At 42.0% G+C, this 72,089-nt stretch overlaps 2 protein-coding genes across 2 annotated transcripts; both read right to left on the bottom strand.

The window, feature by feature from the left end:
- Nucleotides 1–47,573: 47,573 nt before the first annotated feature.
- Nucleotides 47,574–57,672, bottom strand: LOC141698024 (uncharacterized). Its single transcript, XM_074502619.1, has 3 exons — nt 57,326–57,672; nt 56,615–57,250; nt 47,574–48,215 (listed from the first exon to the last, which is right to left on the bottom strand). Exons 1-2 carry the CDS (start codon nt 57,623–57,625, stop codon nt 56,621–56,623), a joined length of 930 nt encoding a protein of 309 aa, XP_074358720.1. The 5' UTR covers nt 57,626–57,672; the 3' UTR covers nt 47,574–48,215; nt 56,615–56,620.
- On the bottom strand, nt 47,854–48,629 carry LOC141696622 (receptor-like cytoplasmic kinase 176). Its single transcript, XM_074500739.1, has 2 exons — nt 48,617–48,629; nt 47,854–48,215 (listed from the first exon to the last, which is right to left on the bottom strand). The coding sequence occupies exons 1-2, from the start codon at nt 48,627–48,629 to the stop codon at nt 47,854–47,856; spliced, it is 375 nt and encodes a 124-aa protein (XP_074356840.1).
- Nucleotides 57,673–72,089: the final 14,417 nt, after the last annotated feature.

The following is a 72,089-nucleotide window of genomic DNA, read 5'->3' as shown; positions in this document are numbered from 1 at the left end:
ATCAATGAAATAAAAGTGCAGAAAATAAAGGAGATAAGAAAGGGAACTTACTTTTCTTATTAACGGGCGAAAGGCCGTGTTCTACCAGGACGGTCTCCCGAATAAGGTCCCAACAATGGGAAGTGCCGTTGTCTTGCGTAAGGAGGTTGAAACCTCTAGCCTCCTCCTCAGACAAAGTTATGTCATTTGGGCTCCCGTCCACGGCCAGCCCAAAGGATGATCGAAACAAGGAGCCCCAATCTCCACCTTTCCAAATAACAAACAAAAAATCTTTCTTCCACCCCAAGTTGTTGTCAGGGATGGACTTCCCATTCATGATATGGGGGATAGTGGGGCGCTGGTTGATAGAAACCCAACCCGGACTTTTATCAGGGCTGTTTTTGAACTGAAAAATCTTCCTGAAGACAGCAACAGAAGTGGGGACGTTGTGCTTGGCGCATTGCGACAGATAGCACAGAATCAACCTCCAGGAATTAGGGGGAAGTTGGCAAGGGCTGATGCCCACATCAGCCAGTAGCAAAGGAATGAATGGATGAAAAGGGAGTCTAATACCTGCCCTTAGAGTGTCCCTATAGACGCATAGCGCGTCCTTCTTCCACTGACAGGCCCTGTCGGCCGGACCCGCAAGAACCAGCTTAAAAGGCTCCTTGATTTTGAAGCAGCTGCTCAACTTTTCCAGCTCCTTGGGATCCCGTAAAGCACTAATATGATCGTGCGCGTCCAGATGCGCATCATACGGATACTCGTCCCCTCGAGTGTTGATCATGTCGATTAAGGAAGTATACCTCGATCGAATAGGAAAATCGTTGGACTTTCTAGCCACGTTCATCTTGGCCAAGCGAGTCATTCTTTTGTTAGCCATCTGAAAAAAGTAAGGAGCATGTAAATAGGCTATCTTAAAATGGCACACAAAGGAGAAATAGACACGAAAAGCAAAGGGAGGAATCTTACCTGAAGAAGCGCTCTTGAAAAAGGCTTTGAGCTCCGACTTGCTGTTATTCCTCTGAGAATCTTAGCAGGAAAATAAAGAAGAAAACTAAGAAATGAGAAAGTGAGGAGTAATAGCCTTTCCTCATTCCTTTATATAAGAGGAAAAGGAAGTTAAAGAGACGAAAAGCCCATTGAGAACAAAAGCCCATAGGAAAATGCCCAGAAAAAAGAATATTCCAGAATATTCCTAGGAATTCTAGAGCATTCTTAACAGGGTATATTAAGCCCAGATCAATAAAAGAGGCCCAATAAGATTTGAAAAGAGGCCCAACAAGATTTGAAAAGAGGCCCAACAAGATTTGAAAAGGCCCAATAAAAGAGGCCCAATAAGATTAGGAAGAGCCCAATAATAAAGGCTCAGTAAAATTTAATAAGGCCCAACAAAAAAGGCCAGGCCCAAATCCAATTAGGATTTGGAAAATACAATACCCTAAATTAAAGCTAAATAAAGAAGGCTAGTGGAAGACCAGGAACCAGGTCGAAATCCAGGTCGTGAATCCTGCCCGAAATCTTTCGAGCAGACACCCGAAAATAACGGGTAAAAAAGACCAGAATCCAGGTCGAATTTAGGGGGTAGTACACGTACTCGGTTTTCGAATAATCCTCGTAGGGGGTAGTACACGAGGTGTGGAGAAAAAATTGAGGTAGCCCATTTTTTATATATCTTTTCATAATTTTTCCCTATGGATTTATGAAATTGCATTCGCGTCCATTCGGGGTCGTCCGGAAGTGAATCGGAGCTGAAACGAATGGAACTCGGTTTCCAAATAATCCTCGTAGGGGGTACACGAGGTACGGAGCAAAAATTGAGGCGGCCCCTTTTTTTGATTTCTTTTCATAATTTGTCCCTATGGATTTATAAAATTGCATTCGCGTCCATTCGGGGTCGTCGGGAAGTGAATCGGAGCTGAAACAAATGGAACTCGGTTTCCAAATAATCCTCGTAGGGGGTACACGAGGTACGGAGCAAAAATTGAGGCGGCCCCTTTTTTTGATTTCTATTCATAATTTGTCCCAATGGATTTATGAAATTGCATTCGCGTCCATTCAGGGTCGTCCGGAAGTGAAACGGAGCTGAAGCAAATGGAACTCGGTTTCTGAATAATCCTCATAGGGGGTAGTACACGAGGTATGGGGCAAAAATTGAGGCGACCCATTTTTTGAATATCTTTTCATAATTTGTCCCTATAGATTTACGAAATTGCATTCGCGTCCATTTGGGGTCGTCCGTAAGTGAATCGGAGCTGAAACGAATGGAACTCGGTTTCCGAATAATCCTCGTAGGGGGTAGTACACGAGGTATGGAGCAAAAATTGAGGCGGCCACTTTTTTGGATATATTTTCATAATTTATCCCAATGTATTTATGAAATTTCATTCGCGTCCATTCGAGGTCGTCCGGAAGTGAATCGGAGCTGAAACGAATGGAACTCGGTTTCCGAATAATCCTCGTAGGGGGGTAGTACACGAGGTATGGAGCAAAAATTGAGGCGGCCCGTTTTCTTGATTTCTCTTCATAAATTATCCTTATGGATTTATGAAATTGTATTCGCGTCCATTCGGCGTCGTCCGGAAGTGGATCGGAGCTGAAACGAATGGAACTCGGTTTTCGAATAATCCTCGCAAGGGGTGGTACACGAGGTATGGAGCAAAAATTGAGGCATCCCCTTTTTTTGATTTCTTTTCATATTGTCCCTATGGATTTATCAAATTGCATTCGCGTCCATTCGGGGTCGTCCGAAAGTGAATCGGAGTTGAAACGAATGGAACTCGGTTTCCGAATAATCCTCGTAGGGAGTAGTACACGAGGTATGGAGCAAAAATTGAGGCGGCCCATTTTTTGGATATAATTTCATAATTTTTCCCTATGGATTTATGAAATTGCATTTGGGTCCATTCAGGGTCGTCCGGAAGTGAATCGGAGCTGAAACGAATGGAACTCCGTTTCCGAATAATCCTCGTAGGGGGTAGTACACGAGGTATGGAGCAAAAATTGAGGCAGCCCCTTTTTTGGATTTCTTTTCATAATTTGCCCCTATGGATTTATTAAATTGCATTCACGTCCATTCGGGATCGTCCTGAAGTGAATCGGAGCTGAAATGAATGGAACTCGGTTTCCGAATAATCCTCGTAGGGGGTAGTACACGAGGTATGGAGCAAAAATTGAGGCAGCCGCTTTTTTGGATTTATTTTCATAATTTGTCCCTATGGATTTATGAAAGTGCATTCGCGTCCATTCGGGGTCGTCCGGAAGTGAATCGGAGCTCAAACGAATGGAACTCGGTTTCTGAATAATCCTCGTAGGGGGTAGTACACGAGGTATGGAGCAAAAATTGAGGTGGCCCGTTTTTTGAATATCTTTTCATAATTTGTCCCTATGGATTAATGAAATTGCACTTGCGTCCATTCATGGTCGTCCGGAAGTGAATCGGAGCTGAAACGAATGGAACTCGGTTTCCAAATAATCCTCGTAGGGGGTACACGAGGTACGGAGCAAAAATTGAGGCGGCCCCTTTTTTTGATTTCTTTTCATAATTTGTCCCTATGGATTTATGAAATTGCATTCGCGTCCATTCGGGGTCGTCGGGAAATGAATCGGAGCTGAAACAAATGGAACTCGGTTTCCAAATAATCCTCGTAGGGGGTACACGAGGTACGGAGCAAAAATTGAGGTGGCCCCTTTTTTTGATTTCTATTCATAATTTGTCCCAATGGATTTATGAAATTGCATTCGCGTCCATTCAGGGTCGTCCGGAAGTGAAACGGAGCTGAAGCAAATGGAACTCGGTTTCTGAATAATCCTCATAGGGGGTAGTACACGAGGTATGGGGCAAAAATTGAGGCGACCCATTTTTTGAATATCTTTTCATAATTTGTCCCTATAGATTTACGAAATTGCATTCGCGTCCATTTGGGGTCGTCCGTAAGTAAATCGGAGCTGAAACGAATGGAACTCGGTTTCCGAATAATCCTCGTAGGGGGTAGTACACGAGGTATGGAGCAAAAATTGAGGCGGCCACTTTTTTGGATATATTTTCATAATTTATCCCAATGTATTTATGAAATTTCATTCGCGTCCATTCGAGGTCGTCCGGAAGTAAATCGGAGCTGAAACGAATGGAACTCGGTTTCCGAATAATCCTCGTAGGGGGGTAGTACACGAGGTATGGAGCAAAAATTGAGGCGGCCCGTTTTCTTGATTTCTCTTCATAAATTATCCTTATGGATTTATGAAATTGTATTCGCGTCCATTCGGGGTCGTCCGGAAGTGGATCGGAGCTGAAACGAATGGAACTCGGTTTTCGAATAATCCTCGCAACGGGTGGTACACGAGGTATGGAGCAAAAATTGAGGCATCCCCTTTTTTTGATTTCTTTTCATATTGTCCCTATGGATTTATCAAATTGCATTCGCGTCCATTCGGGGTCGTCCGAAAGTGAATCGGAGTTGAAACGAATGGAACTCCGTTTCCGAATAATCCTCGTAGGGGGTAGTACACGAGGTATGGAGCAAAAATTGTGGCAGCCCCTTTTTTGGATTTCTTTTCATAATTTGTCCCTATAATTTATTAAATTGCATTCGCGTCCATTCGGGGTCGTCCGGAAGTGAATCGGAGCTGAAACGAATGGAACTCGGTTTCCGAATAATCCTCGTAGGGGGTAGTACACGAGGTATGGAGCAAAAATTGAGGCAGCTGCTTTTTTGGATTTCTTTTCATAATTTGTCCTTATGGATTTATGAAATTGCATTCGCGTCCATTCGGGGTCGTCCGGAAGTGAATCGGAGCTCAAACGAATGGAACTCGGTTTCTGAATAATCCTCGTAGGGGGTAGTACACGAGGTATGGAGCAAAAATTGAGGCGGCCCGTTTTTTGAATATCTTTTCATAATTTGTCCCTATGGATTTACGAAATTGCACTCGCGTCCATTCGAGGTCGTCCGGAAGTGAATCGAAGCTGAAACGAATGGAACTCGGTTTCAAATTAATCCTCGTAGGGGTAGTACACGAGGTATGGAGCAAAAATTGAGGCGGCCCCTTTTTAAATTTTTTTTCATAATTTTTCCCAATGGATTTATGAAATTGAATTCGCGTTCATTCAGGGTCGTCCGGAAGTGAATCGGAGCTGAAACGAATGGAACTCGGTTTTCGAATAATCCTCGTAAGGGGTAGTACACGAGGTATGGAGCAAAAATTGAGGTGGCCCTTTTTTGGATTTCTTTTCATAATTTGTCCCTATGGATTTATGAAATTGCATTCGCATCCATTCGGGGTCGTCGGGAAGTGAATCGGAGCTGAAACAAATGGAACTCGGTTTCCAAATAATCCTCGTAGGGGGTACACGAGGTATGGAGCAAAAATTGAGGCGGCCCGTTTTCTTGATTTCTTTTCATAAATTGTCCTTATGGATTTATGAAATTGTATTCGCGTCCATTCGGGGTCGTCCGAAAGTGGATCGGAGCTGAAACGAATGGAACTCTGTTTCCGAATAATCCTCACAAGGGGTGGTACACGAGGTATGGAGCAAAAATTGAGGCATCCCCTTTTTTTTATTTCTTTTCATATTGTCCCTATGGATTTATCAAATTGCATTCGCGTCCATTCGGGGTCGTCCGGAAGTGAATCGGAGTTGAAACGAATGGAACTCGGTTTCCGAATAATCCTCGTAGGGGGTAGTACACGAGGTATGGAGCAAAAATTGAGGCGGCCCATTTTTTGGATATAATTTCATAATTTTTCCCTATGGATTTATGAAATTGCATTTGCGTCTATTCAGGGTCGTCCGGAAGTGAATCGGAGCTGAAACGAATGGAACTCGGTTTCCGAATAATCCTCGTAGGGGGTAGTACACGAGGTATGGAGCAAAAATTTAGGCAACCCCTTTTTTGGATTTCTTTTCATAATTTGTCCCTATGGATTTATCAAATTGCATTCGCGTCCATTTGGGGTCGTCCGGAAGTGAATCGGAGCTGAAACGAATGGAACTCGGTTTCCGAATAATCCTCGTAAGGGGTAGTACACGAGGTATGGAGCAAAAATTGAGGTGGCCCTTTTTTGGATTTCTTTTCATAATTTGTCCCTATGGATTTATGAAATTGCATTCGCGTCCATTCGGGGTCGTCGGGAAGTGAATCGGAACTGAAACAAATGGAACTAGGTTTCCAAATAATCCTCGTAGGGGGTACACGAGGTACGGAGCAAAAATTGAGGCGGCCCCTTTTTTTGATTTCTTTTCATAATTTGTCCCAATGGATTTATGAACTTGCATTCGCGTCCATTCAGGGTCGTCCGGAAGTGAATCGGAGCTGAAGCAAATGGAACTCGGTTTCTGAATAATCCTCATAGGGGGTAGTACACGAGGTATGGGGCAAAAATTGAGGTGACCCATTTTTTGAATATCTTTTCATAATTTGTCCCTATAGATTTACGAAATTGCATTCGCGTCCATTTGGGGTCGTCCGTAAGTGAATCGGAGCTGAAACGAGTGGAACTCGGTTTCCGAATAATCCTCGTAGGGGGTAGTACACGAGGTATGGAGCAAAAATTGAGGCGGCCACTTTTTTGGATATATTTTTATAATTTATCCCAATGGATTTATGAAATTTCATTCGCGTCCATTCGGGGTCGTCCGGAAGTGAATCGGAGCTCAAACGAATGTAACTCGGTTTCCGAATAATCCTCGTAGGGGGGTAGTACACGAGGTATGGAGCAAAAATTGAGGCGGCCCGTTTTCTTGATTTCTCATCATAAATTGTCCTTATGGATTTATGAAATTGTATTCGCGTCCATTCGGGGTCGTCCGGAAGTGGATCGGAGCCGAAACGAATGGAACTCGGTTTCCGAATAATCCTCGCAAAGGGTGGTACACGAGGTATGGAGCAAAAATTGAGGCATCCCCTTTTTTGATTTCTTTTCATATTGTCCCTATAGATTTATCAAATTGCATTCGCGTCCATTCGGGGTCGTCCGAAAGTGAATCGGAGTTGAAACGAATGGAACTCGGTTTCCGAATAATCCTCGTAGGGGGGTAGTACACGAGGTATGGAGCAAAAATTGAGGCGGCCCATTTTTTGGATATAATTTCATAATTTTTCCCTATGGATTTATGAAATTGCATTTGCGTCCATTCAGGGTCGTCCGGAAGTGAATCGGAGCTGAAACGAATGGAACTCCGTTTCCAAATAATCCTCGTAGGGGGTAGTACACGAGGTATGGAGCAAAAATTGTGGCAGCCCCTTTTTTGGATTTCTTTTCATAATTTGTCCCTATAATTTATTAAATTGCATTCGCGTCCATTCGGGGTCGTCCGGAAGTGAATCGGAGCTGAAACGAATGGAACTCGGTTTCCGAATAATCCTCGTAGGGGGTAGTACACGAGGTATGGAGCAAAAATTGAGGCAGCTGCTTTTTTGGATTTCTTTTCATAATTTGTCCTTATGGATTTATGAAATTGCATTCGCGTCCATTCGGGGTCGTCCGGAAGTGAATCGGAGCTCAAACGAATGGAACTCGGTTTCTGAATAATCCTCGTAGGGGGTAGTACACGAGGTATGGAGCAAAAATTGAGGCGGCCCGTTTTTTGAATATCTTTTCATAATTTGTCCCTATGGATTTACGAAATTGCACTCGCGTCCATTCGAGGTCGTCCGGAAGTGAATCGAAGCTGAAACGAATGGAACTCGGTTTCAAATTAATCCTCGTAGGGGTAGTACACGAGGTATGGAGCAAAAATTGAGGCGGCCCCTTTTTAAATTTTTTTTCATAATTTTTCCCAATGGATTTATGAAATTGAATTCGCGTTCATTCAGGGTCGTCCGGAAGTGAATCGGAGCTGAAACGAATGGAACTCGGTTTCCGAGTAATCCTCGTAGGGGGTAGTACACGAGGTGTGGAGAAAAAATTGAGGTAGCCCATTTTTTATATATCTTTTCATAATTTTTCCCTATGGATTTATGAAATTGCATTCGCGTCCATTCGGGGTCGTCCGGAAGTGAATCGGAGCTGAAACGAATGGAACTCGGTTTCGGAATAATCCTCATAGGGGGTAGTACACGAGGTATGGAGCAAAAATTAAGGCAGCCCGTTTTTGGGATATCTTTTCATAATTTGTCCCTATAGATTTATGAAATTGCATTCGCGTCGATTCGCGGTCGTCGGGAAGTGAATCGGAGTTGAAACGAATGGAATTCGGTTTTCGAATAATCCTCGTAGGGGGTAGTACACGAGGTATGGAGCAAAAATTGAGGCGGCCCATTTTTTGAATATCTTTTCATAATTTGTCCCTATAGATTTACGAAATTGCATTTGCGTCCATTTGGGGTCGTCCGTAAGTGAATCGGAGCAGAAACGAATGGAACTCGGTTTCCGAATAATCCTCGTAGGGGGTGGTACACGAGGTATAGAGCAAAAATTGACGCGGCCCCTTTTTTGGATTTCTTTTCATAAATTGTCCCTATGGATTTATGAAATTGTATTCGCTTCCATTCGGGGTCGTCCGGAAGTGAATCGGAGCTGAAACGAATCGAACTCGGTTTCCGAATAATCCGCGCAGGGGTGGTACACGAGGTATGGAGCAAAAATTAAGGCGGGCCATTTCTTATATATCTTTTCATAATTTTTCCCTATGGATTTATGAAATTGCATTCACGTCCATTCGGGGTCGTCCGGAAGTGAATCGGAGCTGAAACGAATGGATCCCGGTTTCTGAATAATCCTCGTAGGGGGTAGTACGCGAGGTATGGAGCAAAAATTGAGGCGGCCCCTTTTTTAGATTTCTTTTCATAAATTGTCCTTATGGATTTATGAAATTGTATTCGCGGCCATTCGGGTCGTCCGGAAGTGAATCGGATCTGAAACGAATGGAACTCGGTTTTCGAATAATCCTCGTAGGGGGTAGTACACGAGGTATGGAGCAAAAATTGAGGCGGCGCATTTTTTGGATATCATTTCATAATTTTTCCCTATGGATTTATGAAATTGCATTTGCGTCCATTCAGGGTCGTCCGGAAGTGAATCGGAGCTGAAACGAATGGAACTCGGTTTCCGAATAATCCTCGTAAGGGGTAGTACACGAGGTATGGAGCAAAAATTGAGGTGGCCCTTTTTTGGATTTCTTTTCATAATTTGACCCTATGGATTTATGAAATTGCATTCGCGTCCATTCGGGGTCGTCGGGAAGTGAATCGGAGCTGAAATAAATGGAACTCGGTTTCCAAATAATCCTCGTAGGGGGTACACGAGGTATGGAGCCAAAATTGAGGCGGCCCCTTTTTTTGATTTCTTTTCATAATTTGTCCCAATGGATTTATGTAATTGCATTCGCGTCCATTCAGGGTCGTCCGGAAGTGAATCGGAGCTGAAGCAAATGGAACTCGGTTTCTGAATAATCCTTATTGGTGGTCGTACACGAGGTATGGGGCAAAAATTGAGGCGACCCATTTTTTGAATATATTTTCATAATTTGTCCCTATAGATTTACGAAATTGCATTCGCGTCCATTTGGGGTCGTCCGTAAGTGAATCGGAGCTGAAACGAATGGAACTCGGTTTCCGAATAATCCTCGTAGGGGGTAGTACACGAGGTATGGAGCAAAAATTGAGGCGGCCACTTTTTTGGATTTATTTTCATAATTTATCCCAATGGATTTATGAAATTTCATTCGCGTCCATTCGGGGTCGTCCGGAAGTGAATCGGAGCTGAAACGAATGGAACTCGGTTTCCGAATAATCCTCGTAGGGGGGTAGTACACGAGGTATGGAGCAAAAATTGAGGCGGCCCGTTTTCTTGATTTATTTTCATAAATTGTCTTTATGGATTTATGAAATTGTATTCGCGTCCATTCGGGGTCGTCCGGAAGTGGATCGGAGCTGAAATGAATGGAACTCGGTTTCTGAATAATCCTCGCAAGGGGTGGTACACGAGGTATGGAGCAAAAATTGAGGCATCCCCTTTTTTTGATTTCTTTTCATATTGTCCCTATGGATTTATCAAATTGCATTCGCGTCCATTCGGGGTCGTCCAGAAGTGAATCGGAGTTTAAACGAATGGAACTCGGTTTCTGAATAATCCTCGTAGGGGGTAGTACACGAGGTATGGAGCAAAAATTGAGGCGGCCCATTTTTTGGATATAATTTCATAATTTTTCCCTATGGATTTATGAAATTGCATTTGCGTCCATTCAGGGTCGTCCGGAAGTGAATCGGAGCTGAAACGAATGGAACTCGGTTTCCGAATAATCCTCGTAGGGGGTAGTACACGAGGTATGGAGCAAAAATTGAGGCAACCCCTTTTTTGGATTTCTTTTCATAATTTGTCCCTATGGATTTATCAAATTGCATTCGCGTCCATTCGGGGGCGTCCGGAAGTGAATTGGAGCTGAAACGAATGGAACTCGGTTTCCGAATAATCCTCGTAGGGGGTAGTACACGAGGTATGGAGCAAAAATTGAGGCAGCCGCTTTTTTGGATTTATTTTCATAATTTGTCCCTATGGATTTATGAAATTGCATTCGCGTCCATTCAGGGTCGTCCGGAAGTGAATCGGAGCTCAAACGAATGGAACTCGGTTTTTGAATAATCCTCGTAGGGGGTAGTACACGAGGTATGGAGCAAAAATTGAGGCGGCCCATTTTTTGAATATCTCTTCATAATTTGTCCCTATGGATTTACGAAATTGCACCCGCGTCCATTCGAGGTCGTTCGGAAGTGAATCGGAGCTGAAACGAATGGAACTCGATTTCAAATTAATCCTCGTAGGGTAGTACACGAGGTATGGAGCAAAAATTGAGGCGGTCCCTTTTTTAGATTTTTTTTCATAATTTTTCCCAATGGATTTATGAAATTGAATTCGCATTCATTCAGGGTCGTCCGGAAGTGAATCGGAGCTGAAACGAATGGAACTCGATTTTCGAATAATCCTCGTAGGGGGTAGTACACGAGGTGTGGAGAAAAAATTGAGGTAGCCCATTTTTTATATATCTTTTCATAATTTTTCCCCATGGATTTATGAAATTGCATTCGCGTCCATTCGGGGTCGTCCGGAAGTGAATCGGAGCTGAAACGAATGGAACTCGGTTTCCAAATAATCCTCGTAGGGGGTACACGAGGTACGGAGCAAAAATTGAGGCGGCCCCTTTTTTTGATTTCTTTTCATAATTTGTCCCTATGGATTTATGAAATTGCATTCGCGTCCATTCGGGGTCGTCGGGAAGTGAATCGGAGCTGAAACAAATGGAACTTGGTTTCCAAATAATCCTCGTAGGGGGTACACGAGGTACGGAGCAAAAATTGAGGCGGCCCCTTTTTTTGATTTCTTTTCATAATTTGTCCCAATTGATTTATGAAATTGCATTCGCGTCCATTCAGGGTCGTCCGGAAGTGAAACGGAGCTGAAGCAAATGGAACTCGGTTTCTGAATAATCCTCATAGAGGGTAGTACACGAGGTATGGGGCAAAAATTGAGGCGACCCATTTTTTGAATATCTTTTCATAATTTGTCCCTATAGATTTACGAAATTGCATTCGCGTCCATTTGGGGTCGTCCGTAAGTGAATCGGAGCTGAAACGAATGGAACTCTGTTTCCGAATAATCCTCGTAGGGGGTAGTACACGAGGTATGGAGCAAAAATTGAGGCGGCCACTTTTTTGGATATATTTTCATAATTTATCCCAATGGATTTATGAAATTTCATTCGCGTCGATTCGAGGTCGTCCGGAAGTGAATCGGAGTTGAAACGAATGGAACTCGGTTTCCGAATAATCCTCGTAGAGGGGGTAGTACACGAGGTATGGAGCAAAAATTGAGGCGGCCCGTTTTCTTGACTTCTTTTCATAAATTGTCCTTATGGATTTATGAAATTGTATTCCCGTCCATTCGGGGTCGTCCGGAAGTGGATCGGAACTGAAATGAATGGAACTCGGTTTCCGAATAATCCTCGCAAGGGGTGGTACACGAGGTATGGAGCAAAAATTGAGGCATCCCCTTTTTTTGATTTCTTTTCATATTGTCCCTATGGATTTATCAAATTGCATTCGCGTCCATTCGGGGTCGTCCGGAAGTGAATCGGAGTTGAAACGAATGGAACTCGGTTTCTGAATAATCCTCGTAGGGGGTAGTACAGGAGGTATGGAGCAAAAATTGAGGCGGTCCATTTTTTGGATATAATTTCATATTTTATTCCCTATGGATTTATGAAATTGCATTTGCGTCCATTCAGGGTCGTCCGGAAGTGAATCGGAGCTGAAACGAATGGAACTCGGTTTCCGAATAATCCTCGTAGGGGGTAGTACACGAGGTATGGAGCAAAAATTGAGGCAACCCCTTTTTTGGATTTCTTTTCATAATTTGTCCCTATGGATTTATCAAATTGCATTCGCGTCCATTCGGGGTCGTCCGGAAGTGAATTGGAGCTGAAATGAATGGAACTCGATTTCCGAATAATCCTCGTAGGGGGTAGTACACGAGGTATGGAGCAAAAATTGAGGCAGCCGCTTTTTTGGATTTCTTTTCATAATTTGTCCCTATGGATTTATGAAATTGCATTCGCGTCCATTCGGGGTCGTCCGGAAGTGAATCGGAGCTCAAACGAATGGAACTCGGTTTCTGAATAATCCTCGTAGGGGGTAGTACACGAGGTATGGAGCAAAAATTGAGGTGGCCCATTTTTTGAATATCTTTTCATAATTTGTCCCTATGGATTTACGAAATTGCACCCGCGTCCATTCGAGGTCGTTCGGAAGTGAATCGGAGCTGAAACGAATGGAACTCGGTTTCAAATTAATCCTCGTAGGGTAGTACACGAGGTATGGAGCAAAAATTGAGGCGGTCCCTTTTTTAAATTTTTTTTCATAATTTTTCCCAATGGATTTATGAAATTGAATTCGCATTCATTCGGGGTCGTCCGGAAGTGAATCGGAGCTGAAACGAATGGAACTCGGTTTCCGAATAATCCTCGTAGGGGGTAGTACACGAGGTGTGGAGAAAAAATTGAGGTAGCCATTTTTAATATATCTTTTCATAATTTTTCCCTATGGATTTATATAATTGCATTTGCGTCCATTCGGGGTCGTCCGGAAGTGAATCGGAGCTGAAACGAATGGAACTCGGTTTCCAAATAATCCACGTAGGGTGTACACGAGGTACGGAGCAAAAATTGAGGCGGCCCCTTTTTTGATTTCTTTTCATAATTTGTCCCTATGGATTTATGAAATTGCATTCGCGTCCATTCAGGGTCGTCCGGAAGTGAAACGGAGCTGAAGCAAATGGAACTCGGTTTCTGAATAATCCTCATAGGGGGTAGTACACGAGGTATGGGGCAAAAATTGAGGCGACCCATTTTTTGAATATCTTTTCATAATTTGTCCCTATAGATTTACGAAATTGCATTCGCGTCCATTTGGGGTCGTCCGTAAGTGAATCGGAGCTGAAACGAATGGAACTCGGTTTCCGAATAATCCTCGTAGGGGGTAGTACACGAGGTATGGAGCAAAAATTGAGGCGGCACTTTTTTGGATATATTTTCATAATTTATCCCAATGGATTTATGAAATTTCATTCGCGTCCATTCGGGGTCGTCCGGAAGTGAATCGGAGCTGAAACAAATGGAACTCGGTTTCCGAATAATCCTCGTAAGGGGGTAGTACACGAGGTATGGAGCAAAAATTGAGGCGGCCCGTTTTCTTGATTTCTCTTCATAAATTGTCCTTATGGATTTATGAAATTGTATTCGCGTCCATTCGGGGTCGTCCGGAAGTGGATCGGAGCTGAAACGAATGGAACTCGGTTTCCGAATAATCCTCGCAAGGGGTGGTACACGAGGTATGGAGCAAAAATTGAGGCATCCCCTTTTTTTTATTTCTTTTCATATTGTCCCTATGGATTTATCAAATTGCATTCGCGTCCATTCGGGGTCGTCCGGAAGTGAATCGGAGCTGAAACAAATGGAACTCGGTTTCTGAATAATCCTCATAGGGGGTAGTACACGAGGTATGGGGAAAAAATTGAGGCGGCCCATTTTTTGAATATCTTTTCATAATTAGTCCCTATAGATTTACGAAATTGCATTCGCGTCCATTTGGGGTCGTCCGTAAGTGAATCGGAGCTGAAACGAATGGAACTCGGTTTCCGAATAATCCTCGTAGGGGGTAGTACACGAGGTATGGAGCAAAAATTGAGGCGGCCCCTTTTTTGGATTTATTTTCATAATTTATCCCAATGGATTTATGAAATTTCATTCGCGTCCATTCGGGGTCGTCCGGAAGTGAATCGGAGCTGAAACGAATCGAACTCGGTTTCCGAATAATCCGCGCAAGGGGTGGTACACGAGGTATGGAGCAAAAATTGAGGCGGGCCATTTCTTATATATCTTTTCATAATTTTTCCCTATGGATTTATGAAATTGCATTCGCGTCCATCCGGGGTCGTCCGGAAGTGAATCGGAGCTGAAACGAATGGAACTCGGTTTCCGAATAATCCTCGTAGGAGGTAGTACACCAGGTATGGAGCAAAAATTGAGGCGGCCCGTTTTTCGGATATCTTTTCATAATTTATCCCAATTGATTTATGAAATTGCATTCGCGTCGATTCGGGGTCGTCCGGAAGTGAATCGGAGCTGAAACGAATGGAACTCGGTTTCTGAATAATCCTCGTAGGTGGTAGTACGCGAGGTATGGAGCAAAAATTGAGGCGGCCCTTTTTTAGATTTCTTTTCATAAATTGTCCGTATGGATTTATGAAATTGTATTCGCGTCCATTTGGGGTCGTCCGGAAGTGAATCGGAGCTGAAACGAATGGAACTCGGTTTCCGAATAATCCTCGTAGGGGGTAGTACACGAGGTATGGAGCAAAAATTGAGGCGGCGCATTTTTTGGATATATTTTCATAATTTATCCCAATGGATTTATGAAATTTCATTCGCGTCCATTCGGGGTCGTCCGGAAGTGAATCGGAGCTGAAACGAATGGAACTCGGTTTCCGAATAATCCTCGTAAGGGGGTAGTACACGAGGTATGGGGAAAAAATTGAGGCGGCCCATTTTCTTGATTTCTCTTCATAAATTGTCCTTATGGATTTATGAAATTCTATTCGCGTCCATTCGGGGTCGTCCGGAAGTGGATCGGAGCTGAAACGAATGGAACTCGGTTTCCGAATAATCCTCGCAAGGGGTGGTACACGAGGTATGGAGCAAAAATTGAGGCATCCCCTTTTTTTATTTCTTTTCATATTGTCCCTATGGATTTATCAAATTGCATTCGCGTCCATTCGGGGTCGTCCGGAAGTGAATCGGAGCTGAAACAAATGGAACTCGGTTTCTGAATAATCCTCATAGGGGGTAGTACACGAGGTATGGGGAAAAAATTGAGGCGGCCCATTTTTTGAATATCTTTTCATAATTAGTCCCTATAGATTTACGAAATTGCATTCGCGTCCATTTGGGGTCGTCCGTAAGTGAATCGGAGCTGAAACGAATGGAACTCGGTTTCCGAATAATCCTCGTAGGGGGTAGTACACGAGGTATGGAGCAAAAATTGAGGCGGCCCCTTTTTTGGATTTATTTTCATAATTTATCCCAATGGATTTATGAAATTTCATTCGCGTCCATTCGGGGTCGTCCGGAAGTGAATCGGAGCTGAAACGAATCGAACTCGGTTTCCGAATAATCCGCGCAAGGGGTGGTACACGAGGTATGGAGCAAAAATTGAGGCGGGCCATTTCTTATATATCTTTTCATAATTTTTCCCTATGGATTTATGAAATTGCATTCGCGTCCATCCGGGGTCGTCCGGAAGTGAATCGGAGCTGAAACGAATGGAACTCGGTTTCCGAATAATCCTCGTAGGAGGTAGTACACCAGGTATGGAGCAAAAATTGAGGCGGCCCGTTTTTTCGGATATCTTTTCATAATTTATCCCAATTGATTTATGAAATTGCATTCGCGTCGATTCGGGGTCGTCCGGAAGTGAATCGGAGCTGAAACGAATGGAACTCGGTTTCTGAATAATCCTCGTAGGTGGTAGTACGCGAGGTATGGAGCAAAAATTGAGGCGGCCCTTTTTAGATTTCTTTTCATAAATTGTCCTTATGGATTTATGAAATTGTATTCGCGGCCATTCGGGGTCGTCCGGAAGTGAATCGGAGCTGAAACGAATGGAACTCGGTTTCCGAATAATCCTCGTAGGGGGTAGTAAACGAGGTATGGAGCAAAAATTGAGGCGGCGCATTTTTTGGATATAATTTCATAATTTTTCCCTATTGATTTATGAAATTGCATTCGCGTCCATTCAGGGTCGTCCGGAAGTGAATCGGAGCTGAAACGAATGGAACTCGATTTCTGAATAATCCTCATAGGGGGTAGTACACGAGGTATGGAGCAAAAATTGAGGTGGCCCTTTTTTGGATTTCTTTTCATAATTTGTCCCTATTGATTTATGAAATTGCATTCGCATCCATTCGGGGTCGTCGGGAAATGAATCGGAGCTGAAATAATGGAACTCGATTTTCGAATAATCCTCGTAGGGGGTAGTACACGAGGTGTGGAGAAAAAATTGAGGTAGCCCATTTTTTATATATCTTTTCATAATTTTCCCCATGGATTTATGAAATTGCATTCGCGTCCATTCGGGGTCGTCCGGAAGTGAATCGGAGCTGAAACGAATGGAACTCGGTTTCCAAATAATCCTCGTAGGGGGTACACGAGGTACGGAGCAAAAATTGAGGCGGCCCCTTTTTTTGATTTCTTTTCATAATTTGTCCCTATGGATTTATGAAATTGCATTCGCGTCCATTCGGGGTCGTCGGGAAGTGAATCGGAGCTGAAACAAATGGAACTTGGTTTCCAAATAATCCTCGTAGGGGGTACACGAGGTACGGAGCAAAAATTGAGGCGGCCCCTTTTTTTGATTTCTTTTCATAATTTGTCCCAATTGATTTATGAAATTGCATTCGCGTCCATTCAGGGTCGTCCGGAAGTGAAACGGAGCTGAAGCGAATGGAACTCGATTTCCGAATAATCCGCGCAAGGGGTGGTACACGAGGTATGGAGCAAAAATTGAGGCGGGCCATTTCTTATATATCTTTTCATAATTTTTCCCTATGGATTTATGAAATTGCATTCGCGTCCATCCCTCGTCCGGAAGTGAATCGGAGCTGAAACGAATGAAACTCGGTTTCCGAATAATCCTCGTAGGAGGTAGTACACGAGGTATGGAGCAAAAATTGAGGCGGCCCGTTTTTCGGATATCTTTTCATAATTTATCCCAATGGATTTATGAAATTGCATTCGCGTCCATTTGGGGTCGTCCGGAAGTGAATCGGAGCTGAAACGAATGGAACTCGGTTTCTGAATAATCCTCGTAGGTGGTAGTACGCGAGGTATGGAGCAAAAATTGAGGCGGCCCTTTTTTAGATTTCTTTTCATAAATTGTCCTTATGGATTTATGAAATTGTATTCGCGGCCATTCGGGGTCGTCCGGAAGTGAATCGGAGCTGAAATGAATGGAACTCGGTTTCCGAATAATCCTCGCAAGGGGTGGTACACGAGGTATGGAGCAAAAATTGAGGCATCCCCTTTTTTTGATTTCTTTTCATATTGTCCCTATGGATTTATCAAATTGCATTCGCGTCCATTCGGGGTCGTCCGGAAGTGAATCGGAGTTGAAACGAATGGAACTCGGTTTCTGAATAATCCTCGTAGGGGGTAGTACAGGAGGTATGGAGCAAAAATTGAGGCGGTCCATTTTTTGGATATAATTTCATATTTTATTCCCTATGGATTTATGAAATTGCATTTGCGTCCATTCAGGGTCGTCCGGAAGTGAATCGGAGCTGAAACGAATGGAACTCGGTTTCCGAATAATCCTCGTAGGGGGTAGTACACGAGGTATGGAGCAAAAATTGAGGCAACCCCTTTTTTGGATTTCTTTTCATAATTTGTCCCTATGGATTTATCAAATTGCATTCGCGTCCATTCGGGGTCGTCCGGAAGTGAATTGGAGCTGAAATGAATGGAACTCGATTTCCGAATAATCCTCGTAGGGGGTAGTACACGAGGTATGGAGCAAAAATTGAGGCAGCCGCTTTTTTGGATTTCTTTTCATAATTTGTCCCTATGGATTTATGAAATTGCATTCGCGTCCATTCGGGGTCGTCCGGAAGTGAATCGGAGCTCAAACGAATGGAACTCGGTTTCTGAATAATCCTCGTAGGGGGTAGTACACGAGGTATGGAGCAAAAATTGAGGTGGCCCATTTTTTGAATATCTTTTCATAATTTGTCCCTATGGATTTACGAAATTGCACCCGCGTCCATTCGAGGTCGTTCGGAAGTGAATCGGAGCTGAAACGAATGGAACTCGGTTTCAAATTAATCCTCGTAGGGTAGTACACGAGGTATGGAGCAAAAATTGAGGCGGTCCCTTTTTTAAATTTTTTTTCATAATTTTTCCCAATGGATTTATGAAATTGAATTCGCATTCATTCGGGGTCGTCCGGAAGTGAATCGGAGCTGAAACGAATGGAACTCGGTTTCCGAATAATCCTCGTAGGGGGTAGTACACGAGGTGTGGAGAAAAAATTGAGGTAGCCATTTTTAATATATCTTTTCATAATTTTTCCCTATGGATTTATATAATTGCATTTGCGTCCATTCGGGGTCGTCCGGAAGTGAATCGGAGCTGAAACGAATGGAACTCGGTTTCCAAATAATCCACGTAGGGTGTACACGAGGTACGGAGCAAAAATTGAGGCGGCCCCTTTTTTGATTTCTTTTCATAATTTGTCCCTATGGATTTATGAAATTGCATTCGCGTCCATTCAGGGTCGTCCGGAAGTGAAACGGAGCTGAAGCAAATGGAACTCGGTTTCTGAATAATCCTCATAGGGGGTAGTACACGAGGTATGGGGCAAAAATTGAGGCGACCCATTTTTTGAATATCTTTTCATAATTTGTCCCTATAGATTTACGAAATTGCATTCGCGTCCATTTGGGGTCGTCCGTAAGTGAATCGGAGCTGAAACGAATGGAACTCGGTTTCCGAATAATCCTCGTAGGGGGTAGTACACGAGGTATGGAGCAAAAATTGAGGCGGCACTTTTTTGGATATATTTTCATAATTTATCCCAATGGATTTATGAAATTTCATTCGCGTCCATTCGGGGTCGTCCGGAAGTGAATCGGAGCTGAAACAAATGGAACTCGGTTTCCGAATAATCCTCGTAAGGGGGTAGTACACGAGGTATGGAGCAAAAATTGAGGCGGCCCGTTTTCTTGATTTCTCTTCATAAATTGTCCTTATGGATTTATGAAATTGTATTCGCGTCCATTCGGGGTCGTCCGGAAGTGGATCGGAGCTGAAACGAATGGAACTCGGTTTCCGAATAATCCTCGCAAGGGGTGGTACACGAGGTATGGAGCAAAAATTGAGGCATCCCCTTTTTTTTATTTCTTTTCATATTGTCCCTATGGATTTATCAAATTGCATTCGCGTCCATTCGGGGTCGTCCGGAAGTGAATCGGAGCTGAAACAAATGGAACTCGGTTTCTGAATAATCCTCATAGGGGGTAGTACACGAGGTATGGGGAAAAAATTGAGGCGGCCCATTTTTTGAATATCTTTTCATAATTAGTCCCTATAGATTTACGAAATTGCATTCGCGTCCATTTGGGGTCGTCCGTAAGTGAATCGGAGCTGAAACGAATGGAACTCGGTTTCCGAATAATCCTCGTAGGGGGTAGTACACGAGGTATGGAGCAAAAATTGAGGCGGCCCCTTTTTTGGATTTATTTTCATAATTTATCCCAATGGATTTATGAAATTTCATTCGCGTCCATTCGGGGTCGTCCGGAAGTGAATCGGAGCTGAAACGAATCGAACTCGGTTTCCGAATAATCCGCGCAAGGGGTGGTACACGAGGTATGGAGCAAAAATTGAGGCGGGCCATTTCTTATATATCTTTTCATAATTTTTCCCTATGGATTTATGAAATTGCATTCGCGTCCATCCGGGGTCGTCCGGAAGTGAATCGGAGCTGAAACGAATGGAACTCGGTTTCCGAATAATCCTCGTAGGAGGTAGTACACCAGGTATGGAGCAAAAATTGAGGCGGCCCGTTTTTCGGATATCTTTTCATAATTTATCCCAATTGATTTATGAAATTGCATTCGCGTCGATTCGGGGTCGTCCGGAAGTGAATCGGAGCTGAAACGAATGGAACTCGGTTTCTGAATAATCCTCGTAGGTGGTAGTACGCGAGGTATGGAGCAAAAATTGAGGCGGCCCTTTTTTAGATTTCTTTTCATAAATTGTCCGTATGGATTTATGAAATTGTATTCGCGTCCATTTGGGGTCGTCCGGAAGTGAATCGGAGCTGAAACGAATGGAACTCGGTTTCCGAATAATCCTCGTAGGGGGTAGTACACGAGGTATGGAGCAAAAATTGAGGCGGCGCATTTTTTGGATATATTTTCATAATTTATCCCAATGGATTTATGAAATTTCATTCGCGTCCATTCGGGGTCGTCCGGAAGTGAATCGGAGCTGAAACGAATGGAACTCGGTTTCCGAATAATCCTCGTAAGGGGGTAGTACACGAGGTATGGGGAAAAAATTGAGGCGGCCCATTTTCTTGATTTCTCTTCATAAATTGTCCTTATGGATTTATGAAATTCTATTCGCGTCCATTCGGGGTCGTCCGGAAGTGGATCGGAGCTGAAACGAATGGAACTCGGTTTCCGAATAATCCTCGCAAGGGGTGGTACACGAGGTATGGAGCAAAAATTGAGGCATCCCCTTTTTTTATTTCTTTTCATATTGTCCCTATGGATTTATCAAATTGCATTCGCGTCCATTCGGGGTCGTCCGGAAGTGAATCGGAGCTGAAACAAATGGAACTCGGTTTCTGAATAATCCTCATAGGGGGTAGTACACGAGGTATGGGGAAAAAATTGAGGCGGCCCATTTTTTGAATATCTTTTCATAATTAGTCCCTATAGATTTACGAAATTGCATTCGCGTCCATTTGGGGTCGTCCGTAAGTGAATCGGAGCTGAAACGAATGGAACTCGGTTTCCGAATAATCCTCGTAGGGGGTAGTACACGAGGTATGGAGCAAAAATTGAGGCGGCCCCTTTTTTGGATTTATTTTCATAATTTATCCCAATGGATTTATGAAATTTCATTCGCGTCCATTCGGGGTCGTCCGGAAGTGAATCGGAGCTGAAACGAATCGAACTCGGTTTCCGAATAATCCGCGCAAGGGGTGGTACACGAGGTATGGAGCAAAAATTGAGGCGGGCCATTTCTTATATATCTTTTCATAATTTTTCCCTATGGATTTATGAAATTGCATTCGCGTCCATCCGGGGTCGTCCGGAAGTGAATCGGAGCTGAAACGAATGGAACTCGGTTTCCGAATAATCCTCGTAGGAGGTAGTACACCAGGTATGGAGCAAAAATTGAGGCGGCCCGTTTTTCGGATATCTTTTCATAATTTATCCCAATTGATTTATGAAATTGCATTCGCGTCGATTCGGGGTCGTCCGGAAGTGAATCGGAGCTGAAACGAATGGAACTCGGTTTCTGAATAATCCTCGTAGGTGGTAGTACGTGAGGTATGGAGCAAAAATTGAGGCGGCCCTTTTTTAGATTTCTTTTCATAAATTGTCCTTATGGATTTATGAAATTGTATTCGCGGCCATTCGGGGTCGTCCGGAAGTGAATCGGAGCTGAAACGAATGGAACTCGGTTTCCGAATAATCCTCGTAGGGGGTAGTAAACGAGGTATGGAGCAAAAATTGAGGCGGCGCATTTTTTGGATATAATTTCATAATTTTTCCCTATTGATTTATGAAATTGCATTCGCGTCCATTCAGGGTCGTCCGGAAGTGAATCGGAGCTGAAACGAATGGAACTCGATTTCTGAATAATCCTCATAGGGGGTAGTACACGAGGTATGGAGCAAAAATTGAGGTGGCCCTTTTTTGGATTTCTTTTCATAATTTGTCCCTATTGATTTATGAAATTGCATTCGCATCCATTCGGGGTCGTCGGGAAATGAATCGGAGCTGAAATAAATGGAACTCAGTTTCCAAATAATCCTCGTAGGGGGTACACGAGGTATGGAGCAAAAATTGAGGCGGCCCCTTTTTTTTGATTTCTTTTCATAATTTGTCCCAATGGATTTATGAAATTGCATTCGCGTCCATTCAGGGTCGTCCGGAAGTGAATCGGAGCTGAAGGAAACGGAACTCGGTTTCTGAATAATCCTCATTGGGGGTCGTACACGAGGTATGGGGCAAAAATTGAGGCGACCCATTTTTTGAATATCTTTTCATAATTTGTCCCTATAGATTTACGAAATTGCATTCGCGTCCATTTGGGGTCGTCCGTAAGTGAATTGGAGCTGAAACGAATGGAACTCGGTTTCGAAATAATCCTCGTAGGGGGTAGTACACGAGGTATGGAGCAAAAATTGAGGCGGCCACTTTTTTGGATTTATTTTCATAATTTATCCCAATGGATTTATGAAATTTCATTCGCGTCCATTCGGGGTCGTCCGGAAGTGAATCGGAGCTGAAACGAATGGAACTCGATTTCCGAATAATCCGCGCAAGGGGTGGTACACGAGGTATGGAGCAAAAATTGAGGCGGGCCATTTCTTATATATCTTTTCATAATTTTTCCCTATGGATTTATGAAATTGCATTCGCGTCCATCCCTCGTCCGGAAGTGAATCGGAGCTGAAACGAATGAAACTCGGTTTCCGAATAATCCTCGTAGGAGGTAGTACACGAGGTATGGAGCAAAAATTGAGGCGGCCCGTTTTTCGGATATCTTTTCATAATTTATCCCAATGGATTTATGAAATTGCATTCGCGTCCATTTGGGGTCGTCCGGAAGTGAATCGGAGCTGAAACGAATGGAACTCGGTTTCTGAATAATCCTCGTAGGTGGTAGTACGCGAGGTATGGAGCAAAAATTGAGGCGGCCCTTTTTTAGATTTCTTTTCATAAATTGTCCTTATGGATTTATGAAATTGTATTCGCGGCCATTCGGGGTCGTCCGGAAGTGAATCGGAGCTGAAACGAATGGAACTCGGTTTCCGAATAATCCTCGTAGGGGGTAGTACACGAGGTATGGAGCAAAAATTGAGGCGGCACATTTTTTGGATATAATTTCATAATTTTTCCCTATTGATTTATAAAATTGCATTTGCGTCCATTCAGGGTCGTCCGGAAGTGAATCGGAGCTGAAACGAATGCAACTCGATTTCCGAATAATCCTCGTAAGGGGTAGTACACGAGGTATGGAGCAAAAATTGAGGTGGCCCTTTTTTGGATTTCTTTTCATAATTTGTCCCTATTGATTTATGAAATTGCATTCGCATCCATTCGGGGTCGTCGGGAAATGAATCGGAGCTGAAATAAATGGAACTCAGTTTCCAAATAATCCTCGTAGGGGGTACACGAGGTATGGAGCAAAAATTGAGGCGGCCCCTTTTTTTTGATTTCTTTTCATAATTTGTCCCAATGGATTTATGAAATTGCATGCGCGTCCATTCAGGGTCGTCCGGAAGTGAATCGGAGCTGAAGCAAATGGAACTCGGTTTCTGAATAATCCTCATTGGGGGTCGTACACGAGGTATGGGGCAAAAATTGAGGCGACCCATTTTTGAATATCTTTTCATAATTTGTCCCTATAGATTTACGAAATTGCATTCGCGTCCATTTGGGGTCGTCCGTAAGTGAATCGGAGCTGAAACGAATGGAACTCGGTTTCCGAATAATCCTCGTAGGGGGTAGTACACGAGGTATGGAGCAAAAATTGAGGCGGCACTTTTTTGGATATATTTTCATAATTTGTCCCTATGGATTTACGAAATTGCACCCGCGTCCATTCGAGGTCGTTCGGAAGTGAATCGGAGCTGAAACGAATGGAACTCGGTTTCAAATTAATCCTCGTAGGGTAGTACACGAGGTATGGAGCAAAAATTGAGGCGGTCCCTTTTTTAAATTTTTTTTCATAATTTTTCCCAATGGATTTATGAAATTGAATTCGCATTCATTCGGGGTCGTCCGGAAGTGAATCGGAGCTGAAACGAATGGAACTCGGTTTCCGAATAATCCTCGTAGGGGGTAGTACACGAGGTGTGGAGAAAAAATTGAGGTAGCCATTTTTAATATATCTTTTCATAATTTTTCCCTATGGATTTATATAATTGCATTTGCGTCCATTCGGGGTCGTCCGGAAGTGAATCGGAGCTGAAACGAATGGAACTCGGTTTCCAAATAATCCACGTAGGGTGTACACGAGGTACGGAGCAAAAATTGAGGCGGCCCCTTTTTTGATTTCTTTTCATAATTTGTCCCTATGGATTTATGAAATTGCATTCGCGTCCATTCAGGGTCGTCCGGAAGTGAAACGGAGCTGAAGCAAATGGAACTCGGTTTCTGAATAATCCTCATAGGGGGTAGTACACGAGGTATGGGGCAAAAATTGAGGCGACCCATTTTTTGAATATCTTTTCATAATTTGTCCCTATAGATTTACGAAATTGCATTCGCGTCCATTTGGGGTCGTCCGTAAGTGAATCGGAGCTGAAACGAATGGAACTCGGTTTCCGAATAATCCTCGTAGGGGGTAGTACACGAGGTATGGAGCAAAAATTGAGGCGGCACTTTTTTGGATATATTTTCATAATTTATCCCAATGGATTTATGAAATTTCATTCGCGTCCATTCGGGGTCGTCCGGAAGTGAATCGGAGCTGAAACAAATGGAACTCGGTTTCCGAATAATCCTCGTAAGGGGGTAGTACACGAGGTATGGAGCAAAAATTGAGGCGGCCCGTTTTCTTGATTTCTCTTCATAAATTGTCCTTATGGATTTATGAAATTGTATTCGCGTCCATTCGGGGTCGTCCGGAAGTGGATCGGAGCTGAAACGAATGGAACTCGGTTTCCGAATAATCCTCGCAAGGGGTGGTACACGAGGTATGGAGCAAAAATTGAGGCATCCCCTTTTTTTTATTTCTTTTCATATTGTCCCTATGGATTTATCAAATTGCATTCGCGTCCATTCGGGGTCGTCCGGAAGTGAATCGGAGCTGAAACAAATGGAACTCGGTTTCTGAATAATCCTCATAGGGGGTAGTACACGAGGTATGGGGAAAAAATTGAGGCGGCCCATTTTTTGAATATCTTTTCATAATTAGTCCCTATAGATTTACGAAATTGCATTCGCGTCCATTTGGGGTCGTCCGTAAGTGAATCGGAGCTGAAACGAATGGAACTCGGTTTCCGAATAATCCTCGTAGGGGGTAGTACACGAGGTATGGAGCAAAAATTGAGGCGGCCCCTTTTTTGGATTTATTTTCATAATTTATCCCAATGGATTTATGAAATTTCATTCGCGTCCATTCGGGGTCGTCCGGAAGTGAATCGGAGCTGAAACGAATCGAACTCGGTTTCCGAATAATCCGCGCAAGGGGTGGTACACGAGGTATGGAGCAAAAATTGAGGCGGGCCATTTCTTATATATCTTTTCATAATTTTTCCCTATGGATTTATGAAATTGCATTCGCGTCCATCCGGGGTCGTCCGGAAGTGAATCGGAGCTGAAACGAATGGAACTCGGTTTCCGAATAATCCTCGTAGGAGGTAGTACACCAGGTATGGAGCAAAAATTGAGGCGGCCCGTTTTTCGGATATCTTTTCATAATTTATCCCAATTGATTTATGAAATTGCATTCGCGTCGATTCGGGGTCGTCCGGAAGTGAATCGGAGCTGAAACGAATGGAACTCGGTTTCTGAATAATCCTCGTAGGTGGTAGTACGCGAGGTATGGAGCAAAAATTGAGGCGGCCCTTTTTTAGATTTCTTTTCATAAATTGTCCGTATGGATTTATGAAATTGTATTCGCGTCCATTTGGGGTCGTCCGGAAGTGAATCGGAGCTGAAACGAATGGAACTCGGTTTCCGAATAATCCTCGTAGGGGGTAGTACACGAGGTATGGAGCAAAAATTGAGGCGGCGCATTTTTTGGATATATTTTCATAATTTATCCCAATGGATTTATGAAATTTCATTCGCGTCCATTCGGGGTCGTCCGGAAGTGAATCGGAGCTGAAACGAATGGAACTCGGTTTCCGAATAATCCTCGTAAGGGGGTAGTACACGAGGTATGGGGAAAAAATTGAGGCGGCCCATTTTCTTGATTTCTCTTCATAAATTGTCCTTATGGATTTATGAAATTGTATTCGCGTCCATTCGGGGTCGTCCGGAAGTGGATCGGAGCTGAAACGAATGGAACTCGGTTTCCGAATAATCCTCGCAAGGGGTGGTACACGAGGTATGGAGCAAAAATTGAGGCATCCCCTTTTTTTATTTCTTTTCATATTGTCCCTATGGATTTATCAAATTGCATTCGCGTCCATTCGGGGTCGTCCGGAAGTGAATCGGAGCTGAAACAAATGGAACTCGGTTTCTGAATAATCCTCATAGGGGGTAGTACACGAGGTATGGGGAAAAAATTGAGGCGGCCCATTTTTTGAATATCTTTTCATAATTAGTCCCTATAGATTTACGAAATTGCATTCGCGTCCATTTGGGGTCGTCCGTAAGTGAATCGGAGCTGAAACGAATGGAACTCGGTTTCCGAATAATCCTCGTAGGGGGTAGTACACGAGGTATGGAGCAAAAATTGAGGCGGCCCCTTTTTTGGATTTATTTTCATAATTTATCCCAATGGATTTATGAAATTTCATTCGCGTCCATTCGGGGTCGTCCGGAAGTGAATCGGAGCTGAAACGAATCGAACTCGGTTTCCGAATAATCCGCGCAAGGGGTGGTACACGAGGTATGGAGCAAAAATTGAGGCGGGCCATTTCTTATATATCTTTTCATAATTTTTCCCTATGGATTTAAGAAATTGCATTCGCGTCCATCCGGGGTCGTCCGGAAGTGAATCGGAGCTGAAACGAATGGAACTCGGTTTCCGAATAATCCTCGTAGGAGGTAGTACACCAGGTATGGAGCAAAAATTGAGGCGGCCCGTTTTTGGGATATCTTTTCATAATTTATCCCAATTGATTTATGAAATTGCATTCGCGTCGATTCGGGGTCGTCCGGAAGTGAATCGGAGCTGAAACGAATGGAACTCGGTTTCTGAATAATCCTCGTAGGTGGTAGTACGTGAGGTATGGAGCAAAAATTGAGGCGGCCCTTTTTTAGATTTCTTTTCATAAATTGTCCTTATGGATTTATGAAATTGTATTCGCGGCCATTCGGGGTCGTCCGGAAGTGAATCGGAGCTGAAACGAATGGAACTCGGTTTCCGAATAATCCTCGTAGGGGGTAGTAAACGAGGTATGGAGCAAAAATTGAGGCGGCGCATTTTTTGGATATAATTTCATAATTTTTCCCTATTGATTTATGAAATTGCATTCGCGTCCATTCAGGGTCGTCCGGAAGTGAATCGGAGCTGAAACGAATGGAACTCGATTTCTGAATAATCCTCATAGGGGGTAGTACACGAGGTATGGAGCAAAAATTGAGGTGGCCCTTTTTTGGATTTCTTTTCATAATTTGTCCCTATTGATTTATGAAATTGCATTCGCATCCATTCGGGGTCGTCGGGAAATGAATCGGAGCTGAAATAAATGGAACTCAGTTTCCAAATAATCCTCGTAGGGGGTACACGAGGTATGGAGCAAAAATTGAGGCGGCCCCTTTTTTTTGATTTCTTTTCATAATTTGTCCCAATGGATTTATGAAATTGCATTCGCGTCCATTCAGGGTCGTCCGGAAGTGAATCGGAGCTGAAGGAAACGGAACTCGGTTTCTGAATAATCCTCATTGGGGGTCGTACACGAGGTATGGGGCAAAAATTGAGGCGACCCATTTTTTGAATATCTTTTCATAATTTGTCCCTATAGATTTACGAAATTGCATTCGCGTCCATTTGGGGTCGTCCGTAAGTGAATTGGAGCTGAAACGAATGGAACTCGGTTTCGAAATAATCCTCGTAGGGGGTAGTACACGAGGTATGGAGCAAAAATTGAGGCGGCCACTTTTTTGGATTTATTTTCATAATTTATCCCAATGGATTTATGAAATTTCATTCGCGTCCATTCGGGGTCGTCCGGAAGTGAATCGGAGCTGAAACGAATGGAACTCGATTTCCGAATAATCCGCGCAAGGGGTGGTACACGAGGTATGGAGCAAAAATTGAGGCGGACCATTTCTTATATATCTTTTCATAATTTTTCCCTATGGATTTATGAAATTGCATTCGCGTCCATCCAGGGTCGTCCGGAAGTGAATCGGAGCTGAAACGAATGAAACTCGGTTTCCGAATAATCCTCGTAGGAGGTAGTACACGAGGTATGGAGCAAAAATTGAGGCGGCCCGTTTTTCGGATATCTTTTCATAATTTATCCCAATGGATTTATGAAATTGCATTCGCGTCCATTTGGGGTCGTCCGGAAGTGAATCGGAGCTGAAACGAATGGAACTCGGTTTCTGAATAATCCTCGTAGGTGGTAGTACGCGAGGTATGGAGCAAAAATTGAGGCGGCCCTTTTTTAGATTTCTTTTCATAAATTGTCCTTATGGATTTATGAAATTGTATTCGCGGCCATTCGGGGTCGTCCGGAAGTGAATCGGAGCTGAAACGAATGGAACTCGGTTTCCGAATAATCCTCGTAGGGGGTAGTACACGAGGTATGGAGCAAAAATTGAGGCGGCACATTTTTTGGATATAATTTCATAATTTTTCCCTATTGATTTATAAAATTGCATTTGCGTCCATTCAGGGTCGTCCGGAAGTGAATCGGAGCTGAAACGAATGCAACTCGATTTCCGAATAATCCTCGTAAGGGGTAGTACACGAGGTATGGAGCAAAAATTGAGGTGGCCCTTTTTTGGATTTCTTTTCATAATTTGTCCCTATTGATTTATGAAATTGCATTCGCATCCATTCGGGGTCGTCGGGAAATGAATCGGAGCTGAAATAAATGGAACTCAGTTTCCAAATAATCCTCGTAGGGGGTACACGAGGTATGGAGCAAAAATTGAGGCGGCCCCTTTTTTTTGATTTCTTTTCATAATTTGTCCCAATGGATTTATGAAATTGCATGCGCGTCCATTCAGGGTCGTCCGGAAGTGAATCGGAGCTGAAGCAAATGGAACTCGGTTTCTGAATAATCCTCATTGGGGGTCGTACACGAGGTATGGGGCAAAAATTGAGGCGACCCATTTTTTGAATATCTTTTCATAATTTGTCCCTATAGATTTACGAAATTGCATTCGCGTCCATTTGGGGTCGTCCGTAAGTGAATCGGAGCTGAAACGAATGGAACTCGGTTTCCGAATAATCCTCGTAGGGGGTAGTACACGAGGTATGGAGCAAAAATTGAGGCGGCACTTTTTTGGATATATTTTCATAATTTGTCCCTATGGATTTACGAAATTGCACCCGCGTCCATTCGAGGTCGTTCGGAAGTGAATCGGAGCTGAAACGAATGGAACTCGGTTTCAAATTAATCCTCGTAGGGTAGTACACGAGGTATGGAGCAAAAATTGAGGCGGTCCCTTTTTTAAATTTTTTTTCATAATTTTTCCCAATGGATTTATGAAATTGAATTCGCATTCATTCGGGGTCGTCCGGAAGTGAATCGGAGCTGAAACGAATGGAACTCGGTTTCCGAATAATCCTCGTAGGGGGTAGTACACGAGGTGTGGAGAAAAAATTGAGGTAGCCATTTTTAATATATCTTTTCATAATTTTTCCCTATGGATTTATATAATTGCATTTGCGTCCATTCGGGGTCGTCCGGAAGTGAATCGGAGCTGAAACGAATGGAACTCGGTTTCCAAATAATCCACGTAGGGTGTACACGAGGTACGGAGCAAAAATTGAGGCGGCCCCTTTTTTGATTTCTTTTCATAATTTGTCCCTATGGATTTATGAAATTGCATTCGCGTCCATTCAGGGTCGTCCGGAAGTGAAACGGAGCTGAAGCAAATGGAACTCGGTTTCTGAATAATCCTCATAGGGGGTAGTACACGAGGTATGGGGCAAAAATTGAGGCGACCCATTTTTTGAATATCTTTTCATAATTTGTCCCTATAGATTTACGAAATTGCATTCGCGTCCATTTGGGGTCGTCCGTAAGTGAATCGGAGCTGAAACGAATGGAACTCGGTTTCCGAATAATCCTCGTAGGGGGTAGTACACGAGGTATGGAGCAAAAATTGAGGCGGCACTTTTTTGGATATATTTTCATAATTTATCCCAATGGATTTATGAAATTTCATTCGCGTCCATTCGGGGTCGTCCGGAAGTGAATCGGAGCTGAAACAAATGGAACTCGGTTTCCGAATAATCCTCGTAAGGGGGTAGTACACGAGGTATGGAGCAAAAATTGAGGCGGCCCGTTTTCTTGATTTCTCTTCATAAATTGTCCTTATGGATTTATGAAATTGTATTCGCGTCCATTCGGGGTCGTCCGGAAGTGGATCGGAGCTGAAACGAATGGAACTCGGTTTCCGAATAATCCTCGCAAGGGGTGGTACACGAGGTATGGAGCAAAAATTGAGGCATCCCCTTTTTTTTATTTCTTTTCATATTGTCCCTATGGATTTATCAAATTGCATTCGCGTCCATTCGGGGTCGTCCGGAAGTGAATCGGAGCTGAAACAAATGGAACTCGGTTTCTGAATAATCCTCATAGGGGGTAGTACACGAGGTATGGGGAAAAAATTGAGGCGGCCCATTTTTTGAATATCTTTTCATAATTAGTCCCTATAGATTTACGAAATTGCATTCGCGTCCATTTGGGGTCGTCCGTAAGTGAATCGGAGCTGAAACGAATGGAACTCGGTTTCCGAATAATCCTCGTAGGGGGTAGTACACGAGGTATGGAGCAAAAATTGAGGCGGCCCCTTTTTTGGATTTATTTTCATAATTTATCCCAATGGATTTATGAAATTTCATTCGCGTCCATTCGGGGTCGTCCGGAAGTGAATCGGAGCTGAAACGAATCGAACTCGGTTTCCGAATAATCCGCGCAAGGGGTGGTACACGAGGTATGGAGCAAAAATTGAGGCGGGCCATTTCTTATATATCTTTTCATAATTTTTCCCTATGGATTTATGAAATTGCATTCGCGTCCATCCGGGGTCGTCCGGAAGTGAATCGGAGCTGAAACGAATGGAACTCGGTTTCCGAATAATCCTCGTAGGAGGTAGTACACCAGGTATGGAGCAAAAATTGAGGCGGCCCGTTTTTCGGATATCTTTTCATAATTTATCCCAATTGATTTATGAAATTGCATTCGCGTCGATTCGGGGTCGTCCGGAAGTGAATCGGAGCTGAAACGAATGGAACTCGGTTTCTGAATAATCCTCGTAGGTGGTAGTACGCGAGGTATGGAGCAAAAATTGAGGCGGCCCTTTTTTAGATTTCTTTTCATAAATTGTCCGTATGGATTTATGAAATTGTATTCGCGTCCATTTGGGGTCGTCCGGAAGTGAATCGGAGCTGAAACGAATGGAACTCGGTTTCCGAATAATCCTCGTAGGGGGTAGTACACGAGGTATGGAGCAAAAATTGAGGCGGCGCATTTTTTGGATATATTTTCATAATTTATCCCAATGGATTTATGAAATTTCATTCGCGTCCATTCGGGGTCGTCCGGAAGTGAATCGGAGCTGAAACGAATGGAACTCGGTTTCCGAATAATCCTCGTAAGGGGGTAGTACACGAGGTATGGGGAAAAAATTGAGGCGGCCCATTTTCTTGATTTCTCTTCATAAATTGTCCTTATGGATTTATGAAATTGTATTTGCGTCCATTCGGGGTCGTCCGGAAGTGGATCGGAGCTGAAACGAATGGAACTCGGTTTCCGAATAATCCTCGCAAGGGGTGGTACACGAGGTATGGAGCAAAAATTGAGGCATCCCCTTTTTTTATTTCTTTTCATATTGTCCCTATGGATTTATCAAATTGCATTCGCGTCCATTCGGGGTCGTCCGGAAGTGAATCGGAGCTGAAACAAATGGAACTCGGTTTCTGAATAATCCTCATAGGGGGTAGTACACGAGGTATGGGGAAAAAATTGAGGCGGCCCATTTTTTGAATATCTTTTCATAATTAGTCCCTATAGATTTACGAAATTGCATTCGCGTCCATTTGGGGTCGTCCGTAAGTGAATCGGAGCTGAAACGAATGGAACTCGGTTTCCGAATAATCCTCGTAGGGGGTAGTACACGAGGTATGGAGCAAAAATTGAGGCGGCCCCTTTTTTGGATTTATTTTCATAATTTATCCCAATGGATTTATGAAATTTCATTCGCGTCCATTCGGGGTCGTCCGGAAGTGAATCGGAGCTGAAACGAATCGAACTCGGTTTCCGAATAATCCGCGCAAGGGGTGGTACACGAGGTATGGAGCAAAAATTGAGGCGGGCCATTTCTTATATATCTTTTCATAATTTTTCCCTATGGATTTATGAAATTGCATTCGCGTCCATCCGGGGTCGTCCGGAAGTGAATCGGAGCTGAAACGAATGGAACTCGGTTTCCGAATAATCCTCGTAGGAGGTAGTACACCAGGTATGGAGCAAAAATTGAGGCGGCCCGTTTTTCGGATATCTTTTCATAATTTATCCCAATTGATTTATGAAATTGCATTCGCGTCGATTCGGGGTCGTCCGGAAGTGAATCGGAGCTGAAACGAATGGAACTCGGTTTCTGAATAATCCTCGTAGGTGGTAGTACGCGAGGTATGGAGCAAAAATTGAGGCGGCCCTTTTTTAGATTTCTTTTCATAAATTGTCCGTATGGATTTATGAAATTGTATTCGCGTCCATTTGGGGTCGTCCGGAAGTGAATCGGAGCTGAAACGAATGGAACTCGGTTTCCGAATAATCCTCGTAGGGGGTAGTACACGAGGTATGGAGCAAAAATTGAGGCGGCGCATTTTTTGGATATATTTTCATAATTTATCCCAATGGATTTATGAAATTTCATTCGCGTCCATTCGGGGTCGTCCGGAAGTGAATCGGAGCTGAAACGAATGGAACTCGGTTTCCGAATAATCCTCGTAAGGGGGTAGTACACGAGGTATGGGGAAAAAATTGAGGCGGCCCATTTTCTTGATTTCTCTTCATAAATTGTCCTTATGGATTTATGAAATTGTATTTGCGTCCATTCGGGGTCGTCCGGAAGTGGATCGGAGCTGAAACGAATGGAACTCGGTTTCCGAATAATCCTCGCAAGGGGTGGTACACGAGGTATGGAGCAAAAATTGAGGCATCCCCTTTTTTTATTTCTTTTCATATTGTCCCTATGGATTTATCAAATTGCATTCGCGTCCATTCGGGGTCGTCCGGAAGTGAATCGGAGCTGAAACAAATGGAACTCGGTTTCTGAATAATCCTCATAGGGGGTAGTACACGAGGTATGGGGAAAAAATTGAGGCGGCCCATTTTTTGAATATCTTTTCATAATTAGTCCCTATAGATTTACGAAATTGCATTCGCGTCCATTTGGGGTCGTCCGTAAGTGAATCGGAGCTGAAACGAATGGAACTCGGTTTCCGAATAATCCTCGTAGGGGGTAGTACACGAGGTATGGAGCAAAAATTGAGGCGGCCCCTTTTTTGGATTTATTTTCATAATTTATCCCAATGGATTTATGAAATTTCATTCGCGTCCATTCGGGGTCGTCCGGAAGTGAATCGGAGCTGAAACGAATCGAACTCGGTTTCCGAATAATCCGCGCAAGGGGTGGTACACGAGGTATGGAGCAAAAATTGAGGCGGGCCATTTCTTATATATCTTTTCATAATTTTTCCCTATGGATTTATGAAATTGCATTCGCGTCCATCCGGGGTCGTCCGGAAGTGAATCGGAGCTGAAACGAATGGAACTCGGTTTCCGAATAATCCTCGTAGGAGGTAGTACACCAGGTATGGAGCAAAAATTGAGGCGGCCCGTTTTTCGGATATCTTTTCATAATTTATCCCAATTGATTTATGAAATTGCATTCGCGTCGATTCGGGGTCGTCCGGAAGTGAATCGGAGCTGAAACGAATGGAACTCGGTTTCTGAATAATCCTCGTAGGTGGTAGTACGCGAGGTATGGAGCAAAAATTGAGGCGGCCCTTTTTTAGATTTCTTTTCATAAATTGTCCTTATGGATTTATGAAATTGTATTCGCGGCCATTCGGGGTCGTCCGGAAGTGAATCGGAGCTGAAACGAATGGAACTCGGTTTCCGAATAATCCTCGTAGGGGGTAGTAAACGAGGTATGGAGCAAAAATTGAGGCGGCGCATTTTTTGGATATAATTTCATAATTTTTCCCTATTGATTTATGAAATTGCATTCGCGTCCATTCAGGGTCGTCCGGAAGTGAATCGGAGCTGAAACGAATGGAACTCGATTTCTGAATAATCCTCATAGGGGGTAGTACACGAGGTATGGAGCAAAAATTGAGGTGGCCCTTTTTTGGATTTCTTTTCATAATTTGTCCCTATTGATTTATGAAATTGCATTCGCATCCATTCGGGGTCGTCGGGAAATGAATCGGAGCTGAAATAAATGGAACTCAGTTTCCAAATAATCCTCGTAGGGGGTACACGAGGTATGGAGCAAAAATTGAGGCGGCCCCTTTTTTTTGATTTCTTTTCATAATTTGTCCCAATGGATTTATGAAATTGCATTCGCGTCCATTCAGGGTCGTCCGGAAGTGAATCGGAGCTGAAGGAAACGGAACTCGGTTTCTGAATAATCCTCATTGGGGGTCGTACACGAGGTATGGGGCAAAAATTGAGGCGACCCATTTTTTGAATATCTTTTCATAATTTGTCCCTATAGATTTACGAAATTGCATTCGCGTCCATTTGGGGTCGTCCGTAAGTGAATTGGAGCTGAAACGAATGGAACTCGGTTTCGAAATAATCCTCGTAGGGGGTAGTACACGAGGTATGGAGCAAAAATTGAGGCGGCCACTTTTTTGGATTTATTTTCATAATTTATCCCAATGGATTTATGAAATTTCATTCGCGTCCATTCGGGGTCGTCCGGAAGTGAATCGGAGCTGAAACGAATGGAACTCGATTTCCGAATAATCCGCGCAAGGGGTGGTACACGAGGTATGGAGCAAAAATTGAGGCGGGCCATTTCTTATATATCTTTTCATAATTTTTCCCTATGGATTTATGAAATTGCATTCGCGTCCATCCAGGGTCGTCCGGAAGTGAATCGGAGCTGAAACGAATGAAACTCGGTTTCCGAATAATCCTCGTAGGAGGTAGTACACGAGGTATGGAGCAAAAATTGAGGCGGCCCGTTTTTCGGATATCTTTTCATAATTTATCCCAATGGATTTATGAAATTGCATTCGCGTCCATTTGGGGTCGTCCGGAAGTGAATCGGAGCTGAAACGAATGGAACTCGGTTTCTGAATAATCCTCGTAGGTGGTAGTACGCGAGGTATGGAGCAAAAATTGAGGCGGCCCTTTTTTAGATTTCTTTTCATAAATTGTCCTTATGGATTTATGAAATTGTATTCGCGGCCATTCGGGGTCGTCCGGAAGTGAATCGGAGCTGAAACGAATGGAACTCGGTTTCCGAATAATCCTCGTAGGGGGTAGTACACGAGGTATGGAGCAAAAATTGAGGCGGCACATTTTTTGGATATAATTTCATAATTTTTCCCTATTGATTTATAAAATTGCATTTGCGTCCATTCAGGGTCGTCCGGAAGTGAATCGGAGCTGAAACGAATGCAACTCGATTTCCGAATAATCCTCGTAAGGGGTAGTACACGAGGTATGGAGCAAAAATTGAGGTGGCCCTTTTTTGGATTTCTTTTCATAATTTGTCCCTATTGATTTATGAAATTGCATTCGCATCCATTCGGGGTCGTCGGGAAATGAATCGGAGCTGAAATAAATGGAACTCAGTTTCCAAATAATCCTCGTAGGGGGTACACGAGGTATGGAGCAAAAATTGAGGCGGCCCCTTTTTTTGATTTCTTTTCATAATTTGTCCCAATGGATTTATGAAATTGCATGCGCGTCCATTCAGGGTCGTCCGGAAGTGAATCGGAGCTGAAGCAAATGGAACTCGGTTTCTGAATAATCCTCATTGGGGGTCGTACACGAGGTATGGGGCAAAAATTGAGGCGACCCATTTTTTGAATATCTTTTCATAATTTGTCCCTATAGATTTACGAAATTGCATTCGCGTCCATTTGGGGTCGTCCGTAAGTGAATCGGAGCTGAAACGAATGGAACTCGGTTTCCAAATAATCCTCGTATGGGGTAGTACACGAGGTATGGAGCAAAAATTGAGGCGGCCACTTTTTTGGATTTATTTTCATAATTTATCCCAATGGATTTATGAAATTGTATTTGCGTCCATTCGGGGTTGTCCGGAAGTGAATCGGAGCTGAAACGAATGGAACTCGGTTTCCGAATAATCCTCGTAGGGGGTAGTACACGAGGTATGGAGCAAAAATTGAGGCGGCCCATTTCTTATATATCTTTTCATAATTTTTCCCTATGGATTTATGAAATTGCATTCCCGTCCATTTGGGGTCGTCCGTAAGTGAGTCGGAACTGAAACCAATGGAACTCGGTTTTCGAATAATCCTCGTAGGGGGTAGTACACGAGGTATGGAGCAAAAATTGAGGCGGCCCATTTTTCGGATATCTTTTCATAATTTTTCCCTATGGATTTATGAAATTGCATTCGCGTCCATTCGGGGTCGTCCGGAAGTGAATCGGAGCTGAAATGAATGGAACTCGGTTTCCGAATAATCCTCGTGGGGGTAGTAGACGAGGTGTGGAGAAAAAATTGAGGCAGCCAATTTTTTATATACCTTTTCATTATTTTTCCCTATGGATTTATGAAATTGCATTCGCGTCCATTCGAGGTCGTCCGAAAGTGAATCGGAGCTTAAACGAATGGAACTCGGTTTCCGAATAATCCTCGTAGGGGGTAGTACACGAGGTTGAAGGGTTTTTAGCACATAAACGCAACAAAAACATAAATTTAAATCTTTAAAAAAACCGAAACCCTCCGTTGGATCCATGCGAAAAATAATATTTAATTCGTAGTTCAGTATGTTTACCTTAAGAAGCTTTACGTTAATGGAAAGATGGAAGTCTTTAATAGCGATCCAAGAATGATGAACGGAAATCCCTAGCAGCTGCTCCTCAAGTGTGAAGCACTCCACCGGTATCCGCGAAGAGTACAATGTGATGGAGGAGGAAGAGGTTGAGAGAATTAGTTGCCTCCCTCTTGTTCTACTTTAGAATTAGGGTTAATTATTGGGGTTTGAGGCAAATAGGTAGGGCTGAGCATAAATTATCCAAACCGACCGAAACCGCCCAATCCAAACCGACCAAACCGAATTTTATGGTTTACTAACGGTTTGGTTCGGTTACGAATTATCATTTTAAAAACCGAATATTTTCGGTTTGGTTTCGGTTTTTACCTCCAAACCGACCGATATAACCGAACCGAACCGAATATTTAAATATATTAGTAAAGTGCAATTAATAATAAAATTATTATGTACAACATATGTGTAAACTAAAACATATAAAAGAACTAATCATAATATATTTTATTCTAAGATATAAATATTCATGTATGTGTTGTATTTTCACTATTTTTATTTTTATTCAATAAAAGCATAAGAATTGGTCACATCTTTTTCGTTCATCTTCTTGCCTTTTTTATTTTTCAAAGTCATTATTTTTATATATATTCTTTTGAATATGATTATAATAGAAAATATAATTCAATAATATGGTACAAAATTTCAATTCTCATTTACAATTTCAAGTTTAATTTAATTTTTAACTTTGTTTTATAGGAAAAACGGTTTAAACCGAAACCAAACCGAATCGAACCGTTTCAAATGGATTGGTTTGGTTTGGTTTTTTCACATAACAGTTTGGTTTCGGATTGGATTTTAGGGAAACCACTAATTTCGGTTTGGTTCGGTTTGGACCTTCCAAACCGCCCAAACCAACCGATGCTCAGCCCTACAAATAGGGTTTATAATAGTATATTTATAGGCAAAATTTTCAGTTGAAAATTTTCCATAAAATATTATTATTATTAACCCTTTAATTGATTATTCTTATTAACCAATTAACTAATAATTAAAACACCTTTTAATCATTAATCCCTTTTCAAAACACTTTAGAAAAATAATTCTCTCACTTGATTTAATTTCCAAAATTAAATTCTTAATTAATAATATTAAGAATTAATTAAATCTCATTTAATCAATTATTAAATCTGCTAATTAATTATTTATTTCACAAATAAATAATTACCAGCCATTATTAAATAATTCCTCCACCATTTAATCATTCTCTTTTATGGTGTGACCATGTAGGTTCAATATTAAGCCGGTAGTAGAAATAAATAATAATAAAACTATTTTATCATTATTTATATAAATTCTCTAATTCATTAAATATGATTAATTAATAAATTAATCATATTTATTCTACATCGTGAGGGATACTTCTCAGCATATCGTGACTATCCGGATAATACGAATTCACTGCTTAGAATACCAAGAACCTATTCAGTGAGTAGTTACCGTACAATCAATTCCTTCGACCCTGTAATGTCACGATTAAATACAAGGCATGAAACTTGTGTCAAGCCTATCTTATTTAATCATTTGTTTTCCCATTCACTATGCTTAGTTCTATTTAATGTAAATTAGAATCTTCTTTCTAATTTCATTCAATCTGGCCAAAGATTCCTGCACTAGCATAAGTGGATCAGCATTGAACATTCTCTTCCTTCACCGGAAGGGGTAGATCCTTTATTGATCATACACTATCTTCGTGTACAAATGCCTATACCCAGTAGAGCCCTTATAATTATCCCTGCAGACTAAGAACTAAACCAAAGCATAGTTCAGTGTACACAAGATGACTATGATGACCTCAAGTCTAAGGATACTTGTACAACTATCACTATGTGAACAACTGCTGACACGTGAGTGAACTCCATCGGTTGTTCAGTTGTGTGAGTCATGTTCAGTGAACTTATTCTATAATAAGCACCTACATACTAGCTATAGTGTCACCACACAAATGTCTATGAGAACAGACATCCTTCATAATGAAGCAAGCATAGTATGTACCAATCTTTGCGGATTACTAATTACCAGTTAGTAATCCTAAGACCAGGAAATATTTAGGTTTAGAGTTATCATCTTTTAGGTCTCATTATTATGATCTCATCATAATCTATAAAAAGCTTTACTCTAAACTATGGTATATCTTATTTAAACACTTAAATAGATAAAGCCCGCAATAAAACCAAAACAAGTCTTTTATTAATATCAATGAAATCAAAACAGATTATATAAAAGTTATTCCTAAATCATCATACATGATTGGACTTAGGACACATCTCTTTCAATCTCCCACTTGTACTAAAGCCAATCACTCTGGTATCTAATACCCATCTTGTCTTTATGACGATCAAAGTGACTTTGAGAAAGTGGCTTTGTGAGTGGGTCTGCTACGTTGTTATGTGTGTCAACTCTCTTGACGTCTCCTCTTTCAATACAATACAAGAAATATTACCGCGCTACCATTAACCTTTTTGTAGACACATGGTTCATCTATGTTTTTGATAAAACCAAACACTTTGATTGTCTCATCAAAACGGATGTTCCATCTATGAGAAGCTTGCTTTAAACCATATATGGTTCGCAGCAGGTTATTCACTAGGTGTTCATTTCCCTTGGAAAGAAAACCCTCTGGCTGTGTCATATACACTTCCTCTTCAAGTTTCCCATTGAGGAAGGCCGTTTTCACGTCCATTTGCCAGATCTCATAGTCGTAGTAAGCAGCAATCGCAAGCAAAATTCAAATTGATTTTAACAGGGCTGCAGGCAAAAAAGTTTCATCAAAGTCAATCCCTTGCCTTTGTCTGAATCCTTTTTCCACGAGCCTGGCCTTATAGGTCTCCACCTGCCCATCTGCTTCAATCTTTCTTTTATATACCCACTTGCACCCAATAGGCTTAACACCTTCAGGCGCCTCAACCAGAGTCCATACTTGGTTGGTATACATAGATTCCATTTCGGATTTCATGGCACTATGCTATTTCTCTGAGTCAACACTACTCATAGCCTCATTATAGGTCACAGGGTCGTCATCATCAATGATTGACAACTCATTATCATTCTCAATGACAAGGCCATAATACCTCTCAGGTTGGAGAGACACTCTCCCTGACCTACGAATGGGCTGTTGCACAGAAGGTTGTTCAGTCTGAACAGGTGTTTCCACTTGATCCGTAGTAGTTTGTGCTTCTTGAACTTCATCAAGTTCAATTTTGCTCCCACTGTTTCCTTCAAGGATAAACTGCTTTTCCAAGAAGGTAGCATGTCTGGAGACAAACACTCGATGATCGATGAAAAAGTAATACCCTAAAGTCTCTTTAGGATATCCCACAAAATTATATTTTACAGTCGAGATTCCAGCTTATCTGGGTCAACATTCTTGACATAAGCTGGACATCCCCAAATCTTAACGTGTTTAAGACTCGGTTTCCTTTCTTTCCATATCTCATATGGAGTTTGAGGAACAGATTTGGAAGGCACCTTATTCAGTAAATATGCTGAGGTTTCCAATGTATAACCCCACAGGAATACTGGAAGATTCGCATAGCTCATCATGGACCGAACCATGTCTAACAAAGTTCGATTTCTCCTTTTAGATACCCCATTCAACTGTGAAGTATATGGAGGAGTCCACTGGCAGACTATACCATTTTCTTTGAGATAAGCTAGAAACTCTCCATTCAAGTATTCACCACCTCGATCTGATCGAAGAGTTATAATACTATGTTTGGTTTATTTCTCTACTTCATATTTATATTCTTTGAACTTTTCAAAGGCTTCAGACTTGTGTTTCATCAAATACACATATCTGAATCTAGATCGATCATCTATGAAAGCAATGAAGTATAAAAATCCACCCATGGCTTGCGTAGACATTGGTCCACATACATCTGTGTGTACCAATCATAGCATATCTGCAGCCCTCTCTCCATGTCCACTAAATGGAGATTTGGTCATTTTACCCAATAGACAAGACTCGCATGTAGGATATGATTCAAAATCAAAGGGGTCAAGTAACCCTTCCTTATGCAATGTTCGCAGTCTATTTTCACTAATATGACCAAGTCCGCAGTGCCACAAGAAAGTGAGATTTTCATCATCCCTTTTTCTTTTATTAGTATGTTCAATTTGTAGTAAATTATGCTCTACGTCACATACATACATACATACCATTGTTTAAAATACCACTTCCATAAAGAACGTTATCTCTAAGAATTGAACATTTATTATTCTGAATAACAAACAAAAATCCATCCAAGTCTAACATGGAATAGAAATAATATTCCTCACAATCGAGGGAACAAAATAACAGTTATTTAGAACAATAGTCTTGTTCGTAGGCATATGTAAATGAAATGATCCTACAGCTTCAGCAGCAACTCTTGCTCCATTTCCCATCCATAGAATCACCTCCTCTTCTTCAAGAGTCCTACTTCTCCTTAGTCCCTGCAACGAATTGCAAATATGAGAACCACAGGCGGTATCTAATACCCAAGTAGAAATTTGACTTAGTGACATATTAACTTCGATCATGAACATACCTGAATCAGAAGCGGTAGTCTCACTACCCTTCTTCTTCTTCAATTCTGCAAGGTAAACCTTGCAGTTCCTCTTCCAGTGCCCCACCTTGTTACAGTGAAAGCAAACAGCTTTGCTCTTGGGGTCTTCAGCTTTTGGTGGAACCGGATTTTTCTCACCTACTTTCTTCTTCTTGGAAGGGTTCTTCTTCCTTTTCTTAAGATTGGAACCTTCACCAATTAGAAGAACAGAACTCTTCTTAGGGGGAAAATTCGATTCCGCAGTCTTCAACATGTTGTGGAGTTCAGGCAGGCTGACATCCAGCTTATTCATGTGAAAGTTTACAACAAACTGCGAGAACGAACTCGGAAGTGATTGCAAGACCAAGTCTTGGCTCAGCTCCCCATCCATGGCAAAACCTAGTTGTCCAAGACGTTCAATCAAATTGATCATCTTAAGTACATGGTCATTCACAGATGATCCCTCAGACATCCTACAACCGAACAGCTCCTTCGATATCTCATATCAAGCTGTCCTCCCTGCCACATCATACAACTCTTGTAGATGCATATGGATAGTGTGAGCATCCATATGCTCATGTTGCTTCTGTAGCTCAATGTTCATGGAAGCTAGCATGATGCATTAAACAACATTTGCATCATCTATCCACTTATGATACACAACATGTTCATCATTATGTGCATCGCTAGCAGGTTCAGTAGGCTTAGGTGAGTCAAGCACATATTCCAGCTTCTCAACCCTGAGAACAATTCTCAAGTTTCGAAGCCAGTCAGCAAAATTAGGACCAGTCAACTTGTGAGCATCTAGTATACTCCGGAGTGATAGTGCAGAAGACATAACGAATATAGTAAATCTGTAAATGATGAACACATAACAACACTTAGCAAATATTCAATTTTATTTCAAAACACTATATGAATCGGGTCTTTATTCATAAGTGGCTCCCACTAGTTTATCTAATTTATACAACCCCTAAGTGAAAATTAAGCATTCATAATGCTAGTGGAAATAGGGATCCTACATTCCATCACACAACCTCGGCTATAGCATGAAACGTCATGTGATGTTCAATAGGCAGTAAACTTTTGTCAATTACATCTTATGTTATTCCCTAATAAAACTTTAGCCTCTCGAATAATTGAGTCACGGCGGTAGCACGACAAACTCAATATTCTAAGTCAAGTCTAACCCAACATTTCGTACAATTGAATCAGTCTCCAATGGCCCACGGCTGTAGCACGTAACGACATTTAGATTCTAATTCAATGTACACATCTTTATGTAATAGACAAGTATTTCTTATTTCGAAATCAAAGCCCTCGGCTGTAGCACGAAACGACAATGATTTAAAAATAAGAACTACTTTCTACCATGTTGGAAGGCTTTGACCGACACAAGCTCGTTGTGTCATTGGCCAATTACTATTTGATATTATTTAATTTTAGAGGGATTATATTATTTTACAATCATAAACATATTATAAAGAGATTCTTCCTTTTAAATTAAATATTTCAAATCAATAATCGATAATCAGATGATTCCCAGATCGGGGGAGCATTGTCAAGAGGCGTCACTTAATACCCTTTTCTTACAGATAGAAATATGCTTTTGACAGAATCATCCTTTCTCTCAATATTGAAAATTCATATTTAATAACGTGTTTCATAAACACAAGAATCTCATGATTGTATTCATAATATTATTGTTAAGGCAAGAAACGATTCCTATTCTAGATTTTCTAGAGCACGCCTTATATTGATTTAAGTTCACCTAAATCTATCATCGCATGGTAAACATAGGCATGTATCTCATATATAAAATTAAATAAACAAGTAAATGTAAATTACAATAAAGTAAATGTGTTTGGTTATGGGCCCATCCTATGTGATCTTTAGCAAGCTCATGATAAAGATCAAGGTCAATCTAATATGGTGATGGAAATAATACAACTACTTATTACATAAGTCTTCTTCTTTGTTTAGACTTCTTGTATGCCTCGTCTTCTTTTTTGTATCACCTCCATTGGATAGCCTTCTTGAGTCTTCAATTACATTACATGATTGAAAGTAAAACTAATCTAATGAACTTACAAGAATAACTCGAGTTACATTCGAGATTTATGATTACAAAGATTGACGACATGCAAGTCGTATTTAAAACCAAAACCAAAACCATTACACTAAGTTCGAAAGGCCTTAACCATCCACCATGCTCATACAACACATAAAAAGCATGTTAAAACACATAATCTGATCTTAACATATCATATTATCCATGATCTAATCATAAAAGGAAAATATGACAAAAATCAGAAAAATCAGAATCAAATTAGAAAAACAAGAATCACTGTTTACGGGCAGTAAACGACGTCAAACGCCTTACAGACGAGTCGTTGATAGCTTTTACTATCAGTTTTGTTCAGACGCTCGTTTACCTATGAAATAGGGTATTCGTTTGCGTAAATCAGACACCAGACCCAGATTTCAGCAAATCTGCAGCAGTCAATTCAGAATCCGTATCTAATATGATTTTCATAATTAGAACAAACATAAATCATGTATATATCAGTATATATACAGATTACATAATCATCTAATGATTATACAACTCACATGAATATCATATATTCAAAACCATACATATATAAACATATTATTTCAACATCAAATCATGGCGAATCACGTACATGTTCATATGTCGAAAACGGTTAAACACATAAACGAATTAAAAACTTTTCGCAAGTCGCTCTGATGTCATTGAAGGGTTTTAGCACATAAACGCAACGAAAACGTAAATTTAAATCTTTAAAAAAAATGAAACCCTCTGCAGGATCCATGCGAAAAAAAAAATAATTCGTAGTTCAGTATGTTTACCTTAAGAAGCTTTACGTTAATGGAAAGATGGAGGTCTTTAATAGCGATCCAAGAATGATGAACGGAAATCCCTAGCAGCTGCTCCTCAAGTGTGAAGCACTCCACCTGTATCCACCAAGAGTACAATGTGATGGAGGAGGAAGAGGTTGAGAAAATTAGTTGTCTCCCTCTTGTTCTACTTTAGAATTAGGGTTAATTATTTGGGTTTGAGGCAAATAAGGTTTATAATAGTATATTTATAGGCAAAATTTTCAGTTGAAAATTTTCCATAAAATATTATTATTATTAACCCTTTAATTGATTATTCTTATTAACCAATTAACTAATAATTAAAACACCTTTTAATCATTAATCATTTTTCTAAACACTTTAGAAAAATAATTATCTCACTTGATTTAATTTCTAAAATTAAATTCTTAATTAATAATATTAAGAATTAATTAAATCTCATTTAATCAATTATTAAATCTGCTAATTAATTATTTATTTCACAAATAAATAATTACCAGCCATTATTAAATAATTCCTCCACCATTTAATCATTCTCTTTTATGGTGTGACCCTGTAGGTTCAATATTAAGCCGGTAGTAGAAATAAATAAAAACAAAACTATTTTATCATTATTTATATAAATTCTCTAATTCATTAAATATGATTAATTAATAAATTAATCATATTTATTCTACATCGTGAGGGATACTTCTCAGCATATCGCGACTATCCGGATAATACGAATTCACTGCTTAGAATACCAAGAACCTATTCAGTGAGTAGTTACCGTACAATCAATTCCTTCTACCCCGCAATGTCACGATTAAATACAAGGCATAAAACTTATGTCAAGCCTATCTTATTTAATCATTTGTTTTCCCATTCACTATGCTTAGTTCTATTTAATGTAAATTAGAAACTCCTTTCTAATTTCATTCACTCTGGCTAGAGATTCCTGAACTAGCATAAGTGGATCAGCATTGAACTTTCTCTTCCTTCACCGGAAGGAGTAGATCCTTTATTGATCATACACTATCTTCGTGTACAAATTCCTATACTCAGTAGAGCCCTTATAATTGTCCCTGCAGACTAAGAACTAAACTAAAACATAGTTCAGTGTACACAAGATGACTATGATGACCTCAAGTCTAAGGATACTTGTACAACTATCACTATGTGAACAACTGCTGACACGTGAGTGAACTCCATCAGTTGTTCAGTTGTGTGAGTAATGTTCAGTGAACTTATTCTATAATAAGCACCTACATACTAGCTATAGTGTCACCACACAAATGTCTATGAGAACAGGCATCCTTCATAATGAAGCAAGCATAGTATGTACCGATCTTTGCGGATTACTAATTACCAGTTAGTAATCCTACGACCAGGAAATATTTAAGTTTAGAGTTATCATCCTTTAGGTCTCATTATTATGATATCATCATAATCCATAAAAAGCTTTACCCTAAACTATGGTATATCTTATTTAAACACTTAAATAGATAAAGCCCGCAATAAAACCAAAATAATTCTTTTATTAATATCAATGAAATCAAAACAGATTACATAAAAGTTATTCCTAAATCATCATACATGATTGGATTTAGGACACATCTCTTTCAGAGGTATGGAGCAAAAATTGAGGCGGCCCCTTTTTGGATTTCTTTTCATAATTTGTCCCTATAGATTTATGAAATTGCAATCGCGTCCATTCAGGGTCGTCCGGAAGTGAATCGGAGCTGAAACGAATGGAACTCGGTTTCCGAATAATCCTCATAGGGGGTAGTACACGAGGTATGGAGCAAAAATTGAGGCGGACCGTTTTTTGGATTTCATTTCATAATTTGCCCCTTTGGATTTATGAAATTGCATTCGCGTCCATTCGGGGTCGTCCGGAAGTGAATCGGAGCTGAAACGAATGGAACTCGATTTCCGAATAATCCTCGTAGGGGGTAGTACACGAGGTATGGAGCAAAAATTGAGACGGCCCATTTTTTGGATATATTTCCATAATTTGTCCCTATGGATTTATGTAATTGCATTCGCATCCATTCGGGGTCGTCCGAAAGTGAATCGGAGCTGAAACGAATGGAACTCGGTTTCCGAATAATCCTCGTAGGGGAAGTACACGAGGTATGGAGCAAAAATTGAGGCGGCCCATTTTTTGGATATCTTTTCATAATTTGTCCCTATAGATTTATGAAATTACATTCGCGTCCATTCGGGGTCGTCCGGAAGTGAATCGGAGCTGAAACGAATGGAACTCGGTTTCCGAATAATTCTCGTAGGGAGTAGTACACGAGGTATGGAGCAAAAATTGATGCGGCCTGTTTTTTGGATTTCTTTTCATAATTTGTCCTTATGCATTTATGAAATTGCATTCGCGTCCATTCGGGGTCGTCCGGAAGTGAATCCGAACTGAAATGAATGGAACTCGGTTTCCGAATAATTCTCGTATGGGGTAGTACACGAGGTATGGAGCAAAAATTGAGGCATCCCGTTTTTTGAATATCTTTTCATAATTTTTTCCTATGGATTTATGAAATTGCATTCGCGCTACTCTTGCCTTCGATTTTATGGATAAGATCTTATCCTTATGCCACCTGATCTGCGATGTGGTTTGATTGTCAAGTAATTGAAGAACTTCGTAGTCATCTTCCACTGCTTCCCATAAATCATTTGTCTCTAGATGGGCCTCCATTCTTGCTGCCTAAACATGATAACCTTCATCATTGAAAATTGGAGACCAATTTGTTGGAATTATATAAAAAACTCAGGAACTGATAAATACATAAGAGAATAACATAATTTCTTTGCAAGGACTTAATGTTATTGAATGGATAGAATTAGTATTAATACACCAATAATTCTAACTGTTATGCTAAAACTAAGGCTGCAACTTCCTAATCTTCCTGAAACGGTCTACAACTACCTAAATTTCCTGAACAATAGTAACTGCTACTAGATTCTGTAACCACTTATTTATTAACATTTATATAACTAAGAGATAAAATAAATATCTGAAAATGCAGCATCACATTCTTGCCCCCGCTAAAGCAAATTTCAACAATTCTCATAAATATCAGCTTACGTACAACAAACTAGATGGTAACAAACCACTTCATGCCTTGTCAGTTTGCATATGTTAGTACGAATAATCATTTAACATGAACTACACATTGATTATTATTTCATTTTGAACATATGGAATAGCTGCTATAGATTGCTAGGGACAACTGATCGTCATTTTTATATTTTATTTTTATAATGGACAAAAGCTAGCCTAGCTCATCTACTATGATGCTTTTGAAGTGAAAGTTCATTAGAAACTTTTTCAGCCTTTCTTAAATCCTGAAGCTGTTCTAGTACTTTCACCACTTGATTCATCTCAGGTCTTAACTTTGGATCTGTTGAGAGGCATTTGTTTGCCAGGGTACCAGCCTTGAATGCTGCTCCTACCGTGTAATGGCCTCCAATACGCCCATCCATGATGTGCATGACTTTCCGTTTGCTGGTAAGATAAGGTTTAGCCCATGGAACAAGGTTTTGTTCTCCTGCTGGACGGTTCTTGTCAACTACTCTTCTCCCTGTCAGTATTTCAAGAAGAACTACTCCAAAGCTGTAAATGTCACTCTTCGCAGTTAGATGACCTTCATAACAGATGGAACTTGGAATTAGAAGAGAATGCAACAAAATAAGGCCTCCTTCTATAATTTTTAGTTAAAAGGTGAACAAAAAATGTAGAAAATTTAACACCTTACTAGTTCACTAGTCACCTTGTTTTATTTTCTTGTTTCCTCACTGTGTCTTTGTACTAGTAACTTATCTTGAATGTACACGGGGTTAATTTTGACCTACTTCAGGTTTTTGGTATATATGGGTTGTTGAGGTGGTCAGCTAGCAATCCCATTACAAGAATAGCTCAGGTACTCGACCAAAATCAGTCGGGACATGGTTTTTTAAGAGTCTCCTTGGTATAAATGGCCTTGCCATCCAAGTATCCGGCAGAACCTGGTCGGTTATTAAATGGTCGGATTTACATGGCACTGACCGTCTATGTACATGTCCAGCATGCTGATGTGTTACAAAAGTAAACGACCACAGAAGGCAGATCTAGTATGAAGGTATTCAGGAATTGGTTGTTATGCTAATTATTAGATAATTAGTATATAATTACTAGTTTATAACCGTGTCATGCTTCTTTAATATATAATATATTTTTATATATAATTACATTAGTATCAATAATAACATAATAATTATTATTATTTAATTATTTACATGTATCATTTAGAACCACTAATATTAATTCTAAGTTTTAGTATTATTAAGGGGAGAATTCGAACCTTGGGTTTCTCGTAGAATAGTCTAATTAAAAAATAAATTTACATTGTTGAGAGGATGTTGAGTTTTAGGTTGAATATATATAATAACTTAAATTGAGATTATCCTTTTTAGTATAAATTTAACGGATCTTATTTAGGGCATGTTTGGGTGATGTCAAATAAGTGACTTATTGGCTTATTGACTTTTACGCTGTGTTTGGTTCAACGGAGGGGAGAGATGGGGAGGAATTTTAATAGAGGGAAGGGAAGGGAAGGGGAGGGAAAGGATATAATATTAATTCTATTTGGTTGAAGGAAGGGAGGGGAGGGGAATTAACTCATTTTTATATTTGGTAAGCAAGGGGAAGGGAGGGGTTTATAATTAAAATTACATATAAGTCCTTTAGGATATATGTAAGTGTTAAGAAGGTGTAAGGTCATTTTTGTCAATAAAATTTCTCCCCTCCAAAAAACCCCAAATTGGGAGGAAACAAAATAAGTCCATAAGGGATTTTGGGCCCCTTCATTTCCCTCCCCTCCCCTCTACTCTAAAAATATGAACCAAACACATTTTTTATTGCAGGAACCTTCCCCTCCCCTCCCCTCTATTTTCTTCCAACCAAAGAGGGGCTTAAGCCCGTACTTATCGACGCACAACTTATATAAATTGTTGAATTTACAACTTATAAGTTGATAAATTGAATGTTAGTGATGACGTATTTTTTCTTTAACTTATTTTGATTTTATATTTTTTTTTAATTTTAGTTTCAAAATATATGCTTATAAATGTTATTTAAATTTAAAATTCACGAATTAAGATATTTGTATTTTAAAATTATTTATTTTAGGTCATTTAAGTAAAAAAATTCTGACATATAAGTAATTAAATTATCCAAACATATTTTAAATTATAACTTACTTATTTTAAAATTTACCAAACGGGCAGGTTTTCTTTTCCTCCTATGAAATACGCTTGTAGGTATTACTTTAAAAGGAAATTACCAAAAGTATATATATACTATTGGATGCAAAATTTAATTACCAATATTTTTGCATCAACAAAGACATATTGATAGGGATAAATAAATTATGATTGTATAATTAAATACTGCATTAATTGTACAAACTGTGGGCTGCTAGGCCCAATAAAAAGATATATGATACTCAGACCAGAAAGGTTAAGCCTGATGGACCAGATCAGGCCTGATGGAATAAAAAAGGCCCAAAAGCCCTGATTATTAATTAATTTCATAATTAATTAATAAGGGACAAATCAGATGTTGAAAAGAGTCCCGATAAGGATATAAATCCTTGGAGATTAGCCTCAAGGGGACCTAAAAGGATAAGGAATCAGTTTCCTACTACCTAGGACTCCAAAGTCCATTCTAATTATGAGACTTGCCCACCAAGTCTCCTATACCAAGTCCAATTCAAGGACTCCCAACATCTATATAAGGGGTCTCACCCCCACCAATCAGAACTACGTTTTTTGGCTTGATTCTCTAATTCACAGAGATACGTAGGTATCTCGTAAAGGCAGATTGAGTCACGAAATACGAGAGCGGCCATTAAAGGCCTTGAGCTCCCGAATCTTAGTATTAAATACAGCAAGTAATAACCTTAGTTTTTTATCCATAACATTTGGCGCCGTCTGTGGGAAAACGCAACAACAACCATGGCGAGAACACGGAGAACAATTGGAGCTCTAGAGGAAGGAACACCATCAGAGACAACCCAGGTGATTTTATCAACCATGGAGGTTCCTCCCCATTCAACTTATGCATCTACTCAGGGAGAAGCCCAGACAGGGGCAACTCAACCTCAGCCACAAGGGACAACTCCCCCAACTATTCAAGGTACGAATCCTCAAGTTCAACAAGTACATATACCTATGAATTCTCGACCCATCGGGTATGAATATTCAACTGTTGTTACTACTAACCCCCCTTATGGGATGCCCCTTCGCCCTGAGGTTGGAGGAAGCGGATATGCTGGGCGAGGCGAAGCACGAGGGCAGTCACCCCCCTATATACGAGGTTTGGGTCCTATTCCTGAGGATTGGGAATTTTCTGGTCCTTATACTGAGAGAGACTCCGAATCTTCGGATGATGAAGTGGCCCCGAGAAGGAGGCGTCCTGGAAAAGAGCCAATCGCCGATGGAAGGCAACGCCCCCAAAGCACCCCAGGGGCGAATCCCCAAGAAGTGCAGGAAAGGATCAGGGCTCATGAGGCTGAAATCCAAAGGTTGAGGCGTGATTTGGAGGCTCACCAGGCCACCAGATCCCAGATACCTCCTAGGGGGAGAAATCCTCCTCCTATCATAGACCTGGATGGTCTGGTAAGAAGAAGGGCTGTTGTCCCAAGAACTGATCCAAGCAATCTTCTTCCCCTTGGAGATCCTGACGATCCAACTCCACCCTTCACAGAAGAGATAATGAATGCCCATATCTCAAGGAAATTCAAGATGCCCACTATCAAAGCCTATGATGGCACGGGAGACCCCGCTAATCATGTTAGGACATTCTCTAATGCACTGCTGCTGCAACCCGTGAATGATGTTATAAAGTGTCGGGCCTTCCCTCAAATCCTGTCGGGTATGGCTCAAAGATGGTACAGTCGCCTGCCCCCAAATTCTATCGGATCGTTCAGAGAATTAAGTCAGGCTTTTATTAAGCAATTCATCAGTGGAAGAGTCCATGAGAAAAGTTCAGCATCCCTTATGAGTCTTGTGCAGGGAGCTAAGGAATCCTTGAGAGATTACCTGAATCGTTTTACAAAGGAGGCTTTAAAAGTCCCAGACCTTGATGATAAGGTAGCCATGATAGCACTACAACAAGGAACCAGGGATGAGTTTTTCAAGATGTCCTTGGCCAAACGTCCCCCTGAAAACATGTTGCAACTCCAAGAGAGAGCAGGGAAGTATATCAAGGTTGAAGAAAGCATGAGGAAGACCATAGTAAGTAATGAGCCCACTGGAGGCAAGAAGCGAAAAACTGATTTGGAATATATTGCAAAGGACAAATATCCTAGAACCGAGCAAAACCCTGATTTAACCCCCAAGAAGGGAGGACCTGGGCAAAAGTTCACTGAATACGCTAAGCTTAATGCTCCTAGAAGTCAGATTTTGATGGAGATTGAGAAAGACAGAGATGTTCGCTGGCCTAAGCCCTTGAAGGCTGATCCCGCCAAGCTAGATAAGAGCAAGTATTGCAGGTTTCACAAAGATATTGGCCATGACACCGATGAGTGTAGGCAATTGAAAGATGAAATTGAGTTCCTCATTCGAAAAGGAAGATTGAACAAATACACTGGAGAAGGAGGGGATAGGAATAATAATAGAAGGAAGAACTTTGAGGATCGTAGGAGGGACCAAGACGATCAGGGGCGAAACCTCCAGCCTAGAGGACCAGTTATAAACACCATTTATGGAGGGCCGAGACCTCGAGGGCCTGTGATAAACACAATCTTTGGAGGTCCAACTGCTGCTGGATTGTCCAAAAATTCCAGAAAGGCATATACTAGAGAGGTTATGCATATTGTTGGAGAAGCCCCGAAGAGGGCCAGGACAGAAGTAACATTGGCTTTTGATGATTCCGACCTAGAGGGTGTGAAGTTTCCCCATGACGACCCGCTGGTCATAACACCAATAATAGGAAATAGCCCGGTTAAGAGGGTCCTTGTGGATAATGGTGCTTCTGTGGATATCTTGCTCCACGACACCTTTCTAAGGATGGGGTATAACGACTCCCAGTTGACACCAACCAACATGCCGATATATGGATTTGCTGGAGTAGAATGTCCTATGGAAGGGATAATCAAATTGCCAACCACCATAGGTACGGAGCCAAGGCAAGCAACGCAGATGCTGGATTTCGTGGTGGTAAAGGCTAGTTCAACTTATAATGCTATCATGGGGAGAACAGGGATACATGCCTTCAAGGCAGTCCCCTCTTCCTACCATTCAGTCATGAAGTTTCCCACCCGAAACGGGATTGGAGAAGAGAGAGGAGATCAAAAAATGGCTAGAAGCTGTTATGTGGCCTCTTTGAGGGCAGATGGGGTCGGGGGGCAGGTTCTTCCTATTGAAGATATGGATGTTCGAGAAAATGATGAGAATAGAGGAAGGCCAGCAGAAGAATTGGTTTCGGTTCCTTTAGACCCCGAGAATCCTGAGAGGACGACTTTCATTGGAGCCACATTAGAGGAGCCCCTTAGAGGGAAGTTAGTGAAATTTTTGCAAGAAAATAGTGATGTGTTTGCATGGTCAGCAGCTGATATGCCAGGCATAGACCCGGAGTTAATTACTCACAAGCTAAACGTAGATCCAAGCCGGAAGACAGTGAAACAAAAGAAAAGAAATTTTGCCCCGGAAAGACAAGAGGCTATAAAGCAGGAAGTGGAAAAGCTCTTAGAGGCTGGTTTCATTGAGGAGATTCAATTTCCGGAGTGGTTAGCAAACCCTGTAATGGTGAAGAAGGCTAATGGAAAGTGGAGGATGTGTATAGACTTTACTGATCTGAATGATGCATGCCCCAAAGACTGTTTTCCGCTGCCTAGAATTGATACTTTGATTGATGCCACTGCTGGACATGAGATGCTGAGTTTCATGGATGGGTTTAGCGGATACAACCAGATCAAAATGCATAAGGATGACATTCCAAAGGTATCATTTATCACTGACTTTGGTGTTTATTGTTATCTTGTTATGGCATTTGGTCTCAAGAATGCAGGAGCCACCTATCAAAGGTTGGTGAATAGAATTTTTAAGGATCTTATTGGTAAGACTATGGAAGTCTATGTTGATGACATGTTAGTCAAGAGTCTAGTAAAGACTGATCATATAGCCCATTTAAGGGAAGCTTTTGAGGTCCTGAGGTACCACAAGATGATATTGAATCCGACGAAGTGTGCTTTCGGAGTAGGATCTGGAAAATTCTTGGGACTGATGGTCTCAAAGAGGGGAATTGAGGCTAACCCGGATAAGATAAAGGCGATCCTGGACATGGAACCACCAAAAACTGTTAAGGATGTTCAGAAGCTTACAGGAAGGGTTGCTGCGCTAGGACGATTCATCTCCAAGTCGGGGGACAAGTGTTTGTCATTCTTCAAATTGCTAAAAAGCATCAAAGACTTTGTATGGAGTGAGGAAAACCAGAAGGCATTTGAAGAGTTAAAGAAGTATATGGCCCAGGCCCCGTTGTTGGCCAAGCCAGTTCTGAGTGAAATTTTATTCTTGTACTTGGCTGTTTCAGAAAGCGCCTTGAGCGCGGTGTTGGTTAAGGAAGAACTGAAAGTCCAGAAACACGTATACTATGTCAGCAAAATTTTGCATGGTGCTGAGTTGAATTATTCAACTATAGAGAAATTCGCTTTAGCCCTGGTAATGGCTTCAAGAAAGCTGCGTCCTTATTTTCAAGCTCACCAGATTGAAGTGCTAACAAATCAGCCACTGAGAAATATCATTCACAGTCCCAAGGCAAGTGGGAGATTGATTAAGTGGGCAATAGAGTTGGGAGAGTTTGATCTCAAGTATAAGCCACGTACGGCTATAAAAGCCCAGGCATTAGCTGACTTCGTGGTGGAATGTACCATACCCAACCAAGAAGTCGGGGGGCAGGAAGATACCATACCTCAAGACAAGGGAGTCGACAATGGGGACAGGGAGAAGGATGATAAGGAGAAAGAATATTGGGTTCTCTATTTTGATGGAGCATCAAAAACAAATTCCAGTGGAGCAGGGTTGGTTTTGCAAAGCCCTGATGGGTTCTTAATTGAGTATGCTATGAAGCTAGATTTTCCAACCACAAACAATGAGGCAGAGTATGAAGCCCTGATAGTTGGCCTTGGTCTAGCTGGGACACTTAGAGTCAAAAACTTAAAGGTCCGTGGAGACTCGAAGCTGATCATATCCCAGGTAAAGGGAGAATTTGAGGCAAGGGATGATACGATGGCTAAGTATGTCCGCCTAGTAAGGGCTGTGATGACCCAATTTAATGAATGTCATGTTGAACACATTCCAAGGGAAGAAAATGTTAAGGCAGATGCGCTATCAAAGTTCGCTTTGTCTGAGATTGAAGAAAGTTCAGGAAGTGTGTACTTCCGTGTTTTGAAGACACGAAGCATAGATGTTAAGCTAGTGGCTCCCATAGGCTTGGGGACGTCATGGATTGATCCCATCAAGGCTCACATTCAGACAGGTTGGTTGCCAAGTGATGCAACTGAAGCACGGAAGTTAACTGTTCGGGCACTAAGGTACTCTTTGATAGATGGGATTCTTTACAAAAGATCTTTCGTGGTTCCCTACTTGAGGTGTCTCAGGCCCGATGAGGCACGCTTGGCTCTTGAAGAAGTGCATGAAGGTATTTATGGACAACACTTGGGGGGCAGGGCCTTGGCTCATAAGATAACTCGTTTAGGCTTCTATTGGCCAGAAATGATGGCTGATACCAAAGAATATGTGAAGAAGTGTGATCGCTGTCAGAAGCATGCACCAGTTGTTAGACAACCCCCCGAGATGCTGACCTCTATCAGCTCGCCTATTCCCTTTGCCATGTGGGGGATGGATATTCTAGGGCCTTTTCCTATGGCCACGGCACAAAGGAAATTTCTGATTGTAGCCATTGATTATTTCACCAAGTGGATCGAAGCCAAACCCTTGGCCAAAATCACAACTAAGCAGGTTGCACAATTCCTGTGGGAAAACATTATGTGCCGATATGGAATTCCCCGTATCCTCGTCACTGACAATGGAACACAATTCAACAATGAGGAATTCAAGAAGTATTGTGAAAAAAATGAAATTGAGTTACGATTCACCTCTGTGGCTCACCCGCAAGCCAATGGGCAAGCAGAGGTAGCAAATCGGATAATCCTGGATGGACTAAAGAAGAGGATTGAGAAGTCAAGAAATAATTGGGTGGATGAGATACTTCCAATATTATGGGCCTATAGGACTATCTGTAGAGTCACGACAAGAGCAACTCCTTTCATGTTGGCATATGGGGCAGAAGCAGTAGTTCCCGTGGAGATATCGCATTCCTCTCCAAGGATTCAGACTTTCAATGCTGTAGAAAATGAGGAAGGGCAGAGGTTAGCCCTGGATCTAATTGATGAAGTGCGAGATGAGGCACATGCAAAGATAGTAGAATATCAGAAAAAGGCTTCATTCTATTACAACCTAAGGGTTAAAGAGAGATTTTTTAAACAAGGAGATCTAGTCTTGAGAAAAATAGAGGCTTCAGGTGTTGGACAGAAAGGAAAGCTTGCCCCGAATTGGGAAGGGCCGTACAGAGTCAAGAGCGTTCAGGGTAGAGGAACCTACAAGCTGGAAACTATGGAAGGTTTTGAAGTCCCGAGGACCTGGCACGCACAAAACCTGAAGGTTTACTACGTGTAAGATAGGTGAAGTACGATTCTCACTTGTCATTGACAAGTAGGTTTAAAAGCACCTTGAAGCTTTGCTTGCATAGGATTTTATATATTCCAGTAGAATTTACATTGTCTAGTTATTGTTGATTAGGGTCGAACCCATGCTATGTAAGGTTTTGGAAAACCAGACTTCATATTAAAGAGTTTGAAATAATTTCTATCTAAGGATGTTTAAAGTTCAAATGCGTATTAAGATTGTAAAGTTAAACAGAAAGAGGCAAGAAAAGCAACATATAAAATATAACCCCGAAGGGTAACAAGTTTAGATATGAATAAAGTTCAAAAAGAAGATATACAAAAAGTTAGGCCTTGGAAGGCTGAGATTCCTCAGAACCACTATCCGAAGTCTCCTCGGAAGTCTCAGTCGTTTCTTCGGACGTCTCGGTTGTCCCCTCCGAAGTCCCTGTAGAATTTCCCTCTGCAGAAGATGTTGGCTGTTGAGGCGCTGCTTTTGAAGGCTCTTCCACCCTGGCCTTCTTAGCGACAGGCTCAAACTCCTCTTCGGAAGAATCTTCCTCCTCTCCATCCTTGATCATAACAGCAAGCTTCTCGGTAACACCTCCAAGCTCTGGAACCCGCACAGGGCAAGGAAAGGGGGACTGCTCAAGGACCTCTGGAAACTCATCCTGGATGGCCTCCACAGCAGCATCCCAGCCCTCTTTATAGCTAACTGGGTGAAGAAGGGCATCATGCTCCACCATCAAGTCCTTGAATTCTTGGGTGTCCATCCAGCCATCAAAGGCTTTGTCCTTCTGCGCCTTCAGAATGACATTTTCGGCCCGGGCCGTCTCTAGGTCAGAAGTGGAAGAGGCCAGTTGAGCTTCAAGGGCCTCTATTTTTTGGTTGGCCTCTTCCAACTTCTTGTTGGCATCTTCCAGGCCAACCTTCCAAGCTTTAGCTTGGTGAATTGCCCCCTGGAAATGGGCGTTAGCCTGCAAGAGAAACAGCGAAAGTTCAGAAAAGAAACGTGGAAAAATAAGTAAGAAGGGCATAAGTAAAGGACGTACCGTCGCCAGAGCCTGGGCTCCAAATAGCTCATTCCCCTCTAAGTCCTGTTGAAGGACAAAATCTTGATAGTCCACCGGGGAGATGGAATGCTTAGACCATTCCTTGGACAGCGCCGTGCTGCCCACGATAGAGTCCTTGCCCCGGATCCCCCAGGCAGGTTGAAAATAGGCCCCTGACCTCTGCTTGGTGCGCAAAACTTGGCTGGGGCCTTCCTCGCTTGGCTCCATTGCCTGAAGGAGGAACTCAGGGAAGTGATCACCAAGTCGAGGGTCTTTAAAGACCTTCCCAGCCCTCTTCATCCTGGTTGTCTCCAGGTCCTTCGGCTTGGTAGCCTCCTCAATCTTCTCAGCCACTGCAACAAACAAAGTCAGTTGAAAATCAATGAAATAAAAGTGCAGAAAATAAAGGAGATAAGAAAGGGAACTTACTTTTCTTATTAACGGGCGAAAGGCCGTGTTCTACCAGGACGGTCTCCCGAATAAGGTCCCAACAATGGGAAGTGCCGTTGTCTTGCGTAAGGAGGTTGAAACCTCTAGCCTCCTCCTCAGACAAAGTTATGTCATTTGGGCTCCCGTCCACGGCCAGCCCAAAGGATGATCGAAACAAGGAGCCCCAATCTCCACCTTTCCAAATAACAAACAAAAAATCTTTCTTCCACCCCAAGTTGTTGTCAGGGATGGACTTCCCATTCACGATATGGGGGATAGTGGGGCGCTGGTTGATAGAAACCCAACCCGGACTTTTATCAGGGCTGTTTTTGAACTGAAAAATCTTCCTGAAGACAGCAACAGAAGTGGGGACGTTGTGCTTGGCGCATTGCGACAGATAGCACAGAATCAACCTCCAGGAATTAGGGGGAAGTTGGCAAGGGCTGATGCCCACATCAGCCAGTAGCAAAGGAATGAATGGATGAAAAGGGAGTCTAATACCTGCCCTTAGAGTGTCCCTATAGACGCATAGCGCGTCCTTCTTCCACTGACAGGCCCTGTCGGCCGGACCCGCAAGAACCAGCTTAAAAGGCTCCTTGATTTTGAAGCAGCTGCTCAACTTTTCCAGCTCCTTGGGATCCCGTAAAGCACTAATATGATCGTGCGCGTCCAGATGCGCATCATACGGATACTCGTCCCCTCGAGTGTTGATCATGTCGATTAAGGAAGTATACCTCGATCGAATAGGAAAATCGTTGGACTTTCTAGCCACGTTCATCTTGGCCAAGCGAGTCATTCTTTTGTTAGCCATCTGAAAAAAGTAAGGAGCATGTAAATAGGCTATCTTAAAATGGCACACAAAGGAGAAATAGACACGAAAAGCAAAGGGAGGAATCTTACCTGAAGAAGCGCTCTTGAAAAAGGCTTTGAGCTCCGACTTGCTGTTATTCCTCTGAGAATCTTAGCAGGAAAATAAAGAAGAAAACTAAGAAATGAGAAAGTGAGGAGTAATAGCCTTTCCTCATTCCTTTATATAAGAGGAAAAGGAAGTTAAAGAGACGAAAAGCCCATTGAGAACAAAAGCCCATAGGAAAAAGCCCAGAAAAAAGAATATTCCAGAATATTCCTAGGAATTCTAGAGCATTCTTAACAGGGTATATTAAGCCCAGATCAATAAAAGAGGCCCAATAAGATTTGAAAAGAGGCCCAACAAGATTTGAAAAGAGGCCCAACAAGATTTGAAAAGGCCCAATAAAAGAGGCCCAATAAGATTAGGAAGAGCCCAATAATAAAGGCTCAGTAAAATTTAATAAGGCCCAACAAAAAAGGCCAGGCCCAAATCCAATTAGGATTTGGAAAATACAATACCCTAAATTAAAGCTAAATAAAGAAGGCTAGTGGAAGACCAGGAACCAGGTCGAAATCCAGGTCGTGAATCCTGCCCGAAATCTTTCGAGCAGACACCCGAAAATAACGGGTAAAAAAGACCAGAATCCAGGTCGAATTTAGGGGGTAGTACACGTACTCGGTTTTCGAATAATCCTCGTAGGGGGTAGTACACGAGGTGTGGAGAAAAAATTGAGGTAGCCCATTTTTTATATATCTTTTCATAATTTTTCCCTATGGATTTATGAAATTGCATTCGCGTCCATTCGGGGTCGTCCGGAAGTGAATCGGAGCTGAAACGAATGGAACTCGGTTTCCAAATAATCCTCGTAGGGGGTACACGAGGTACGGAGCAAAAATTGAGGCGGCCCCTTTTTTTGATTTCTTTTCATAATTTGTCCCTATGGATTTATAAAATTGCATTCGCGTCCATTCGGGGTCGTCGGGAAGTGAATCGGAGCTGAAACAAATGGAACTCGGTTTCCAAATAATCCTCGTAGGGGGTACACGAGGTACGGAGCAAAAATTGAGGCGGCCCCTTTTTTTGATTTCTATTCATAATTTGTCCCAATGGATTTATGAAATTGCATTCGCGTCCATTCAGGGTCGTCCGGAAGTGAAACGGAGCTGAAGCAAATGGAACTCGGTTTCTGAATAATCCTCATAGGGGGTAGTACACGAGGTATGGGGCAAAAATTGAGGCGACCCATTTTTTGAATATCTTTTCATAATTTGTCCCTATAGATTTACGAAATTGCATTCGCGTCCATTTGGGGTCGTCCGTAAGTGAATCGGAGCTGAAACGAATGGAACTCGGTTTCCGAATAATCCTCGTAGGGGGTAGTACACGAGGTATGGAGCAAAAATTGAGGCGGCCACTTTTTTGGATATATTTTCATAATTTATCCCAATGTATTTATGAAATTTCATTCGCGTCCATTCGAGGTCGTCCGGAAGTGAATCGGAGCTGAAACGAATGGAACTCGGTTTCCGAATAATCCTCGTAGGGGGGTAGTACACGAGGTATGGAGCAAAAATTGAGGCGGCCCGTTTTCTTGATTTCTCTTCATAAATTATCCTTATGGATTTATGAAATTGTATTCGCGTCCATTCGGGGTCGTCCGGAAGTGGATCGGAGCTGAAACGAATGGAACTCGGTTTTCGAATAATCCTCGCAAGGGGTGGTACACGAGGTATGGAGCAAAAATTGAGGCATCCCCTTTTTTTGATTTCTTTTCATATTGTCCCTATGGATTTAGCAAATTGCATTCGCGTCCATTCGGGGTCGTCCGAAAGTGAATCGGAGTTGAAACGAATGGAACTCGGTTTCCGAATAATCCTCGTAGGGAGTAGTACACGAGGTATGGAGCAAAAATTGAGGCGGCCCATTTTTTGGATATAATTTCATAATTTTTCCCTATGGATTTATGAAATTGCATTTGGGTCCATTCAGGGTCGTCCGGAAGTGAATCGGAGCTGAAACGAATGGAACTCCGTTTCCGAATAATCCTCGTAGGGGGTAGTACACGAGGTATGGAGCAAAAATTGAGGCAGCCCCTTTTTTGGATTTCTTTTCATAATTTGCCCCTATGGATTTATTAAATTGCATTCACGTCCATTCGGGATCGTCCTGAAGTGAATCGGAGCTGAAATGAATGGAACTCGGTTTCCGAATAATCCTCGTAGGGGGTAGTACACGAGGTATGGAGCAAAAATTGAGGCAGCCGCTTTTTTGGATTTATTTTCATAATTTGTCCCTATGGATTTATGAAAGTGCATTCGCGTCCATTCGGGGTCGTCCGGAAGTGAATCGGAGCTCAAACGAATGGAACTCGGTTTCTGAATAATCCTCGTAGGGGGTAGTACACGAGGTATGGAGCAAAAATTGAGGTGGCCCGTTTTTTGAATATCTTTTCATAATTTTTCCCTATGGATTAATGAAATTGCACTTGCGTCCATTCATGGTCGTCCGGAAGTGAATCGGAGCTGAAACGAATGGAACTCGGTTTCCAAATAATCCTCGTAGGGGGTACACGAGGTACGGAGCAAAAATTGAGGCGGCCCCTTTTTTTGATTTCTTTTCATAATTTGTCCCTATGGATTTATGAAATTGCATTCGCGTCCATTCGGGGTCGTCGGGAAATGAATCGGAGCTGAAACAAATGGAACTCGGTTTCCAAATAATCCTCGTAGGGGGTACACGAGGTACGGAGCAAAAATTGAGGCGGCCCCTTTTTTTGATTTCTATTCATAATTTGTCCCAATGGATTTATGAAATTGCATTCGCGTCCATTCAGGGTCGTCCGGAAGTGAAACGGAGCTGAAGCAAATGGAACTCGGTTTCTGAATAATCCTCATAGGGGGTAGTACACGAGGTATGGGGCAAAAATTGAGGCGACCCATTTTTTGAATATCTTTTCATAATTTGTCCCTATAGATTTACGAAATTGCATTCGCGTCCATTTGGGGTCGTCCGTAAGTAAATCGGAGCTGAAACGAATGGAACTCGGTTTCCGAATAATCCTCGTAGGGGGTAGTACACGAGGTATGGAGCAAAAATTGAGGCGGCCACTTTTTTGGATATATTTTCATAATTTATCCCAATGTATTTATGAAATTTCATTCGCGTCCATTCGAGGTCGTCCGAAAGTAAATCGGAGCTGAAACGAATGGAACTCGGTTTCCGAATAATCCTCGTAGGGGGGTAGTACACGAGGTATGGAGCAAAAATTGAAGCGGCCCGTTTTCTTGATTTCTCTTCATAAATTATCCTTATGGATTTATGAAATTGTATTCGCGTCCATTCGGGGTCGTCCGGAAGTGGATCGGAGCTGAAACGAATGGAACTCGGTTTCCGAATAATCCTCGTAGGGGGTAGTACACGAGGTATGGAGCAAAAATTGAGGCGGCCACTTTTTTGGATATATTTTTATAATTTATCCCAATGGATTTATGAAATTTCATTCGCGTCCATTCGGGGTCGTCCGTAAGTGAATCGGAGCTGAAACGAATGGAACTCGGTTTCCGAATAATCCTCGTAGGGGGTGGTACACGAGGTATAGAGCAAAAATTGACGCGGCCCCTTTTTTGGATTTCTTTTCATAAATTGTCCCTATGGATTTATGAAATTGTATTCGCTTCCATTCGGGGTCGTCCGGAAGTGAATCGGAGCTGAAACGAATCGAACTCGGTTTCCGAATAATCCGCGCAGGGGTGGTACACGAGGTATGGAGCAAAAATTGAGGCGGGCCATTTCTTATATATCTTTTCATAATTTTTCCCTATGGATTTATGAAATTGCATTCACGTCCATTCGGGGTCGTCCGGAAGTGAATCGGAGCTGAAACGAATGGAACTCGGTTTCTGAATAATCCTCGTAGGGGGTAGTACGCGAGGTATGGAGCAAAAATTGAGGCGGCCCCTTTTTTAGATTTCTTTTCATAAATTGTCCTTATGGATTTATGAAATTGTATTCGCGGCCATTCGGGTCGTCCGGAAGTGAATCGGATCTGAAACGAATGGAACTCGGTTTTCGAATAATCCTCGTAGGGGGTAGTACACGAGGTATGGAGCAAAAATTGAGGCGGCGCATTTTTTGGATATCATTTCATAATTTTTCCCTATGGATTTATGAAATTGCATTTGCGTCCATTCAGGGTCGTCCGGAAGTGAATCGGAGCTGAAACGAATGGAACTCGATTTCCGAATAATCCTCGTAAGGGGTAGTACACGAGGTATGGAGCAAAAATTGAGGTGGCCCTTTTTTGGATTTCTTTTCATAATTTGACCCTATGGATTTATGAAATTGCATTCGCGTCCATTCGGGGTCGTCGGGAAGTGAATCGGAGCTGAAATAAATGGAACTCGGTTTCCAAATAATCCTCGTAGGGGGTACACGAGGTATGGAGCCAAAATTGAGGCGGCCCCTTTTTTTGATTTCTTTTCATAATTTGTCCCAATGGATTTATGTAATTGCATTCGCGTCCATTCAGGGTCGTCCGGAAGTGAATCGGAGCTGAAGCAAATGGAACTCGGTTTCTGAATAATCCTTATTGGTGGTCGTACACGAGGTATGGGGCAAAAATTGAGGCGACCCATTTTTTGAATATATTTTCATAATTTGTCCCTATAGATTTACGAAATTGCATTCGCGTCCATTTGGGGTCGTCCGTAAGTGAATCGGAGCTGAAACGAATGGAACTCGGTTTCCGAATAATCCTCGTAGGGGGTAGTACACGAGGTATGGAGCAAAAATTGAGGCGGCCACTTTTTTGGATTTATTTTCATAATTTATCCCAATGGATTTATGAAATTTCATTCGCGTCCATTCGGGGTCGTCCGGAAGTGAATCGGAGCTGAAACGAATGGAACTCGGTTTCCGAATAATCCTCGTAGGGGGGTAGTACACGAGGTATGGAGCAAAAATTGAGGCGGCCCGTTTTCTTGATTTATTTTCATAAATTGTCTTTATGGATTTATGAAATTGTATTCGCGTCCATTCGGGGTCGTCCGGAAGTGGATCGGAGCTGAAATGAATGGAACTCGGTTTCTGAATAATCCTCGCAAGGGGTGGTACACGAGGTATGGAGCAAAAATTGAGGCATCCCCTTTTTTTGATTTCTTTTCATATTGTCCCTATGGATTTATCAAATTGCATTCGCGTCCATTCGGGGTCGTCCAGAAGTGAATCGGAGTTTAAACGAATGGAACTCGGTTTCTGAATAATCCTCGTAGGGGGTAGTACACGAGGTATGGAGCAAAAATTGAGGCGGCCCATTTTTTGGATATAATTTCATAATTTTTCCCTATGGATTTATGAAATTGCATTTGCGTCCATTCAGGGTCGTCCGGAAGTGAATCGGAGCTGAAACGAATGGAACTCGGTTTCCGAATAATCCTCGTAGGGGGTAGTACACGAGGTATGGAGCAAAAATTGAGGCAACCCCTTTTTTGGATTTCTTTTCATAATTTGTCCCTATGGATTTATCAAATTGCATTCGCGTCCATTCGGGGTCGTCCGGAAGTGAATTGGAGCTGAAACGAATGGAACTCGGTTTCCGAATAATCCTCGTAGGGGGTAGTACACGAGGTATGGAGCAAAAATTGAGGCAGCCGCTTTTTTGGATTTATTTTCATAATTTGTCCCTATGGATTTATGAAATTGCATTCGCGTCCATTCAGGGTCGTCCGGAAGTGAATCGGAGCTCAAACGAATGGAACTCGGTTTTTGAATAATCCTCGTAGGGGGTAGTACACGAGGTATGGAGCAAAAATTGAGGCGGCCCATTTATTGAATATCTCTTCATAATTTGTCCCTATGGATTTACGAAATTGCACCCGCGTCCATTCGAGGTCGTTCGGAAGTGAATCGGAGCTGAAACGAATGGAACTCGATTTCAAATTAATCCTCGTAGGGTAGTACACGAGGTATGGAGCAAAAATTGAGGCGGTCCCTTTTTTAGATTTTTTTTCATAATTTTTCCCAATGGATTTATGAAATTGAATTCGCATTCATTCAGGGTCGTCCGGAAGTGAATCGGAGCTGAAACGAATGGAACTCGATTTTTGAATAATCCTCGTAGGGGGTAGTACACGAGGTGTGGAGAAAAAATTGAGGTAGCCCATTTTTTATATATCTTTTCATAATTTTTCCCCATGGATTTATGAAATTGCATTCGCGTCCATTCGGGGTCGTCCGGAAGTGAATCGGAGCTGAAACGAATGGAACTCGGTTTCCAAATAATCCTCGTAGGGGGTACACGAGGTACGGAGCAAAAATTGAGGCGGCCCCTTTTTTTGATTTCTTTTCATAATTTGTCCCTATGGATTTATGAAATTGCATTCGCGTCCATTCGGGGTCGTCGGGAAGTGAATCGGAGCTGAAACAAATGGAACTTGGTTTCCAAATAATCCTCGTAGGGGGTACACGAGGTACGGAGCAAAAATTGAGGCGGCCCCTTTTTTTGATTTCTTTTCATAATTTGTCCCAATTGATTTATGAAATTGCATTCGCGTCCATTTAGGGTCGTCCGGAAGTGAAACGGAGCTGAAGCAAATGGAACTCGGTTTCTGAATAATCCTCATAGAGGGTAGTACACGAGGTATGGGGCAAAAATTGAGGCGACCCATTTTTTGAATATCTTTTCATAATTTGTCCCTATAGATTTACGAAATTGCATTCGCGTCCATTTGGGGTCGTCCGTAAGTGAATCGGAGCTGAAACGAATGGAACTCGGTTTCCGAATAATCCTCGTAGGGGGTAGTACACGAGGTATGGAGCAAAAATTGAGGCGGCCACTTTTTTGGATATATTTTCATAATTTATCCCAATGGATTTATGAAATTTCATTCGCGTCGATTCGAGGTCGTCCGGAAGTGAATCGGAGTTGAAACGAATGGAACTCGGTTTCCGAATAATCCTCGTAGAGGGGGTAGTACACGAGGTATGGAGCAAAAATTGAGGCGGCCCGTTTTCTTGACTTCTTTTCATAAATTGTCCTTATGGATTTATGAAATTGTATTCCCGTCCATTCGGGGTCGTCCGGAAGTGGATCGGAACTGAAATGAATGGAACTCGGTTTCCGAATAATCCTCGCAAGGGGTGGTACACGAGGTATGGAGCAAAAATTGAGGCATCCCCTTTTTTGATTTCTTTTCATATTGTCCCTATGGATTTATCAAATTGCATTCGCGTCCATTCGGGGTCGTCCGGAAGTGAATCGGAGTTGAAACGAATGGAACTCGGTTTCTGAATAATCCTCGTAGGGGGTAGTACAGGAGGTATGGAGCAAAAATTGAGGCGGTCCATTTTTTGGATATAATTTCATATTTTATTCCCTATGGATTTATGAAATTGCATTTGCGTCCATTCAGGGTCGTCCGGAAGTGAATCGGAGCTGAAACGAATGGAACTCGGTTTCCGAATAATCCTCGTAGGGGGTAGTACACGAGGTATGGAGCAAAAATTGAGGCAACCCCTTTTTTGGATTTCTTTTCATAATTTGTCCCTATGGATTTATCAAATTGCATTCGCGTCCATTCGGGGTCGTCCGGAAGTGAATTGGAGCTGAAATGAATGGAACTCGGTTTCCGAATAATCCTCGTAGGGGGTAGTACACGAGGTATGGAGCAAAAATTGAGGCAGCCGCTTTTTTGGATTTCTTTTCATAATTTGTCCCTATGGATTTATGAAATTGCATTCGCGTCCATTCGGGGTCGTCCGGAAGTGAATCGGAGCTCAAACGAATGGAACTCGGTTTCTGAATAATCCTCGTAGGGGGTAGTACACGAGGTATGGAGCAAAAATTGAGGTGGCCCATTTTTTGAATATCTTTTCATAATTTGTCCCTATGGATTTACGAAATTGCACCCGCGTCCATTCGAGGTCGTTCGGAAGTGAATCGGAGCTGAAACGAATGGAACTCGGTTTCAAATTAATCCTCGTAGGGTAGTACACGAGGTATGGAGCAAAAATTGAGGCGGTCCCTTTTTTAAATTTTTTTTCATAATTTTTCCCAATGGATTTATGAAATTGAATTCGCATTCATTCGGGGTCGTCCGGAAGTGAATCGGAGCTGAAACGAATGGAACTCGGTTTCCGAATAATCCTCGTAGGGGGTAGTACACGAGGTGTGGAGAAAAAATTGAGGTAGCCATTTTTAATATATCTTTTCATAATTTTTCCCTATGGATTTATATAATTGCATTTGCGTCCATTCGGGGTCGTCCGGAAGTGAATCGGAGCTGAAACGAATGGAACTCGGTTTCCAAATAATCCACGTAGGGTGTACACGAGGTACGGAGCAAAAATTGAGGCGGCCCCTTTTTTGATTTCTTTTCATAATTTATCCCAATGGATTTATGAAATTGCATTTGGGTCCATTCAGGGTCGTCCGGAAGTGAATCGGAGCTGAAACGAATGGAACTCCGTTTCCGAATAATCCTCGTAGGGGGTAGTACACGAGGTATGGAGCAAAAATTGAGGCAGCCCCTTTTTTGGATTTCTTTTCATAATTTGTCCCTATGGATTTATTAAATTGCATTCACGTCCATTCGGGATCGTCCGGAAGTGAATCGGAGCTGAAATGAATGGAACTCGGTTTCCGAATAATCCTCGTAGGGGGTAGTACACGAGATATGGAGCAAAAATTGAGGCAGCCGCTTTTTTGGATTTATTTTCATAATTTGTCCCTATGGATTTATGAAATTGCATTCGCGTCCATTCGGGGTCGTCCGGAAGTGAATCGGAGCTCAAACGAATGGAACTCGGTTTCTGAATAATCCTCGTAGGGGGTAGTACACGAGGTATGGAGCAAAAATTGAGGTGGCCCGTTTTTTGAATATCTTTTCATAATTTGTCCCTATGGATTAATGAAATTGCACTTGCGTCCATTCAGGGTCGTCCGGAAGTGAATCGGAGCTGAAACGAATGGAACTCGGTTTTCGAATAATCCTCGTAAGGGGTAGTACACGAGGTATGGAGCAAAAATTGAGGTGGCCCTTTTTTGGATTTCTTTTCATAATTTGTCCCTATGGATTTATGAAATTGCATTCGCATCCATTCGGGGTCGTCGGGAAGTGAATCGGAGCTGAAACAAATGGAACTCGGTTTCCAAATAATCCTCGTAGGGGGTACACGAGGTATGGAGCAAAAATTGAGGCGGCCCGTTTTCTTGATTTCTTTTCATAAATTGTCCTTATGGATTTATGAAATTGTATTCGCGTCCATTCGGGGTCGTCCGAAAGTGGATCGGAGCTGAAACGAATGGAACTCTGTTTCCGAATAATCCTCACAAGGGGTGGTACACGAGGTATGGAGCAAAAATTGAGGCATCCCCTTTTTTTGATTTCTTTTCATATTGTCCCTATGGATTTATCAAATTGCATTCGCGTCCATTCGGGGTCGTCCGGAAGTGAATCGGAGTTGAAACGAATGGAACTCGGTTTCCGAATAATCCTCGTAGGGGGTAGTACACGAGGTATGGAGCAAAAATTGAGGCGGCCCATTTTTTGGATATAATTTCATAATTTTTCCCTATGGATTTATGAAATTGCATTTGCGTCTATTCAGGGTCGTCCGGAAGTAAATCGGAGCTGAAACGAATGGAACTCGGTTTCCGAATAATCCTCGTAGGGGGTAGTACACGAGGTATGGAGCAAAAATTTAGGCAACCCCTTTTTTGGATTTCTTTTCATAATTTGTCCCTATGGATTTATCAAATTGCATTCGCGTCCATTTGGGGTCGTCCGGAAGTGAATCGGAGCTGAAACGAATGGAACTCGGTTTCCGAATAATCCTCGTAAGGGGTAGTACACGAGGTATGGAGCAAAAATTGAGGTGGCCCTTTTTTGGATTTCTTTTCATAATTTGTCCCTATGGATTTATGAAATTGCATTCGCGTCCATTCGGGGTCGTCGGGAAGTGAATCGGAACTGAAACAAATCGAACTAGGTTTCCAAATAATCCTCGTAGGGGGTACACGAGGTACGGAGCAAAAATTGAGGCGGCCCCTTTTTTTGATTTCTTTTCATAATTTGTCCCAATGGATTTATGAACTTGCATTCGCGTCCATTCAGGGTCGTCCGGAAGTGAATCAGAGCTGAAGCAAATGGAACTCGGTTTCTGAATAATCCTCATAGGGGGTAGTACACGAGGTATGGGGCAAAAATTGAGGCGACCCATTTTTTGAATATCTTTTCATAATTTGTCCCTATAGATTTACGAAATTGCATTCGCGTCCATTTGGGGTCGTCCGTAAGTGAATCGGAGCTGAAACGAATGGAACTCGGTTTCCGAATAATCCTCGTAGGGGGTAGTACACGAGGTATGGAGCAAAAATTGAGGCGGCCACTTTTTTGGATATATTTTTATAATTTATCCCAATGGATTTATGAAATTTCATTCGCGTCCATTCGGGGTCGTCCGGAAGTGAATCGGAGCTCAAACGAATGTAACTCGGTTTCCGAATAATCCTCGTAGGGGGGTAGTACACGAGGTATGGAGCAAAAATTGAGGCGGCCCGTTTTCTTGATTTCTCATCATATATTGTCCTTATGGATTTATGAAATTGTATTCGCGTCCATTCGGGGTCGTCCGGAAGTGGATCGGAGCCGAAACGAATGGAACTCGGTTTCCGAATAATCCTCGCAAAGGGTGGTATACGAGGTATGGAGCAAAAATTGAGGCATCCCCTTTTTTGATTTCTTTTCATATTGTCCCTATGGATTTATCAAATTGCATTCGCGTCCATTCGGGGTCGTCCGAAAGTGAATCGGAGTTGAAACGAATGGAACTCGGTTTCCGAATAATCCTCGTAGGGGGGTAGTACACGAGGTATGGAGCAAAAATTGAGGCGGCCCATTTTTTGGATATAATTTCATAATTTTTCCCTATGGATTTATGAAATTGCATTTGCGTCCATTCAGGGTCGTCCGGAAGTGAATCGGAGCTGAAACGAATGGAACTCCGTTTCCGAATAATCCTCGTAGGGGGTAGTACACGAGGTATGGAGCAAAAATTGTGGCAGCCCCTTTTTTGGATTTCTTTTCATAATTTGTCCCTATAATTTATTAAATTGCATTCGCGTCCATTCGGGGTCGTCCGGAAGTGAATCGGAGCTGAAACGAATGGAACTCGGTTTCCGAATAATCCTCGTAGGGGGTAGTACACGAGGTATGTAGCAAAAATTGAGGCAGCTGCTTTTTTGGATTTCTTTTCATAATTTGTCCTTATGGATTTATGAAATTGCATTCGCGTCCATTCGGGGTCGTCCGGAAGTGAATCGGAGCTCAAACGAATGGAACTCGGTTTCTGAATAATCCTCGTAGGGGGTAGTACACGAGGTATGGAGCAAAAATTGAGGCGGCCCGTTTTTTGAATATCTTTTCATAATTTGTCCCTATGGATTTACGAAATTGCACTCGCGTCCATTCGAGGTCGTCCGGAAGTGAATCGGAGCTGAAACGAATGGAACTCGGTTTCAAATTAATCCTCGTAGGGGTAGTACACGAGGTATGGAGCAAAAATTGAGGCGGCCCCTTTTTAAATTTTTTTTCATAATTTTTCCCAATGGATTTATGAAATTGAATTCGCGTTCATTCAGGGTCGTCCGGAAGTGAATCGGAGCTGAAACGAATGGAACTCGGTTTCCGAGTAATCCTCGTAGGGGGTAGTACACGAGGTGTGGAGAAAAAATTGAGGTAGCCCATTTTTTATATATCTTTTCATAATTTTTCCCTATGGATTTATGAAATTGCATTCGCGTCCATTCGGGGTCGTCCGGAAGTGAATCGGAGCTGAAACGAATGGAACTCGGTTTCGGAATAATCCTCATAGGGGGTAGTACACGAGGTATGGAGCAAAAATTAAGGCAGCCCGTTTTTGGGATATCTTTTCATAATTTGTCCCTATAGATTTATGAAATTGCATTCGCGTCGATTCGCGGTCGTCGGGAAGTGAATCGGAGTTGAAACGAATGGAATTCGGTTTTCGAATAATCCTCGTAGGGGGTAGTACACGAGGTATGGAGCAAAAATTGAGGCGGCCCATTTTTTGAATATCTTTTCATAATTTGTCCCTATAGATTTACGAAATTGCATTTGCGTCCATTTGGGGTCGTCCGTAAGTGAATCGGAGCTGAAACGAATGGAACTCGGTTTCCGAATAATCCTCGTAGGGGGTGGTACACGAGGTATAGAGCAAAAATTGACGCGGCCCCTTTTTTGGATTTCTTTTCATAAATTGTCCCTATGGATTTATGAAATTGTATTCGCTTCCATTCGGGGTCGTCCGGAAGTGAATCGGAGCTGAAACGAATCGAACTCGGTTTCCGAATAATCCGCGCAGGGGTGGTACACGAGGTATGGAGCAAAAATTGAGGCGGGCCATTTCTTATATATCTTTTCATAATTTTTCCCTATGGATTTATGAAATTGCATTCACGTCCATTCGGGGTCGTCCGGAAGTGAATCGGAGCTGAAACGAATGGAACTCGGTTTCTGAATAATCCTCGTAGGGGGTAGTACGCGAGGTATGGAGCAAAAATTGAGGCGGCCCCTTTTTTAGATTTCTTTTCATAAATTGTCCTTATGGATTTATGAAATTGTATTCGCGGCCATTCGGGTCGTCCGGAAGTGAATCGGATCTGAAACGAATGGAACTCGGTTTTCGAATAATCCTCGTAGGGGGTAGTACACGAGGTATGGAGCAAAAATTGAGGCGGCGCATTTTTTGGATATCATTTCATAATTTTTCCCTATGGATTTATGAAATTGCATTTGCGTCCATTCAGGGTCGTCCGGAAGTGAATCGGAGCTGAAACGAATGGAACTCGGTTTCCGAATAATCCTCGTAAGGGGTAGTACACGAGGTATGGAGCAAAAATTGAGGTGGCCCTTTTTTGGATTTCTTTTCATAATTTGACCCTATGGATTTATGAAATTGCATTCGCGTCCATTCGGGGTCGTCGGGAAGTGAATCGGAGCTGAAATAAATGGAACTCGGTTTCCAAATAATCCTCGTAGGGGGTACACGAGGTATGGAGCCAAAATTGAGGCGGCCCCTTTTTTTGATTTCTTTTCATAATTTGTCCCAATGGATTTATGTAATTGCATTCGCGTCCATTCAGGGTCGTCCGGAAGTGAATCGGAGCTGAAGCAAATGGAACTCGGTTTCTGAATAATCCTTATTGGTGGTCGTACACGAGGTATGGGGCAAAAATTGAGGCGACCCATTTTTTGAATATATTTTCATAATTTGTCCCTATAGATTTACGAAATTGCATTCGCGTCCATTTGGGGTCGTCCGTAAGTGAATCGGAGCTGAAACGAATGGAACTCGGTTTCCGAATAATCCTCGTAGGGGGTAGTACACGAGGTATGGAGCAAAAATTGAGGCGGCCACTTTTTTGGATTTATTTTCATAATTTATCCCAATGGATTTATGAAATTT

Source organism: Apium graveolens, chromosome 11 (assembly GCF_009905375.1).
Source record: "Apium graveolens cultivar Ventura chromosome 11, ASM990537v1, whole genome shotgun sequence".
NCBI lineage: Eukaryota > Viridiplantae > Streptophyta > Magnoliopsida > Apiales > Apiaceae > Apium > Apium graveolens.
This window is presented reverse-complemented; position numbering and strand designations above follow the sequence as displayed.

Coding starts and splice junctions, on each gene's coding strand:
- LOC141698024 (XM_074502619.1), bottom strand. CDS start 57,625: ATGAAGAGGGCTGGGAAGGTCTTTAAAGACCCTCGACTTGGTGATCAC. Junction 57,251..57,325: donor GAGCCCAGGCTCTGGCGACG/GTACGTCCTTTA, acceptor TTTCTCTTGCAG/GCTAACGCCCATTTCCAGGG.